At 37.4% G+C, this 72089-nt stretch overlaps 3 protein-coding genes, 1 long non-coding RNA gene and 2 pseudogenes across 6 annotated transcripts in view; 1 reads left to right on the top strand and 5 right to left on the bottom strand.

The window, feature by feature from the left end:
* LOC113305024 overlaps positions 1-113 on the bottom strand; it is a 1252-nt pseudogene extending 1139 nt beyond the window's left edge.
* Positions 114-32771: 32658 nt separating this feature from the next.
* Positions 32772-33379, bottom strand: LOC113305022 (annotated as a pseudogene).
* A 3229-nt stretch (positions 33380-36608) lies between these two features.
* Positions 36609-38668, top strand: LOC113306620. Its single transcript, XR_003338741.1, has 2 exons — positions 36609-37300; positions 37988-38668. It is a non-coding gene; the product is annotated as an uncharacterized LOC113306620 (long non-coding RNA).
* A 1640-nt stretch (positions 38669-40308) lies between these two features.
* On the bottom strand, positions 40309-41475 carry LOC113305021 (F-box/kelch-repeat protein At3g23880-like). Its single transcript, XM_026554137.1, has one exon. It carries the CDS (start codon positions 41473-41475, stop codon positions 40309-40311), a length of 1167 nt encoding a protein of 388 aa, XP_026409922.1.
* An 8338-nt stretch (positions 41476-49813) lies between these two features.
* Positions 49814-53350, bottom strand: LOC113304300 (probable E3 ubiquitin-protein ligase RHB1A). 2 transcript variants are annotated; one of them, XM_026553374.1, is made up of 5 exons: positions 53134-53350; positions 52233-52358; positions 50916-51336; positions 50578-50687; positions 49814-50465 (listed from the first exon to the last, which is right to left on the bottom strand). In XM_026553374.1, exons 2-5 carry the CDS (start codon positions 52290-52292, stop codon positions 50430-50432), a joined length of 627 nt encoding a protein of 208 aa, XP_026409159.1. In that variant the 5' UTR covers positions 52293-52358; positions 53134-53350; the 3' UTR covers positions 49814-50429. The 2 variants fall into 2 exon arrangements, with proteins under 2 accessions (XP_026409159.1, XP_026409160.1); XM_026553375.1 differs by lacking the exon at positions 53134-53350 and adding an exon at positions 52595-52738.
* An 18334-nt stretch (positions 53351-71684) lies between these two features.
* LOC113304423 overlaps positions 71685-72089 on the bottom strand; it is a 3335-nt gene continuing 2930 nt past the window's right edge. For both annotated transcript variants that reach the window (XM_026553527.1, XM_026553528.1), the window contains exon 7: positions 71685-72051. In XM_026553527.1, the coding sequence (XP_026409312.1) occupies positions 71983-72051 (69 nt within the window). In that variant the 3' untranslated portion in view covers positions 71685-71982. The remainder of the gene's footprint in view (positions 72052-72089) is intronic.

The following is a 72089-nucleotide window of genomic DNA, read 5'->3' as shown; positions in this document are numbered from 1 at the left end:
AGGTGGAAGAGAAGACCATGAATCTTTAAGATACAACGGTCTGGCACGGCGTGCAAGCCGATCAACCAATTTATTTTTAACACGCCTAATATAAAAAAACCAACAGACACCATTTTTAGACATAAGACTTCTACGGCGAATATAAATGTACTACAAAGAACGAAATTTTGTAAAACAAGATCGTTGAATCCATTGTTCTCAAAATCTTCCAATAGAATACTTTTGGTATGAATTATACAAGGGATACTAAATGCATGAATCTTATATATAGCCAATCCTGTAAGGATTTTCTACTGAAAGGGTGGTAATAATCTGGATTGTACATACGATATCATAGTAATACATGGCTAAGAACCATTCAACCTAAACTCAAGACGACTTTGGTAAAATTTAAGAGACTTGATCGCTTCATGGTCATGTTGTGACTTATTGGTCGTTTCCTTTACGCTTGGGCTAGACATAAAGGTGGGTTTAACGAAATAATTCGGAGGGTAAAGCTAAAACGAAGATGCAGCATGGGAGGTAAAATGGCAAGAATGAGCCACAAACGTTATAAAGTTTACTCACTTAGGGCAATTCCTATGGCCAAAATGTTTGTTGAGCCACGTGATAGCCAAACCGAGTTTTACACTATGGTAGACCACAGGGCGATTGAAGGTTAGGGGCATGGTCGTAAGACAAACGCTGGCGAGGAGAGGACACACTCTGGCGTGGGTAGAAAAAACGCTGGCGTTGGAAGGAAAAACGCGACGTGTTTAAGTAAAGCTATGGCATTTTCTTTAAACCCGCCACGGGTAGTTTTTTAAAATTCAAAATTCACTTTTTACCTCTATAAATTACCACCATCTTCAAACAATTCATTCACACCAAATTCACTTCTCTTGAATTTTCTCTTCTAAAATGGATGAAAAGGCGACCACACTTTTTTGCAATGCAAAACTTGAAGCTGTTGTTTGTAAGATATGTAAGAGTTTTAAAAAGATTGAAAATTGTAAGAGGGAAGTGCAAGTTTTTGAAGTTGCTCCAAGAAAATGTTCCGCTAAAAGGCACCAGTTTTGAAAGTTAACAACAAAAAATTAAAAAACAAAGGCGAAACTGTGAAAGAGCGCATTGAATAGAAGATACGTCAAATGAAGATAAACAGAAGGCCAAAACTTGTACTCGATTTTTGTTGAAGTTGTTTAGTACGTTTTATTATTGCCTACGTTTATATCTTGTAAAAGAATTGGCATCAATGAATGAAAATAGATTTCCACTTAAGATTAAGCGAAATTTATTATAATTTAGACTTGCAAATAACATCAAACTACATTTTAATAAAGCACAACAAAAACATCAAACTACATCAAATCCAGCGACATTCTCTTTGTGGAGTTCATAACATTCAAAATGCTTAAACTCTCTTCTGTTTTCATCAGTAAACTTGGTATGAGCGATAGCTTTCTGTAAAACAAACAATAAGTTCAGATATTGATGATGCAGTTGAGTACATATGGACAAATGTAATAACATACTCACCAGTTCTTCGTTAGAAAGTCCAGAATTGCTACAGTGAACTATCCACAAAACTTCTGTATAATATTTGATTTCCTTAGTGATGAATGCAATTCTTAGTTCTAGGCTCTTAATATTTCTTATGGTTTCGTTCCGCGATGCTACAAAATGTCCCAATACTCTTTCCCAGAAATGGTCATGGTTCATTGGTCTCATCATAAGATGTAACCAACATCGAACAAGAATGACATCTTCTTCCATTATAAAGACAGGGAGCGGCGTTCGAGTGCAGTAACGATGTGCTTGAGATGGACCATCTTTTAAAATTATGAAACGCCCTTCGTAAAGAAAAGGTTTACCATGAGCATCCTCCCAATTTTCAAGAGTTGTTTGGATCACTTCATCTTCAGTTACACCGACGAACTTTTCTCGATCAATTTCTATTACTAATAGATTGAAAAAGAGCACGCAATCGAAGAGCATCTCGGTTTCCTGGGTTTCCCATCAGTGAGACGAACATTGAAAAAACGTTATCCCAAAAATAAAGGACACTAGTGTCTTGATAAAGGACACCAGTGATTACCCTATGGTAAAAATATGCTTTGCATATAGTTATATCCTCTTCTTCAGTAAACTTGGGACCACGATTTCTAACAGACATTTCTGCAGAGTGGGAGAGATTAAAGAGCTTTAGAAAAAAATAAGAAGAAGAAGATGTGAATTTGGAGATGAGAGGAAAGAAATTTATAGGCCGAGAAACAAAATCGGGCCGTTGGAGATTTAGTTGTTGGCGTTTGTAGTAAATGCGCGTGAATATCCTTTAAGCGTCTGTTTGAATCACCAAGGTGGCATTTGTAGTAAAAGCACGCAATTTTACTAAAACCACTTGTTCGATTTACCAACGCTTATTTTCTTGTTATAAATACGATGAACTACGGGTGCCTCTCAACCAAACCAACAGATTTCTTTCTCAAAATCCACCATGTTTTATAAAGGCAAGGCGAAGCAAATATTATGTGTCGAAGAAAAAGAGGTTTGTCCATTATGTTTCATGGATAACCACAGTCTTATGCAGTGTCCTTGGATGTATTCAAAGTGTCCGCGAGAAGGTTTTTCACGCATCAGAATGGTGATTGAATCACAACCGAAAAACCTCAGGTATTCAAGATCCCAATTGTCCAGAGGAACCACATATGCTTGATGATGCTATGAAGATTAAAAAATAAGAAGAAGAAAATATTGCAACACTCTGCAAAAAATTTAAACTTAAAGCCAAATTGAAGAAGGACTTATTACACTGCAAGCATTGTGGATATAGAGATCACGAATACAAACATTATCCACAAAGAATCAGTGGATGCTCAAAGCCCGGTTGCAAGACTTTTATGTATGCGGACTTCTTCTGAAGAAGACACATATGGAAGGCATTTCCCAGGTGTGTTTTGGTGGAGTGGGATGATTGAAATTGTAGAAAAAATTGATTCACTATGATATTATGTTATTACGATTATCTTCACATTTGCACATCAATAATTTAAATTTTTCCTGAATTAAACATTATTAATATTAATAGGGATAATTGAAGTTTAATACTCAGGTTCTGACCAACACTAGGCTTTGGTCTAACATTTGTCCATTGTTAGGGCTTGGTACCTGGACTGGATGTTGACGTTGGTTGACTGGTTATGACCTGACTTTTATTAATTTTGTGAAATATAAAACTGTAAAAATACTAAGTTTACAATTATAGCCCTGAAATTGATCTAAGATCCAACGGTTGAGAAAAATTAATTTAGTCTATGACTTGGATGTAAGGGACCAATTAACCCTAATACTTTTCCTGTTTCTTCGCATCTATTTCCAACTCAATCGCCGTCTTCTGCAACACCAATTCTCTTCACCGAGCAGTTCCATCAACACCAAATCTTAATCAAGTTAAACCCTAATCATTCTTCATCTCCAATTCACGTTCTTCCCTCTTTTTCGTATCACCTTCTCCCTGTAACAAATTCAAGCACACCCCTTTTTTTTGACACTTAGCTAACCCCATCTTTGTAACAGCATAACAACTTAAATTTCTTCTCTTAAATTACCAAATCTTATCAATTTCAGATCAGTTCAAACAGAGAAAACCCATATTAATTGATCCAAATCAAAACCCCAATTTAATTTCATATATCGAAATCCCCCAATCTTTGAATCAAACAAACCCTTTATACTAAATCACTACTGGATCATATCAAACCTCAATTTCAGGATCAAAACCCCAATTTTACTTAATATTAAAACCCGGTTTTCTAAATCAAAATCCCACTTTTACCAAATCAAAACCCTAATTTCAGTAAATAGAAACCCTAGTATTTGTTGTTATTTTCTGAACTTGTGGTGTTGGTTACGGTGGAGTGGTGTTATATAGGTGGTGGGTATCGCGATGCTAGTGAAGAAATGACTATGGAGTAAGGTGTGATGGTCTCTTCCTGCCAATGGTATCAATGATTTTACGATTTTAGTTAAGAGATGAAGTAATTGAAATGGTACATATATGTTGTTATGTTGCTATACTTTCAACCAGAATTGATGTTCTTAGTGATGCGACGAAATTGAAATGGTGTCTGTTAGACATACAACGTCTAGTTGTGCTTAGTCAAGTCAGTCGTCATATATTGTTAGTTGTCCTAGTCTAATGTCAAGTAACTCGGTCTCTTAAGTTAGTTATTTACTTGTTAGGCTGTTGAACTGTTTCCTTTAATCTCTGTAACTGCTTGTATGAATCTCTAGTATAAATAACATTCAAGCCTCCACAGGTTAAGTGTGAAAGCATTCACCAAAAAAACCTTTTCCAACTTGGTATCAGCCTTGATCCAAGCCAACTTCCGCAAATAAATCACAAAACCACACCCCAAACACATAAACCCTAATTATCAAAAATGGCAGACGTTACAAACAGTCTTCGCCAAGTACAAATCCACCATCTGGTTACCCTAAAATACACAGTGATGAATCTACTCTGGAAGGGTCAGTTTAAATCTATCCTAAAGGGTCATGATCTCACAGGCTTCATAGATGGAAGCAAAGAATAACCAGCAAGAACTTTGCCAGACAGTGAAGCTATAAATCCTGCTTTCACTGCGTTTGAACAACAAGACTCCTTCATAGTTGGGTGGTTAAATTCAACTTTAACACCTGAAGTGTTAAGTACGGTTGCACATCTTGACACAGACAAAGAAATCTTGGATAAATTGGAGTCGGAGTATGCACCAAAAACTTTTGCTCATCAGATGAGCCTAAAGAAACAGCTACACAGCTTGTCCAAAGGTAATAAAACTTTGAAACAATATTTAACTGATGTTAAGGGTTTATTTGCTCAGTTGGCAGAATCAGGATACACGGTCCTTGCAGATGAAAAGAAGCAAGCTATCAGCAATGGACTGAACCAGAGCTACGATCCTATTGTAAATTCTGTAAGTACAGTGGAGGGGATGGACATAGATATTTTCTACTCCCATCTTCTCACCTTTGACTTGCGGCTCGAGCACCAACTATCATTGTTGCAGACACCCATTGCTAATGTAGCAGCGTCATCTTCAACTTCATTAGGCAAAGGTGATCTGAGGAGATTCAACAATCAGAATATATGGTCTTATCAATCCAACAACAACCAATCCAATCGTCGTGATCAGCCTCAAAGAATCGGTCAATTTGATGAACCATGTCAGATCTGCAAAAAGAAAGGCCACAAGGGTGACAGATGCTGGTTTCGTTATGATAAACCAAACAACAACAAAGGAAAAGCCCCAACGGCTTACATTGCATTACCTAGAGGATATCAAGGTAATCAGTGGGTGAACGACACAGGAGCCCCACATCACATGACTGCGGACATGAGGAACTTAACAATCCCACATGAGTATGATGGTACTGAACAGGTTCATGTTGGCAATGGCAGTGCGCTCAACATTGCAAACATTGGTAAAGCTTCTTTTACATATAAGAACAGAGATTACCGTCTAAATAACATTTACCATGTCCCACAGATAAAAACAAACCTACTGTCAGTTTCATAGTTCTGTAAGGATAATAATGTTTTCTTTGAATTTCACACATCTTATTTTGTTGTGAAGGACAAGTGCACGGGGATAATACTGCTGCGAGGACAAAATAGGAATGGGCTTTATATGTTTGTTGGAGTAGAGAAGATTAGTTCTCCAACAAACCCACAATCCTACGTTTCATCTTCTTTTCCACTGTGGCACCAGAGATTAGGTCATCCTATGCTGCGTATTGTTTCGAAAGTTTGTCATCAGTTTTCCCTTCCTGTTTCCAATAAACAATTTGATTATTGTCACTCTTGTCACATAAGCAAGAATAAGAAACTTTCTTTCCCTGTTAGCAGTACTGTTTAAAATAAGCCTTTGAGATTAGTTGTTTCTGACATTTGGGTCTCTCCTAATCTATCAAGAAATGGCTATAAATATTGTTTACTTATCATGGATGTGTATTCCCATTTCACCTGAATTTTTCCTCTTGTGCAACGGTCAGATGCTATGCAAACCTTTATACATTTTCGTAAGAAAGTATAAAATCTTACTGAGCATAAAATCAAAGTTTTCCAAAGTGACAATGCCTTAGAGTTTAAGAAATTTACTGCCTATCTAAATGATTCAGGGATCCAATACAGATTTTCCTGTCCCCATACATCACCCCAAAATAGTCTTGTTGAGCGTAGAATTCTTCATGTTACTGAATCTGGCCTAGCCCTCCTATTCCATGCACATATGTCGGTGTCTTATTGGTCTGATGTTTTCACCACCGCCTGTTATCTCATTAACAGGCTCCCTAAATCAAACTCTGAAAGTAAAACTCCTTTAGAACTCCTTTTCAACAAGAAACCAGATTACACGCTCCTAAAGGTCTTTGGATGTTTATCTTATCCATGTCTTAGGCAGTATAACTCAAATAACTTAGAACCAAGGTCGCTTCCATGTGTTTTTCTAGGTTATAGCAGTGCTCATAAAGGTTACATATGCCTGCACAGACATACAAATCGAATATACATCTTGCGTCATGTTCGTTTTGAAGAAAGCTCATTCCCGTTATTGTCAACGCAACATAAAATTCCTCGAAGCAGTGAAGGTATGATTCCATCTGATACTAGTGTATTACTATCTCCACCTTTTAGGCAAGCTTCAATAACAGTTTCTCAGCTGCAGGGTGTGAGCCATCAACATATGCTAGTTTGTCACCTGTGCAACCATTACCAATGTTGTCTGGTTCTCCATCTTTACAAAGTCCTTCAGCTGCATCTGATGGTGATGTGCACTCTCAAGAATCACCAGCTGTTGTGCAGAATTCAGCTGAGTTGTCTTTTGCACCAAGTACTTCTCAGAATGAGGTGACATCAGCTCATTCAGATGTTGTGTCTCATACAATGGTAACTCGCGCCAAGTCTGGTATTAGTAAGCCAATTCAGAAGCTGTGCTTGACTGCATCAAAGCATGCTTTTCCAGAGTCTGATTTTATGGAACCCATATGCTTCATTGATGCTGTCAAGAATCCGAAATGGAGGTTTGCTATGGATGTGCAAATCAATGCGCTTATAAGTAATGGCACTTACTCTTGGTCAAGTATGAGAAGGGAATGAATGTTGTAGGTTCTAAATGGGTTTTCAAGGTGAAGCAAAATCCAAATGGTACTATTCAGCGTCATAAGAATCGCTTGGTATCTAAGGGATTCAACCAACAGGAGGGGGTTGATCATGGAGAGACTTTCAGTCCTGTCATCAAGACCTGCACAATCCGTCTTGTTCTGTCTATTGCAGTAATGAACAATTGGCAGCTAAAGAAACTCGATGTGGAGAATGCTTTCTTGCATATCATTTGAGGAGGTATTTGACATGGCTGTTCGAGTAGATGAGGTATTACAACCAGGTATAGAGGAGGTATTTGTTCTGCGAAGAAGGACAAATGAGAGCCTGCGAAGCTTAACCATGCGGTGGATAACCATGTTTAGTGACATGGCTGGTCGAGTAGATGAAAGGAACCTCATACTAGCATTCATTCACGCACTCTTTGCAACAAAATTTCTATACACACAGATATTCAGAATAAAAAATACCATATCAATGACAGAACTACGCGAGTATCAGGAGGAGTACATTGCTCTCGAAGAAAAGTGAAAAGAAATGCAATATTACCCTGTGGCGAATACAAGCACAAAGGCTGGGTAAGATAACAAACACAATCGCAAGCACATCTCAAGGAAGACAAGAAAAAGCGGTGATTGAAGATCAACAAAAGCTAGTAGCAATGGGTAGTCGGGATCAAGAAGAATTTGAAAGAGAAAGACAATTCAATAATCGTGGTGGAAATAACAAGATTCAAAGACTTGACAACCGTCCAGAAGGATATGGAGGGCAAAAGCAATATAATAACCAAGGCCAAGGTGGTAATAAAGTAGTTTGGGAGAAAATAAAAATGCCACACCTAAATAGTGCAATAAAAAAAATGGGAAGATATAATCTTGATGGAAGACATTCCAGTGCCACCAAACGTTGGCAATGAACCGCCACCAGGAAGGAAAAGTAGAGAATTCTGTGCAAACTATCGCTTCTATGGTCACACAACAAACAACTGTAGAAATGTGAAGAAAATCATACTAAGAATGATTGATCAGGGAAAGCTAAGACATTTTCTAGTACAACAACCACAGAATCTACCACCTCCACTACCAGAAGGTCGCGCACAAGGTACAGAGTCAGGATGGAATACATATTTGATCGAGGTGGGAGCGAAGGAAAATAATTTATATTGCAATTCGATAATACATTCGTTCAAGAACATAGAATATTTTCATGATAATGTACTAAGTCGAGTTTACGCAAGAGATAGTGATGGAAGGGAGATACTCAACCTTGCAAAGATATCACCATTGAAAGATTGGCAGAAGAAACCTATTTCATTTACCGCAGAAGAAGTACCTGGAGGTGGAGAACCGCACGAGATCCCATTAGTGGTAAAACTAGGAATCAATCCAAAATCAAAGACTGATGAAGATGAAGAGGATGAAGCAAATAAATGGGATATCAATAGAATATTAATAGATCCTGGTAGTTCAGTTGATATATTGTTTTATCACACATACAAAACTATGGGTGGAAGAGATGAAGAACTTATCCCATCAACTTATAAGATACGTGGTTCAACGGAAAAGTTAATAAGTCAAAAGGAGAGATAACAATGCGAATTCCTCTAAAAAGCATATCATTTGAGATAGTATTCTGCGTTGTCGACGTAGATACACTCTATAATGCTTTGATCATAAGACCATGGTTACATGGTATTCTAAGAGTGGCCTCAACTTTCCATCAATGCATAAAATTCCCTCTACCTCAAGGTATTGGAATAATAAGAGGAGATCCGAATGAAGGAAAAACCTGCTAGGAGATTGATGCAGACAAATGTGAAGAACGCGCGAACAAACGAAGAAATTGGAAACAGCAGATACGAGAAAGTCAGCGAGGTGAAAGATTGATGGTAGATGTTGTGAGTAAGAAAAGTAAGATAAGAAATACTTCTGCAGAAGCGGTAACCATCGCAAAAGAACACAGGCGTGAATTCAATGAAGGAGATTTAGTGTTGCGACATAAACCGTATTATCATAAAAGTGGTAAAGGAAACATGGAAAACACGTGGGAAGGAACATATAAGATCAAGAGGGTCGTTAGTAATGGAATGTATGAACTGGTAGACGAAAAGGGGAAGTCATATGATGAATTCTGGAACCAAGTGTACCTAAAGAAATACGGTCCATGCGGCAATCTTCTCACACCAGAGGATATGGAACTCATGCGAATTATAGCATACGCGAACTTAAAGAAGCACATAAGGCGAAAGATACAAGCGAGTTATCTTAGACATAAAAATGTTTAAAATACATTCATCAATTATGCGAATAAGGAAAGAAAGAAGATGTCAGAATTGTATTAATCATGAATATGAATGCAATTGAAAAAATGTTTTTCATTATAATGATATTACACCAGAAAAAGGCAAACATAAAACCTTATAATAAGACCTTAATAAAAGGCATCAGAAGTAAAGACTCCATTAGGGAGATGTCATGTACCTAGTTTAGGAGGTGGGTGTCCCTTATTTTGTTTAGCATCAATGTTTAGTACTAGTTTCAGTTGATAGTATTTAACTTAATTGTGGGTGTTGATATCAGTTGTAATTGATGGTTCAGATGTAGCCATATGCGGGCCTAATAGTCGTTGGATTTGGTAGATAAGCCTATAAATATAACACGGCTTCTGTATCAGAAGGAATCAATGAATGAATGAATCTCTAACTCTATGGATGTTTTCTCCTTAACTAGATTTCTTCATCTTCTTCTTCTCAATTCGTCTAATCTTCTCTCTTTATTCGTCTAATCTTTCCTGTCTATCTCTGATATCCTTCTTATCTACCGAATCTTGATAGCAATTGTACTAAGTACAATACATTTGGCATCAGAGCCGTCCTTTCCTTCAAACAATGGGTACCAACAATTTTACACTCAAAGAATTATCTGATTTCCATAGACAAAATTTAGTGAAATTCACTAATCCAGATGCAAAAATGACATGGATGAGTCAACAATTAGAAGAGCAGACGAATCACAGTTTGAAATTACTGTCTAATCAAATAGCAGAATTAATTCAATTTTATAGGTCTACGCCGCACCACAATGGGAATCCACGAATTTTGAGTTCACCTTCACCAACACATGAAAAAGATTCCACAGATCCAATCGGAGTTGTTTCTCAACCTTCTAATCCAATTCCTGTCATTAATGAAGAAGATGAATTGCTTGATATGGAATTGATTCCTCAATTCTTCCTTGATGATAACGAAAATGACGATTCACTTGATGTTATGAGCTTACTATTTGAAGAAGTTTCAAAACCAGAGCTAATTGGTTTCTCAAAGTTAAACCAATTCAAAGCCTTGGACTGTGCTATGGAGTTTGAATACAGATGGTGCTTGTCTTTATATTAAGATGCCAGTAAGTGACTTGTCTATTCAAATGATAAAATGATTTAATTCAGTTGGCATTTTGGTGTCGTTCCACGATTATTTTCACATGTTCATCCTTGCAATTAGCAGAGGTAGTTTTAGGCTTCTAAGAATGGAATTTTTCTTGCAATATCCCTTGCCTGCATCTGTGAATTATCGATTATCAAGTATAGTTTATCAAACAATGGAAGGCTATATCAATCTTGAGTTCTATGTCGGAGCAGTGGGAATTCAAACCTGGTTCACTGTGAATTATACTTCATATGTGCTGCTAGTAGTGACTCCATTGAGTTGTGAATTGGTTCCGACAGTTTTATGGAGTGTGTGAATTCTTTTAAACCAACTGTAGTACTTGGAGTTCTCACTAGCAATGCATTCTAGCTGGGCAATGTCTCTTGTGATAGGCGTAAACTTGCTTGTTCAGACAAATGCTCATGCCTTGCTGAATTTTCTTTAATATGTGGTATATGAGAGAATTTCGATTAGTGAAAGAATTGCAGATTATATTGTGAAGCACTGCGACACAGGAAATCATACTTTCAAAGATACTTATTTCTATATGCTTTTCAGACAAATTCTTCCTCACACAATCGACTTCACCAAGGCATATTTCTTCATACATGTAAGACTGATCACTTCTATATTTTCTAGGTTACCAACTGCAAGGTACACTCGAATCATATTTGATCGTGGTAAGGAATTTGAACATGTTGAGAGGGGTTATTCTTATGATAAAAATATTTCCAAATTCTGCATTACTTATTGTTTGTTTGTTGGTATGGATTGATTTTCATGGATACTTGTGATGGAAAATCTGCTCCTGAGTTCATTTTGAAACTTAGGTACCGTCTACTTCTGTTGTTTGGAATCTTGAATGTGTTTGCTATAAAGGGAGAGGGGTGTGATGCTGGTACGCTGATTACTGAAATGCCGCAGAGAGATTATATTATCTGGACTATTTTGATACTACATATGGCAAGGAAAAATGAGTTTGGTAGTTGTTTGAGGGTGAAGACAGTTTATGCTGATTTCGGTAATTTCGAGTGTGCGGGTGAGAAACGAGTCTAAACCCTAAATAATGTACTGCAAGGGAGTACTTTTGATTCGAGAGATCAATCTGTACAAATACGGCCTAAACCAAGAAATGGCCGTTCCAGACTTGCTACGGTCACAAAGTAGAGGAGAAGGGTTGGTCTAGGGAGGGAAGCGAAAAGAGTGTTGAGACCAGAATAGTTGATTCGGGAAGAGTAGTTGTTTGACGACTTGTATCAGAAAGTGGAAATCTAACAGATGGGAAAGCTAACAAGTGATTTCTTAGTGTTGTATTCTCCTGACCAAAACTTATCCTTTGGTGGAAATAGGTGAGACCTATTTATACAAGTCGCAACGAAACGTACCCTGGTCTCGTAAGAATTGGAAACGACTGAGTCAATGGAAGAAAGCGGTAATGGGTAACGCCTGGAATTGATGTTTCCATAATGAAGAAAACGTTTCCCCATTACTTCTTGTGTTTACTAACCGCCTCACTCTTATGACACTTTCTTGTAACGGGCGTAGTGTACGCCGCACGCTGTAAAACGCCAGATCAATACCCTGATGAGCATCCTCCAGTTTGTGACCTGTGTTTGATGTCTCGAGTTTTTTCGTGGAAAACGTGTAGCAAGTTGCTATTGTTTGGAAATTTGAGCTTCAGAGGCTTTCCGTCTCGGTGGTGACCTTCGACGGTCGAGATTTTGCATCTTGAGAGGAAGGTTAGCCGTTGATTGTGGTTACCTTTCATTGATAGCCAGTGGCGTGGCCACGGCGCTGGCATGGCCACGGCGCTGGCATGGCTTACGCATGCTCTTGGAGCGGATAATTAGGGTTTGGTGCCATGACCAAAGAATTGGCATAGCCAAGTGTGTGTCGTGGCCAAAGAGTTGGCAGTGTAGCCAAGAGATTTCCACAAGTAATTTGGTGGCAAGCTTGTACGGCTGAGACTTGCATCTCAGAATGAGGGGTAGACGTTGATTGTTGCAACCCTTCGTTTGGCGGCCAGCGGCATGGAGGCATGACTAGCACGGCTCGTGCATGCTCTTGGCGCGGCCCAAATTAGGGTTTGGAAAAAACCGTGGAACTTTGGCATCGCAGCCAAGAAGTTTCCACAAATTGTTTGGTTTGGTGGCAAGCTTGTACGGCTGAGATTTGTGTCTCAGGAGGGAGGATAGCCGTTGATTGTTGAAACCTTCCGTTTGGCGGCCAAAATAATGGAGGCATGGGGGTCATGGCTTTGGCGTGGCCAGATTAGGGCTTTGGCACCGTGGCTGAGAGTTTGCACCGTAGCCAAGAGATTGCCACAAGTCGTTTGGTGGCAAGTTTGTACGGCTGAGATCTGCATCTCAGGAGGAAGGATAGCCGTTGATTGTTGCAACCTTCCGTTTGGCAGCCAGCGGCATGGAGGCATAGCCGGCATGGCTTTGGCGTGGCCAAATTAGGGCTTTGGCACCATGGCCAAGAGTTGGCACCGTAGCCAAGAGATTTCCACAAGTCGTTTGGTGAAAAGTTTGTACGGTTGAGATCTTCATCTCAGGAGGAAGGATAGTCGTTGATTGTTGCAACCTTCCATTTGGCATCCAGCGGCATTGAGGCATGGCCGGCATGGCTTTGGCGTGGCCAAATTAGGGATTTGGCACCGTGGCCAAGAGTTGGCACCGTATCCAAGGGATTTCCACAAGTAGTTTGGTGGAAAGTTTGTACGGCTGAGATATGCATCTCAGGAGGAAGGATAGTCGTTAATTGCTGCAACCTTCCGTTTGGAAGACAGCGGCATGAAGGCATGGCTTTGGCACGGTTTAGGCGCGGCCAAGCTAGGATTTTGGGATAGTTTTAGGCGCGGCCAAAAATTAGGGTTTTGGCATAGTTCAGGTGCGGCCAAAATTAGGGCTTGGCATTGAGCCAAAAGTTGCCACGCGTTTGGTGGCGAACTTGGACGGCTGAGATTTGCACCTCAGAAGAAAGGATGGTTGTCGATTGTTGCAACCCTTCGTTTGGCAGCCAGCGGCATGGAGGCATGGCCGGCAAGGCTTTGGTGCGGTGGTGTGGCTGGCATGGCATGCCATTGGCACGATGGTGCGGTTGGCATGGTCGGCATGCCTTTGGCGTGGATATGTGGCTGGCATGGCCTGCGATTGGCACGGTGGTGCGGATGGAATGGTAGGCATGACTTTGGCGCGGAGATGTGGCCGGAATGGCATGCCATTGGCATGGTGGTGCGGCTGGCTTGGTTGGCATGCCTTCGGCCCGGAGATGTGGCTGGCATAGCATGCCATTGGCACGGTGGTGCGTCTGGCATGGTCGGCATGCCTTTGGCGCGGAGATGTAGCTGGCATAGCATGCCACTGGCACGGTGGTGCGGCTGGCATAGTCGGCATGCCTTTGGCGCGGATATGTGGCTGGCATAGAATGACATTGGCACGGTGGTGCGGCTGGCATGGTCGGCATGAATTTGGCGCGGAGATGTGGCTGGCATGGCATGCCATTGGCACGGTGGTGCGGCTGGCATGGTCGGCATGTCTTTGGCGCGAAGATGTGACTGGCATAGCATGCCATTGGCACGTTTGGCTATCATGCGCGGCTGGCATGTGTAGAGATGATGTCAGTCTGTACCGAGGTCTCTGTCGTGGAGCGTGGCATATAAAAAAGGTACCCCCGTAATTTTACGCAGACAACGTTGAATGGTTCAAGAATCGTGATAGTGGCGACATTATAACACAAGTGTGACGTCACTGTTCGACTAAGGTTTTACGATTTTAACCCTAAGCTAAAAACCACCATCAACATTAAGTTCCCTACTTAGATCGGAACAGGGGCTTTGTTGCGAGGTAAGCATAAGATGGTGACAGACAAGGACAAAATCAAAACGAAAAGTCATGAAGAGATGGTCAGGAAGATCCGTCTAACCTTTTTTGGGAGGTAAGGAGAATTCGTGATTCTTGTGTTGGTGGATCTGCGTAGATTTCGCTCATGGTGCTGCTAGCTAGGCCATGGAGTGGTAGAGGTCGTTGCTGGCCGGGATGCAAACATTTGGCTTCAGCATGGCTAGGCTAGGGAATGCGGAGTTGTTGGCGTCGCTGGCTTCGCTTGGCAAGTCGTTGGCATGGGCTTAGGCGCTGTCTTGGTGTGGCGTGGATTGTTGGCACCGTGAAGCTTGTTCTTGCGGGCCCAATTTCCTTTTTCCATACATATCTCAAATAGAAAATCCTTTCCTTATTCAAATTCCAAAAGTGTCACGCCTATAAAAGGGTTTGCTCTCCTTTTTATCTCGCGTCTTTCTTCCCACGTCCTTGTGTTAGCGGTAGAGTGATAGCAATAAAGTGGGCGAGCATATTCTAGGTATGTACTCCAGCGTTTTTATTTTAGCTTGTCCTTCTTGTGTTGATGCACACCCTAGCCGTAGGTACACTTTCCAAAAATTTGTAGAAATATTGTTCCTCTGTATTGGTGTAAACCCTATCCATAGGTATGTCTTCCGTAAATTTGTAGAAAGACTTCATCATGAACAATTCCTCTTCGAATATCACAACATCGGTCACCTCATGAATAGCGTTGGAAGCAATTATTGTGTAAAGTAAGCATGCACGGGTAGGCAGCTGTAATTGATTCTATGAAAAACTTGGTGTTATGGTTCCCCACCCTCCTTTTTTTGTGTGGCCGTGACCATAGTCCCCGCGGTGGGAAGCGCATCTTCTTGTCCGAGAGCGTGTTTCCCGCTGCAACACACGTTTTTTGGCAAGAGGTGTGTCTCTATGCAGCGTAGGACTTTGTCTTGCGCGAGTATCAGTCCCCACTTCTTTGGCTATGCGCGTTATGACTTGTGGTTGAAAATAGAGTGGCTTGCAACCGAAATGAATTTTTTCATACCCTTTTCCTTTGTTGTAGTTACTTTGAAAGTGAAAGCGTCTAAAGAAGGTTTCGTTAGGATGTCACTTGATAAAAACCCTACCACGGCTTTGAAAAACGTTGGCAGTTCCAAGCCAAACACGGATGATGAATTCTTTACAACGTCCTCCACAGTTAGGAGAAATCATCCCAGGTTTATGCCCGTCCTCCACAGTTAGAAGACGTCCGGTCGGTTCGACCAGGTTGTGTACTACGATTTTTCCTTCAGAGGAAAGAGTATCCTGCTTCTTCCATTGACTTTAGAATCTGTCAGAGTCCGTTGCGATCCTTCGACAAGTGGATGCAATTCATGATAATTCAGGATTGCGTAAAAGCAAATTTGATCAAAGAGCAAATCATTGGCACTGTCACAGCTTCTGCGACGCTTCAAATCAGGAAAGATATCCCGAGCTTAGTTTCTTTGATCTCCCGATGGTGTCCAGACACCCACACGGCCATATGCAGGTGGGGTAAAATGACTGTCTCTTTGGAAAGTATGGATGTCTTGCTGAACCTTCCCATAACAGGGAATCTTGGTATCACCTTGTCTGAAGATGAAGAACAAATGCACGCTTCTCTCGTTGCGATGTCAAAAGGTTTTGTTCGGAAGGAAAACGAGACGAGATGTTTGTACAGATGGTGGGCGTCTCAATGGTTCCCAGATGATTCAGAGCCGGATCAAAAGAATAATACACTTCATGTCGCGGTATTCTTGGTTCTTTGATTATCCAGGGACATTTTTGACGATGGGTCTGGTAAGAAGGAAATAAGACAGGGTCTCATTAAATTTTCTATCACATTAGCGAAAGGTGTTGTTGTTCCCATTGGCGTCTTGTTTCTCGGTTCTATGTACACACATTTGGATCATCTGGTTGCAGACATGCGTGCTTCAAATGGCTACATGAATGTGGACTCGTACATCCATGTTGCTTTTCTTCAAGCGTGGTTGTTGGAGCATTTCTAGAAATGCACTCCCAAACCGCTGGCTTTACATCCAGAGACTTGGGGTGGTTCTAGGATACTTCGCTGGGTGAAAAGGCGGCCAAGATATGGCTCGAACCTGGTTGACTTCCTTGATAACTCCTACACAATCAACTTTTGTCCATGAGCTCCGGTGCATGGCTCCATAGTTAAAATAGACATTTTTTCCTCTGTTCCGAATACATCTTTGCTTTCCGAAAAGAATACGAGCATTGGCGAGGTTGTGTTCATGCGAAGTTGAACGCCTGGTTATGTACCATATTTCTTTCAAGGATATTGTCAGGAAGTCTCTTACAACATTGACACGGCGGCTCGACATATGGGATTTTACCAAGGGGTCCCTCTCCCTCGTCAGTCAGTCGTTCCATAAAACTTGTTGCCAGTTGCTCTTGATGCTAGTGCTCTTGCGCTGGGTATAAGTCTTCCCTTCTTGCTCTCGGCACGAAATCCGAAAACAACTTCCAAGTATAACATATTCTAGTAAGAGGAGTTCCTTTCCATTCATGGATTTATGAATGACGTAGTAAAGAATACCTTTGGTAAGCCTTATGCTGCAACTTTAGCAAGACATCCATTGTTAAGGGATCCTTCCTCACCCAAACGGAAGTCTCCTAACATGGAAACGGACAGTCCCCAAAAGAAGGAGCGAAGGTCGAAAGATCGCGCGGGTGGTTTTCGATCAGATTCAACGACCCTTGTGACTTTCAGTTCTTCCAACGTTCGGTTATGCATTCTTTTTCTTTCCCACTCAGTCGGATTGTACAGTTCTTTCGTTACTTAAAATCTTTCCTTATTCCTTAACTAGGGCGTGAACGCCTTTGCCCAGCTTGCACGTAGTCAGAAAACGGTGGCTCTCGTATCAGAGGGTGGCACTTCTCAGCCTCAGAGAACGATAGCTCTCGCGGCAGAGGTTGATAATTCCAAGCCTTCTTGTGGTGAATAAGAGCTCGAAAAGGAGGGAAGATCGGAATCTAGTGATGATGAAAATATCTCTTCCGACAGTAGCGCTGAGTCTTATTCTAGTCAGCCTGAAAGTGAATCAGTGAGTCTTCCACGCGTTCTTCTTCTTCTTCCTTTCTCTATTTTTTTTTGAAAAAAGTCTAAACCACGATATCGCAGGGAGAACCCGCTCCTGAAGATAGTCCCGAGGCGGAAAATCGTGGAGATACAACTTTGTCTCCGACCATGGAAGCTGCGCCTGGCGGCCCGGAGATGGAGGTCGATCAAGATGAAGATGTTGTTGCGGTTCAAGTAGCGGAGAGTGCTCCAGCGACCGCTGGCGCCATTGTAGTTAGGAATCCCTTGACAGTTGCCGGTTCGGTTGCGGGTGACGTTTTCTCTCCTCCATACTTAGTTCCTTATCCAGATCATGTGTTGATCGGCGGCTTCAGCGTGCCAGTCAAATACGAGACGTTATATACCAAGATATGGGAAATCTATGGACACATCATCACAACCAAAAAGGTTGCCAGTCGGTTTGCGCTGGTCAAGCGTGTGGAGGAAGCTTTATCTTCGATTAATGATATGTGCAAAGTGACTGGCTATACAGTTTCTGAGGACGTGGTCTCAAGATGGAAGTTCCACTGTGATGTGTGCGTAGACCACGGGTTCAACGTTCCCTGGTTTGTTGAAGGTTTCTCTGAGATCGAAAAGTTGCAGACTACAGCGGCTGAAGGCCCTTCCGCGGATGAGGTTGCACAGCAGGAAGCGGAAATCGAAAGGTTGTCCAGGGAGATGAAGCTGAAACGGGCGGCTCTCGAAAGCACGAAGGAGGATTTCACCAAGAAGATCAAGTCATTACTAGATAGTTTTCCTTGAATGTACTCCTGTCTTTTGAACTTCTTTATTTAGGCTTTTTTTTTTGAAGGCGAACAGAGCGCCTAGCTTATGGTTTGGTTTTCTGGATTCTTGGGTTGATAGATAATTGTTACCTATGAGGGTTTTGGATTATTCTTTTGGAATGAATTATTTATTTATTTTAGAATAATGTTGTTTTGGTCACGATTGTAAGTAGCACAAATATTCTAGGAGAGTCATGGAACCATGAGTGTTGTACGACGGTGGAAAGTATGGGATGAAATTCGGGAATAACATGGTTATCGGTTTCCACCATCGGCGCGGAAACTCAAGGTAATAGGTTACGTACTTTTCTTAACAAGACTTACTCGTTTTTAGGGTCTCCCAACAAAATGTATCCTCAGGGACGCCGTCCTGATCGTAAGAAGTTCCCAGTCATTCCTCGTCGTGTGATAACTTATAATTGAGTCGTTGATTCCCGAGCGAAATGTTTGCTTCTACCATCTTGAGATCGGGTTGAAGAATGGAATTGGAAATTGGAAACTGATATTGTAACCGCGCCAAATGTTTGAGAGTGAAGACAGTTTCTGCTGATTTCGGTAATTTCGAGTGTGTGGGTGAGAAACGAGTCTAAACCCTAAACAATGTACTGCAAGGGAGTACTTTGATTCGAAAGATCCATCTGTACAAATACGGACTAAACCAAGAAATGTCCTTTCCAGACTTGCTTCGGTCACAAAGTGGAGGAGAAGGATTGGTCTAGGGGGGAAGCGAAGAGAGTGTTGAGACCTGAATAGTTGATTCGGGAAGAGTAGTTGTTTAATGACTTGTATCAGAAAGTGGAAATCTAACAAATGGGAAAGCTAACAAGTGATTTCTGAGTGTTGTATTCTCCTGACCAAAACTTTTCCTTTGGTGGAAATAGGTGAGACCTATTTATACAAGTCGCAACGAAACGTACCCAGGTCTCGTAAGAATTGGAAACGGCTGAGTAAATGGAAGAAAGTGATAATGGGGAATGCATGGAATTGATGTTTCCATAATGAAGAAAATGTTTCCCCATTACTTCTTTTGTTTACTAACCGCCTCACTCTTAGGACACTTTCTTGTAACGGGCGTAGTGTACGCCGCACGCTGTACCTGATGAGCATCCCCCAGTTTGTGACATGTTTTGATGTCTCGAGTGTTTTCGTGGAAAACGTGTAGCAAGTTGCTATTGTTTGGAAAGTTGAGCTTGGGAGGCTTGCCGGCTCGGTGGTGACCTTCGACGGTCGAGATTTTTCATCTTGAGAGGAAGGTTAGCCATTGATTGTGGTTACCTTCCGTTGGTATCCAGTGGCGTGGTCACGATGATGGCATGGCTTGCACATGCTCTTGGCGTGGATAATTAGGGTTTGGTGTCGTGACCAAAGAATTGGCATAACCAAGTGTGTGTCGTGGACAAAGAGTTGGAAGTGTAGCCAAGAGATTGTTACAAGTCGTTTGGTAGCAAGCTTGTACGGCTGAGACTTGCATGTCAGAAGGAGGGGTGGATGTTGATTGTTTCAACCCTTCGTTTTGCGGCCAGCGGCATGGAGGCATGGCTAGCACGACTCGTGCATGCTCTTGGCGCGGCCCACATTAGGGTTTGGAAAAAACGTGGAACTTTGGCATCGCAGCCAAGAGGTTTCCAAAAATCGTTTGGTTTGGTGGCAAGCTTGTACGACTGAGATTTGCGTCTCAGGAGGAAGGATAGCCGTTGATTGTTGCAACCTTCCGTTAGGCATCCAGCGGCATGGAGGCATGGCCGGCATGGCTTTGGCGTGGCCAAATTAGGGCTTTGGCACCGTGGCCGAGAGTTGGGACCGTAGCCAAGATATTTCCACAAGTCGTTTGGTGGCAAGTTTGTACGGCTGAGATCTGCATCTCAGGAGGAAGGATAGCTGTTGATTGTTGAAACCTTACGTTTGGCAGCCAGCGGCATGGAGGCATGGCCGGCCAAGATTTGGCACCGTAACCAAGAGATTTCCACAAGTCGTTTGGTGGCAAGTTTGTAGGATTGAAATCTGCATCTCGGGAGGAAGGATAGTCGTTGATTGTTGCAACCTTCCGTTTGGCAGCCAGCGGCATGGAGGCATGGCCGTCATGGCTTTGGCGTGGCCAAATTAGGGGTTTGGCACCGTGGCCAAGATTTGGCACCAAAGCCAAGAGATTTCCACCAGTCGTTTGGTGGCAAGTTTGTACGACTGAGATCTGTATCTCAGTAGGAAAGATAGTCGTTGATTGTTGCAACCTTCCGTTTGGCATCCAGCGACATGGAGGCATGGCTTTGGCATGGTTTAGACGCTGCCAAGCTAGGATTTTGGCATAGTTTTAGGCGTGGCCAAAAATTAGGGTTTTGGCATAGTTCAGGCGCGACAAAAATTAGGGCTTGGCATGGGGCCAAAAGTTGCCACGCGTTCGGTGGCTAACTTGGACGGCTGAGATTTGCACCTCAGAAGGAAGGATGGTCGTCGATTGTTGCAACCCTTCGTTTGGCAGCCAGCGGCATGGAGGCATGGCCGGCATGGATTTGGTGCGGAGGTGTGGCTGGCATGGAATGTCATTGGCACGATGGTGCGGTTGTCATGGTCGGCATGCCTTTGGCGCGGAGATGTGGATGACATGGCATGCCATTGGCACGTTGTGCGGATGGCATGGTCGGCATGCCTTTGGCGCGGAGATGTGGCTGGCATGGCATGCCATTGGCACGGTGGTGCGGCTGGAATGGTTGGCGTGCCTTTGGCACGGAGATGTGGCTGGCATGGCATGCCATTGGCACGGTGGTGCGGCTGTCATGGTCGGCATGCCTTTGGCGCGGAGATGTGGCTGGCATAGCATGCCATTGGCACATTGGTGGGGCTAGCATGGTCGGCAAGCTTTTGGCGCGGAGATGTGGCTGGCATAGCATGCCATTGGAACGGTGGTGCGGCTGGCATGGTCGGCATGCCTTTGGCGCAGAGATGTGGCTGGCATAGCATGCCATTGGCACGGTGGTGCGGCTGGCATGGTCGACATGCCTTTAGCGGGGAGATGTGGCTGGCATGGCATGCTATTGGCACGGTGGTGCGGCTGGCATGGTCGGCATGCCTTTGGCGCGGAGATGTGATGGCATAGCATGCCATTGACACGTTTGGCTATCATGCGCGGATGGCATGTGTAGAGATGATGCCAGTCAGTACCGAGAGTTCTGCCGTGGAGCGTGGCATATAAAAAAGGTACCCCAGTAATTTTACACAGACAATGTTGAATGGTTCAATAAATGTGATAGTGTCGACATTATTACTCAAGTGCGACGTCACTGTTCGACTAAGGTTTTACGATTTTAACCCTAAGATAAAAACCACCATCAACAGTAGTGCACCAGAACCATATGGTCTTGCTCAAATTAAGAAAACTGTAGAAGAATTCATCAGTGCTATGTTTTTCGTATGGAAGATGATCAGTCTAAGGGAGTTAAGCCTTTTGGTTTGTTCATGTGAATTTGATTTGACTGTGTTCTCTTTCGGATTATGGAGTTTGGAAAGCGGTAGTGGATATGTATTCAAAGAGTTCCGAATTGGAGCACCTAGCTCGATTAGCTGTGGTGATATTAGATTGTTCAGTTCAATTTTTTATATGGTTGGTAACGAAAGCCGACAGAGGTCAAGGTTCAAGTTCATACAACAGCATGGTTACGGGATGTGCATACTTCAAACTCTGAATATTACTTCTCCCTATAACATGACTGTGATGGATGTTGAAGTTGGAACTTGGTATATTATACTCAAGATCTTAGTTCTTGTTGCAACCAAGTGGACAAGGTCTCTTTTTAAGGGAGTGAGAATTGAAGATACAGGCTATTGGAGTGTGGAAGGTGTTAGTTGGATTAGGGGTTTTACCTCAAATGTTTACTTTTACACCAAATGTTATGATGCGACCTTTCTGGTACTGGAAATCTAAGTTATCAAGCAATTGACAACAATTCTCAGGGTACAGCAAATCTTGCACTGCATATAAAATTTTCAGTCGAGGTTTGCTTTTCTTAACTCCATCTGTTAGCAATAGATCTCTACCAACAAAATCTTCAAACAACTTTGACAAAATTTTGAAGTTTCCTAGTTCAAATATATTTGAAAGGGAGGGATTCAGTTTAAGACTAATGTGGGGTTTATGGTACCAACCTCGAAGGGACTACAGCTGGATAGATTTTATATTTGTGATGTTGGTGCAAGTTCCTCACACAAGTTCTGCAACTCAATTATCTGATCAGACTGGACTTTCGAATGGAACTGCACCAAGCCCATTTCAGGCTGAGGATTCTACAATCGTGTTTTTCTTGGTATTCTCAGATGTGAAGAAGGATGTTACTATGGTTCTGGCACAAAAACTACAGGTGGAATCCTATGTTTTTGAAGTGCTCCTTTCCAAAAGTAACAGAATCTTGGCCGATATTGAAGTTCAGGAGATGTTGCTAGGAGTGCACACCATGCTGGACAGTAAGTTACTGGGCTTGGCGTTAGGATGTTTATGGGCCTCGCAAGGAGAATTAGTGGTCATTGCATCACATGGGTTCCTAATACACTACATGGAATGTCATGTACCTACATTGCAGAGGAGTAGCACCTTAGTTCTTATCCTTGAGGACAAGGATGTTTTGAAGGAGTAGGGAATGTCATGTACCTAGTTTAGGAGGTGGGTGTCCCTTATCTTGTTTAGCATCAATGTTTAGTACTAGTTTCAGTTGGTAGTATTTAACTTAATTGTGGGGTTGATATAAGTTGTAATTGATGGTTTCTAGCCATCTGGGGGACTAATAGTCATTGGATTTGGTAGATAAGCCTAGCTATATAACGCGGCTTCTGTATCAGAAGGAATCAATGAATGAATGAATCACTAACTCTATGGTTGTTTTCTCCTGAACCAGATTTCTTCATCTTCTTCTTCTAAATTCGTCTAATCTTCTCTCTTTATTCGTCTAATCTTCCCTGTCTATCTCTGATATCCTTCTTATCTACCGGATCTTGATAGCAATTGAATTAAGTACAGTACAGGAGGCTAGGTAACCAATTGGCGTGCACCCTAGTTCGCATACAGCAAGAGGTAATAATAAGATCTAACGCACGTCATAATTGGGAAAACCTAGTTATCATGGCTCAACTAAAAGCTACACCGACCCTGGAGCTTGAGTCATGGAGATTTGGGGTGAAATAAAAGCCCATCCAGAAGAGGCGCCTATATCGAAAGATTAAGGTGACAAGGTCTCTCCCAAGGGGTGCAGAAACTCGATCAAGGAGCCGAGGTACACGGTTGAGTCAAGAGTGCCTGGAGCGTCTGGAGCGTACGTGGCCGCTCCTGACAAGTCTTGACTATGATTCACTCGGTCCGAAGAAACCCCACTTAGGGTGCGGTCTTGTAACCATAATCCATATCGGTGGAGGGATAAGAGGCCGCGAAAACAATTGGTTGTTGCATCACTGGATGGGAAGAGTCCACCCTAACCCCGTAGGGGTAAGCTTCTTTGAAGGGGCAATCAGGGGGAATATAAGGACGACACCCTCCATTAGGGAGATGAATTGTGTCAAAAGACGCAAATATCATGAGGCTTTTTACTCACAGGAGTATTAAGGATTGTCGTATTTGTACGGAAATAAAGCCTGAAGAGGCAATAATACAAGAAGATGATAAGGCGAGATCAATGGGTCGTTACATGAAAATGTAGAGACCGCCTGTGATCTCGTCGCACAGAAACAAAGTAATATACTAGGCAAAATAATACCTTTAATTATGAAGGTTATATAAGGCCTCATGAGAAAAATAAAATAAAAGATAATAATTATTTTTGTGCATGATGAAAGTAGTTTGCGAGTATAAACGCACGATGAAAAGACAAAATATATTTCTCACAAGGAAAAATAAGCAGATACACTGACGCGAAACAAGAAAACAGAAAATAGCAGAGGGAAAAACCAAAGACTAAGTATATGTGTAAATTTAGGGATACTTGGTATTTTCTTCACTCAATCATCTTATGCCAACTAACAGAGAAAAGTATGGGAATGAAAAAGTATAGAAGGGTTTTATTCGCCCCAATATGATAGAATTACGCACAGGTTATTTATTATTATGGATATTGTCGCACATGTTATTACTAACTCCATCTGCTGGAAAGAAAATTTTTTTGCTCTTTTACAAATACAGGGATATACCAAGAAGAATATACATTAAAGGAGTTCCAAATATCCAAAAAGTGTACATTGAAGAAGAGTTTCAAAAATTAGAAAATATTTAATGTACAAAGAACTGAAAAAGGATTTACAATCTCAACAAGATAGAAAGGATCTTCAAGAACAAAGAGTTACTTCTCTCCTATATTATCTTCGTTAGCCTCATCAGCTTCAGATCCATTACCTTCTTCATCAATATCCTCATACTCCTCAGATTCTTCTTCACTATCAGAGATATCAGAACTTTCTTCGTTATGAGGGACATCAACAAGTTTATATTTCGAGAGAGGAATATTATTATCGGCACAGATCTTCTTAATAGCCTCATCACGGAAGCGAACGGCATCCTTGCTATTATTGGAAACAATAACAGATAAATTTTTCTTGATCCCGCGATATTTGGAGTCACGAGCGGCAAGCTTTGCTTCTATACCTTCACGAGCGGCAAGCTTCGCTTCCATATCCTTAATTTTCTCACGAAATTCCTTCTGGGCCTCTGCGAAAGAATATCAGAAGGTTAACACCACCTAAAAAAAAAATTCAAGAAATAACAAGTGGAAAAGCATAATAAACAACCTTCTTGATTAGAAATAATGTCCTTAACCAAGGAGGTATGATCTGATTCAAGGCTAACGCTTACAGCTAAGTCATTCCTTACTTTATCTAAGAATCTATCAGCCCAATCAAATTCAACTTCACTTTCTATAAGAAGCCGAGAACGAATCTGATTCCCTCGCTCAATAAGTGCATTCTTTTCGCTTATGGCTCGATCTCGCTCTACTTGTACTTGGAAAATGGCATCTTGAAATTTTTTTAGAGCTTCTGCACCTTTAAGAGCGACTTGATCCTTCTTAGTAATAATAATGTTGACCTTAACTTCTAGAACCTTGATCTTTTCTTTGGATTCTCAGAAGCGGCATTTAAAGTCATTACCGGAGGTTAAGGCACTCCTATGATCAACACTAAGAAGTTGGTACTTCGCTTTGAGTTCCTCCAAGGAAAGGGTTTTTAGTTTGTCACCAACAAAGTTATTTAGGGAACCATTAAGATGCTCAAGGAGAGTATCATTATTGACAGGATGATGAAGGTAGCGAAATAAATAAGATTCCTCATCAGAAAGACTGTAAATCTCTGCAAGAATAGACAATTACAAGGGGAGCAAAAGTATGAACAAACAGATCGGCAGAAGAGATAAAAAATTACGCAACAACTAACTAATTGTTCCTTTTGCGAAGATCGGATATGTGGTTCTTATAAGAAGAAACATCAGTTTCTAATTGACCATTCCTCTTGCGAAGATCAGATGCCTCATTCTCATGTGTGGAAACTTGGGTCTTGAGTTTAATATTTTCATCATCAAGCTTGCGGAGTCTCCTTTGGTAGTCTGCTGAAACAGCATAAGACATGCGGGCCATCTGCGAAGACATGGGGTGAATATTAGACTTCATCCTCATCAAAAATATCAAAAAATCATCATATAGGGTGCGAAAACTATATGATTACCAAAGAGCCAAACGAAAATTGAAAGATGGGGCTTATCGCTGAGGCAACTCCGCGAAGAGTCTCATGATCCAAAGAAGCGTCATCACATATATTCGCAACCGTTCCAAAGGTGGGGGTAAGTTCTTCATTACCGACTGCTGACATAGAGTCAGAGAAGATGCTAGATAGCTGCTCCATAGAAGACGTGATCGAATGGTCTTCGGTAAGAAGAATACCATCATCCTCACTAGAGTTAGAACTTAAAGAAGAGGGAGAAGTTGCTTTCCGCTTCTTTGAAGGGTTCTGGGAAGAATATTTAGAAGCGTCCTTCTTGTTGCGAATCCCACCTTTACCTTTAGCACCTACAGCTTCGCCAGAACCACTAACCTCTCCAGCTTCAATCTACGCACACAGATAAAGATAAGAAACAAAAGCAAAAATATTGTTAAAATATGAGAAAAGGTGTTTCTTACTTCATCGGTGATTGAACATAGCACTACCAATGTTGCTCTGCCTCCCATGAGTCTTTAAATCCTTCCTCAACTTAGCGATCTGAAATCAATGAAAATTACGAAAGTGAAAAATGGAGTGAATAATCAAAACTAAATAAGCGAAGTTATGAATAACATAGCATAACATCTCTCTCAGTCCACTTGAATTCCCAAGGGTTGTAAGCGGGAAAACCCTCAGGGAGAGGATTAATTGATTCATCAGCATTAGCACCAGAAATGTAAAGACCTTTCAGAATGATAGGAAAAATACTTCAATGATCATCCTTTGATTTGCGTGCGGATTTATTGGTTGAGTCACGAAAGTCAACAGCTCGCATGATTCTGTTCTCTTCTGCGATGTCATCTTTCCTTTGTAAAGGAACACCCCAGCAAGATGACTCATTCTTCATAATAACAATGTTATAGTGAGCGAATAAATTCTCTACCGTAAACTCTTCAGGGTTAATCTCTATATTCGCATACTCCGTTTTTCTAACCTTTTTGGGATAGAGGGACTCCAACCCAGCCGCACGCCGAGCGTACTCAACCATGATCCTAATGCTATCCCTACTTAATTAGAAGACAGCACGCGAGAATCTCGCATCAGAAATAATTTTATAAAATAGAGGAATTTGGGGATTATAAAGAGGGATAAGAAGGCCAGCGAGAATTTTCCCGACTGAGATGATGATTTTCTGGTCATTCCAGCTGTCAAGCGAAAACCATCTGGGGTTGACAGTACAAGTGGGTTTTGAGTTGGGAGGAACAGATAATGCAAAACCTCTATCTTTAAACTCGTCTTGAATCCTATCGAAGTCTCTTTGAACTTTTCATCCTGCATGAAGAACCATTTTTTAGAAGTATGGGAATGAGGGTAATCAAAGATGATTAAATCGGTCAAGATCAGGATGATCATAATAAGAGAAGAAAATCGCGAAGATAAGAAGAAAGGGGAAAGAACAGAGTAAGATGATGATCAATTCTGAGAGATTGAATCATAAGAACGGCAACAAAATCAGAAGAACAGTAGCAGAAATCAAAAGAACAGTAGCAGAAGAAAACAATAGTTGCAGAGAGAAAAAAGCGAGAGTAAAAAGAAGAAAGAAGAAGATGATCGAGAGTAAATAAAAGATTTACTCCCGATTCCCGAGATATTTACCTCTTTAATGCGATTATGGAAAGTGAACGGATAGGAATAGGAGGTTAAAAGAAACGTGTCAGATAACGGATGGTTGAAAAGACACGCATAAGTTGACATGCCTAAATTAGGTAAATGTTTCGGCAGAAAAGAATACGAAAGGATAAATGGGTGCGGCAAAATAAATTGTAGTTTCTCATATCGCTCTCTTTATCAAAAGAACGACATGAGAAGAGGAAAAATGTAGATACAAAATACCGCACACCAATAATGCATGTGAAATAATGATTGTCAAGAGTAAGCGAAGACAACCACATACAACTTGTTCAGAATAACGTACCAGATGATGTCAGCCTAATCACGAGTAAAGTGTGAAGATCGTGCGATATTATAGAATACGTGCGAGAAGAGTCAATGTAAGCGTGCGTCATTCCGAAAATAAGAGCTTTATTAGTTGTCCTCCGCTATGTAAATCCCTATATAAAGGGCGAGCGACCTTGTGTTGACAAAGATCTTTTGGAGAGCTTAGACAAGAAATTTATGAGAGAAAGATTGTTTGTTCTCCAAGTTAAAGTTTTTCCCATAATTGTGTATTCAACTTAAAGATTTAATGAATATTCTTATGAGTTTTATGGTGATCATTTGAGTTATTCTTTAGATTTCACTAACCATTTTTGTTGTAGGACTTCCTGCAACTACAAGAAGTGTGGCTGGCAGTCTCCTTGGGATTTGGGGAACCTTGACTTTTCTCTTAAGTGTTTGGACACACCCATTAACGCATTTGAATGGTATCTCCCTTATAAAAGCATAGTTTGGACAACTTAGGCAAGATAAAGAACGGTCAGGATTCATTCTTGTCAAAGCTAAATCCGTGGCTCTAGTTGTTCACATCATTATTGAATCATTAACTTCTTATAATAAATACTTTATTAATCTCTTATCATAAATGTCTTACAATTATCTTAATAAATATACTTTCATTAGATAAATAATAAATTTGTTAATAAAGAATCATAATAACTTATAAAATTCTTTTCAACCCAATACATTTTTCTAAATATATTGTTATTAAATAGTCTTATAATTATATTAATAAATATACTATCATTAGATAAGTAATAATTTTTTTAATAAAGAATCATAATAACTCTTAAAATTCTTTTCAACCCATTACATTTTTCTATATATATTTTTATTAAATAAATAATAAATTTATTAATAATCATATACATAGAAATTAGGGATGACCCATGTGGTGTTTGAGATTGGAGATGCATAGTGATGGTGGTGGAAAAGGTAGTGGTAATTAGTGGTTTTGGTGGTGGATTGCCATCTAAAATGGCTCACATTTAGAAAATCAATGTCGTAGACTGTCTAAGAGTTTTCAAGAATTGGAGATATATTTTTTTTTATTCGAATGGGTTTCCATCTGAAATGTCTCAACGTTTTATGATATAGTGGCTTAGATAAATGAATTAGTATTTATTTGTGTTATTCAAATATAAGAACATACGATGTAATATGTACTGTAGAGTCCATTCAGAGTTTTAATCATTTTGGACCATTTTAGAATGAGACAAAATAAACAAGGATTCAGAGCTTATGGGACACAATTATTTATAGGAAGAATGAGTTTGAGTTATGTAATTTTGTTTATTCTACATAGTTCGATGTTTTGGTTTTGCGCGGCAACTAAAATAAGGGAGATGTAGAAGGGAAATATCATTTCAAATGATCGATAATATGTTTTCGTCTTTGCAAACTATAAAACATATCAAATATCGTTGGTTTTGTTGTGAAAGAAGGCAAGAATAAACATTATTTTGGAGAATGTAAAAATATCAAACATACTGGAAAGGAATCATATATGAGTACATGATAAAAGATTTCTGGACTGAAGAGTAAAAATATATATTGGTTTTGTCTTCATTTTTGTAATGATAAGGAGAGTAAACTCGATAATTAACAAATATTAAATTTAATATCCAGATAAAAATTATGCTCATGCCGTTTCAGCACGGGTTAAGCGCCAGATAAATCTATGCTGAACTAAAGGCTATGTAAGTAGTGGTCAAAATTTGTCTAGGAAGAAGATAAGTCCACGGTCTTGGTTTGTTCAACCAAACTATTATAAATGTTTTATTAATGTATCCCATTAGTTTCTGATAATAAATTATTAATTAATTTTTCATCATAAATGTCCTCTTAATTGATCTACTAAATACATATTTTTATTAGTAAATAATAATTTTATTTTAAATTATATTAATAAATATTAATGGTGGTATTGGATGAAGTAGTGGGTGGTAGAGATATTAAAGACACAAAAATATTATGCTGGGTGTTGGTCTTTTCCTGGTGATGAAAGATAGTGCTGATGGATGTTTTTAATGGTGGTGGTGTTGGTGAATAATAGTGAACAATAATATTTTTGTGTCTTTACAAACGCACAACATTATATTGTGAAATATACAGTTAGCTATTTTTTCGCACGATTGGGAAAGAAAAAAACCAAATATTTCGTGGAGGATACCAGATCTTATAAGGCAGTATCATCATATATTGTTGGATCACCCAAATAATACCCGATCAGACAAATCATGACTTTTAGTGTTAAATAAAATTGATTACAATATAAAAGAGAATTTAATAAAAACAAATCAATGTAATAAACAAAAATAGTGGAATAAATTAATTGACGACTTAAGTTTGTTCAATATAAACTTTTCTCATGACGTTTGTGAGGGGGGTGGAAGCAACAGTGATATGGGGGAAAGAAGTGGTATCAACTGATATTCTGGATGTGGTGGGTGTTGGTGAAAGTAATATATTTTGTTAATAATGTTTCGCCACAAATTGGTCAACCTTATAAAGAATATAAAATGTGGTTGATCGTCTTAATGATAACATAAACTCGGTAAAATACATGACAATTAAAATAATAACTGCAAACGAACGGTACGAATCAAAATCAGTAAACAATATATTAACTTATTACTAAGTTGCACAGTTAAGACACGAGTTATATCATAGCTAGATAATATTTTTTTTCATGTTTCTTTGTTCTGTATTATAAAACAAAGTTTAACTAAGTTAGTTAAAATAAAGAGAGATCTTGATTTTTCCTCCCAATTGATAAATCCACGTTTGTGGTCGGTCCCATGAATACACGCTTTAATTGGGAAATAATGCATTACATATTCTCTTTTTCCCATCCCAAAAATCAAAAGCAAAGTGGAGAAATTTGAAAGACTAAGAATAACAAACCTACATTCCCATGAAACTAAACAATTGATTCTCTCACTCACATCCAGAAGGAGGAGTAGACTTAAAAAATTTAGTTCCCCACTTTTGAATAAACCTAAATCAGATTTGGGAATTAGAGATACAGAAACTCTATAAATTAATGTTGTTGGGACCACCAAAATTTATTAATTAAGCGAAATATTAATTAACCGATAAATTAATAATTATTAATTTATATATTCTTCAACGCACTCTTTAGTCTCCCACTTTGCTTCATTGTAAAATTCGATCAATAGATAACACAACTTTAGACAATTCGGATGAGCAATTAGACGGCGATATCACTTAAGACTTGCATACTTTGATCGAAAAGTTGGTTGCAATTCAATAAATGTCAAGACGTCCTGAACATCCGGAAGAAACTGAAGTTACGGAATTGTTGATTGGTGAAGAGACAATTGAGTGTTATGGGAACTGATAAAGATGCGAAAGAAGATGATAAAAGTTTTAAAATAGATCCCCCTTCACGAAACAAAGTTGTTGAAGCGGCAATCACATTAAATAATTTCTTGCTGAGCTATGAGGAAAAAGCACCAGAAACTCTTTTGATGATAAGAAAAATTAGAGATGAAATTCAACGTGATATTGATTTTAACAAAAAACAGAAGACAGTTGAATCATTTTTCAAAAAAGTCTTCATAAAACATTAATGTATTGATTATATGTATAATAAATTATTAATTTATATTTCATTTGGGGTCAACATAGATAATCAAAAATGTATTATCTTATAATTTTAGCGAATTATTAATTTGGCACGTTGTCCCCAACTCGGGACCGGCTAAAAATATTATTTAAGAGAGTTTATTAAATAATCGAGTATTAATTAAAAGAGTTTCTACTGTAGACTAAAGAGACAAAAGAAATTAAATCCAAGAACATGCTTTCGCTCAACCTTATTTCCTTAATGATTTGGTATTATCCTTGAAATATTTAGTGCCTTAGTTTATCAATTTTTTTTTAGTATCATCCTCTAGATTTGTTTAGGGAGAAGATAAATCAATGGTTGTTTAAGTAAGTGTTTATAAGTGACGTCAGTGATTGAAAGTTAGAAATTCATATCTAACGGTCTTAATCTGTGCACATCATCATTATCTCATTAATTTCTCATAATAAATGTTTTATTAATCTCTCGTGATAAATGTCTTATTAATTATCTAAATGAATATATACTCTCACTCAATAGATAACAACTATGTTAATAATTACATCAATAGATATTATGGGTAATCAGGGTGATGTTTGTGAGTGGCGGTGCATGGAGCAGTGGAGGCAATGCTGCTGGTGAAAAAGGTAGTTGTAATGGGTGAATCTGGTGATAGTATCACAATTAGTCAATATAGTAGTGTGTTATGTTTATTCGATATCGTTATGACACAAATACATTATATTTTACAACTTACAAGTTGTGCTTGATTTTTTAGGTGTTAAAATAAGCTCGGTCAAATACAAAAGAAAATATAATAATCAAAATGTATGAAGAACAATTATCACTTTAAATAGTAACAATAAATGAATAACACCGGTCAAAATATTTTTTTTTACTTATTTTCGTGACCGTACCGTTACGGTACGGGCTAAGTTCTAGTATATATATATATATGCAAATAAATTGAAAAATGGACAGTACATAATAAATTGGAACAGAATTATATTATCATACGAGACGACCTAGACGGTACACGTAATGGAAACAAAGAAGAACAGAAAATAAATTGGAACTTCCTTTCTAATATTATGAAACTAAATGGACCACATTAAATATAGTTGAAACCAAATGACATGGTAGCTGGTGTTTACCTCATCATGTCATTACAGGTGCATAACCATTATTACATCATTTATTTAAGCAAATAGATATATAACCTTAGTAATTAGCGTCTACATGGATATTTTCTTTAAAATATCTTAGTCATGCAGCTAACCTTCGGTTGATTGCCTAACGGAAAGTAACAGGGAAGACTTGTTTCATATCAGGGTAGTACAAGCCGAAGTGTTGCTCAGTCGGGTCACCGGTCTTCTGATTCTCGTTAAAAACTGCAAAAATACAAGTCTCAATGCTACTTCCTGGCCTCCTAGAGGTTCCATCTGTCCCCGATACATGTGAAATCAAATTGGTAACATATGTTTGAGCATTTGAAATTGTTGCAATGTTTCCAGTTTGATCATTTGGAATTGTTGCAATCTTTCCATTTTTTCCGCCAGATGGCCATCCACTTTCGGTGACGACAACACGAATCTTGGATCCACCAGCTTTATCCATCGCGGATCCACCAGCCCTATCGATCACGCCGCATATACTGCATCCGTCAAAGCGTCAAACAAATTCCTGTATTGCAGTCCGTTACCGCTGTCTGTTACGACAACTCGATTTGCCGTAAACAATGCATAATCCAACCCTATTTGTTGTGGGTTTCCAGTGTACGAGAAGTAAGGATAAATATTTACAAGGAGAGGAGCCCCGTTATCTTCCAAAAACCTTACTGTTGATTGCATTATGTCTCGGGAGCCATCGGAAAATCTGAGAGTTCTTATGCATCCCAACCGTCGGACTAACATACGACTGGGAGTTTTTAGATATCTTAATCGTAAGACATGTATTCGGCCGGGAAAACAATAAATCCCAACCGTGAGACCTATTTACGGTTGGGAATAAAAGAACTCCTAGCTGTAAGCATTTTCAAAAACAATTTTTTCAAACCTAAAGTTTTCGAAACCAACTGAATAATCAATAAAACGCTTAAATAAAGAGTGGGTTTTTGAATTCATACCTTATTACTGTCATATCAGGAGTCTCAGAGGCTGGTGCATCTCCTTCATTCACTTCTTCTTGATCTTCACTTTCTACTTCATTTGATGAAGTTGGTTTCTCTGCTTTAGGAGGAGGTTGATTCGATGAAGATTTACCTAGATTTTCCTTAGGTTTCATGGTTTTATGGAATGATTTTAATCGACAATGATTTTTTTTTCAATGGATGATTAATCGTTGAAAAACAAAGAATGGAAGAAGAAAAGAAGAAGAAGGAAACAGAAAGAAGAAGAAGGGGAATGAAAAGGGTGAGTGACTGTTTTCTTTATTTTAATTATTTTCCGTTTTTTTTATTAGATTAGGTAGTTAATGAGAGAGTAGAAGGGTAATAAATTAAAATGATTGAGGGTATTTTTGATATTTTACATAAATCTGATCTCCCCCTATGGCAGTTAGGTTCCACTTAGTAATTTAAGACCCCAAAGTCCCACCCCCTACAGCCTCAATAATAGGCTTCATAAAGTAACTAATGTGTTACAACTACTAATCTCTCTAATAAGATATCATCCTTCTTATCTCTACATCTTCTACCTTCACCTCGGATTCTCCTTAATCAAAAAACATGTTGTGTCCATTTTATGGTATCAACAACCAAAACTGACACCATAATATGAAAACGAGTATTATTGAATCCTCTACTTATTTCCATGGGGGGACAAATCCAATATTGTAGAATGTCCTATTTGGATATTTTAGGATTCTAGAAAAGGAATGTATAATTATTTGGTGAATAATGGCATTTGTGAATCCCATTAAATGAAGGGGTATTTATTCAAGTTTCACTAATTTTTTTTCTCATTTAAATAGAATTTTGACAAAAACAATATTTTTTTTGTCTTTTGCAGGAAATGCATGTGAATTATAAGTCTGAAACACAAAACAACAAGTTTGTCTTACAAGAGTTGCAATAATAATAAATATTCATTTAAATCACGTTAATATTTTATCCACGGAATCTCTAAAAAATTTGATATACCTGCATGATCCTTATAAGAATCATGGTTTTTATTTATTTTTTGTTTTTTCCTGAAGCATGAAATTTATTAAACTACTAAAAGACTATTACATGAGGGTATGTGATACCAAAGAATTCAAGAATTACAATCGCATTGGTGAGCCATAAGTCAACTCACGATAAGACAATGGAGCAGAATGTGAATAACAGTCTTCGAATCAGAATTGCATCAAGGAAAGATGTTGGAATTGGTGTCGAAGGTTAAAAGGCCTTTGTTCAATTTTTTTAACAAGAAAAGATGTACTTTTAATGGACACAACAAAGCCCATAAGGATTTAGTTGATGATAGTGGGGTGTGAAAACTATTGTCAGACTCATTTTCCAGTTTTTTCCCACTGTCAAGCGCACCGAAAAAAACTTCACACTCGCACCCATTTCTTCGTGAAAAAATATCAGGACACCCTTTTTTTAAGAAATTAAGTTTTGTCCGGATTTCTTTTTCTTTTTAATGCCGAAAATACGCTTTCCTTAGAGAGATGAGATATTTAGAAAGTGAATGTTCAATTAAATTTTCTCTCTGCAACAGAGTGATCAGGATCTTTCATCGTTTTCTTTTTTTGTTTCATCGTTTAATTAAAATTGCTCTCAATTCGTTCAATTAGAGTATCTCTCAACTCGTTTTCGATTGATTTTTCTGGGTCGTCAATTCCGAGAAGAAGAGAGAATTCGAAGAATTTCAAGGAATTTTGAAGGTAGGGTTTTCTGGGTTATTCTAGGTTAAAGAAATGAAGTTGGAATGTAATTTCGTAATACAGAGATCGGAAGATGTTGAATCTCCAAATAGAGAGGAGGATTTTGCAATGGAATTTGGATACTGGATATGGGGATTTCGGGTAATTATTGATTTTACCTGAAATCAAGTAAGAATCTCATTCTGGGTTTTACAAAAAGCCATGGATAAGTCAGGTGCTCTGGAGTACATCAACCAAATGTTCCCTACAGGTTATTATTGAATCTAATTTCTTTCAATTCAATTCGGAGTTTAGTTTTTGGTTATGAAATAAAGTTTGCATATGCTTGGACATGTTTTCAGTACTTGAAAAGATGTTTGTGAGTAGTCTGTTATCGGGATTACGTGATATACTGCTCAACATTTCCTTCCTTGGAGTTTTAACTTACAATTATTTTCAATTGAGTTGAAGTTGTGGAAAATTTTGTCTAATGCGGAAGCATCTTTACCTGGAGTGGACAGCTTATCTCATTAATATTCTGTATGTTGAGTATAGAACCAGAAAAGAAAGAGAGAAAGTTGATTTCAGAAACCATGTTATCCAGGTCTGTTTGATTTCCCATTTTCACTTTCTACTACATTTCAAAGTTTATCAACCTTTTTTTTTTTTGTGTTTTTGGTTTTAATTTTCTAAATTTATTTTTTTTGTTTTGTTTTAACAAAAGTGGTTTGAAGTGCTGGCTAGGTTGCTTGGGAAACACTGGAGGAACGTGGGTTTAGCATTTAACTCATAGCATGTGCAAGGTATTGTCTATACTCTACTACAACAACGGGCTAGATTACTATATATCACTAGTCCAAAACGTGGAGTTTAGGACACTTGGGGCACGGGAACAAGGACGGATCCTAGATGTAGTTATATATTTTACTGTAGGAATTCGTTGAAAATTTTGTATTTCCTAATTAACACTTCGAATCTGTCATTCTTTTTTGTTTCTATTTGCCCCACTACTCCTCAAAGTTCCGCCCCAATCGGATAAAACGAAAACCCTTGAATCATATTAATCCTACGGCCTCTTATTAGACACAAAAACTTCTCAAAACTGAAAACAAACTGAAAAGACAAAGTCTTACGCATTCTCTAACTTTGTGTTTATCAAAATAAAACTTCCACTTTAACTTCTCCCACTGGATTCTTATGATTTTCTTTTTCTTAGATTCAGAAATTAAACTCATGGCGGGTTTGTTTGCAGAATTTACGGTTTTCAGGAATTTATAATTTTATGGGATTATAAATTTTAGGATTCATGTAAAATTCTTGTATATTTGGTAACTCAATTAAAATTCCTATGATTTATAGAGTTTTATTGTATTAAAGTCTTTCTACCGTTTGCCATTAACCCCAAATCTTAAAATTGCATATATATGGAATTTAGAGTTTAAAAAAAATGGGTCCATAAATTATTTGATAAGTTTCCCAGCAAATCTTAGGGGGTGAGGTCAGACTTCATATGGAGGATTTGCTGGAAAACTGAATCCAAAGATTAGGATAACCAAACATAAAAAGGGAAACGTAATTCTACCAAATTCCTTGTACCCATAAATTCCACCTTTAAAATTCTACATCCAAACCCACCATCAATCCATTCCATCACTTGGAGTTTCTTCAGAATCCCAATTTTTTTTCAGAAGAAATTGGAACGGAAAACAAATTCATATCTAACTCACAAAGTGAGAGCGAGAGTGGAGAAATTTTCTCTTTTCAACTATAGGGTATCTCTGTACATCTCCATCTGCCTTGAATGCAGATTTTGATGCATGGCAAAGACGATCATAGAGAAGATTTCATCACCAAAAGAAGAAGAGAATCATTATCACAAGGTGAAGAAACCTTGACTGGAGGAGAGATAGAGACGTGATTCGGTAAAAATTCTTGCGAATTTGATATAATTATATCTTGATTCTTTTAATATTTCACAGATTCTTTTGTCATTTTTAAAAGTACCCTAGATTGAGTTAAATTGTTTCCACTATGAATTTGTACTTATTATTTCTCATTCGAAATTTTGGTTTTTATTATTTTGGGTTTATCATTTATAAGAAGAAAAAATCCCCTAAATCCTCATAAATAATGAATTTCAACTACACATCAGACGCCAGGATGGATCAGATTTACATATAAATATCATGCTATACTGCAAATTACTCCCTGAATTGTCATGTTTATCTCTAGATTACTAATATTGTGTTGTAGGCTATAGATATTGAAACTGCAGTCATAAACAAAAATGCCATGAACATTTGGTTGTTTACTGTTGCTGAAACTAATGATATCTATACTGCTATTCAGATTACTAATGGTGCTAAGGTAAGTTAAATTTGGGCATTTGCCTAAATGTTCTTTTGGTTTCGGTGTTTATGCCTCATATGGTAGCATTTGAATGGATTATGGATGCATTGGTAGTGTATTACACCAATTTGACTGTCTTAATCGATGTGTTCAGGTCAATCACATCCACATAGTATTGAATTTTTTTCTTTTCTATTTCAAATATTTTTGTTTGAATGGGTGTCAATTTATATTTATGTCAAAGGTTGGTGACAATGCAGGTGATTATGCATCAAGAGGTGTTGATCTCTTTGGGGTGTTATTGCAGAAATAATCAGCACTATATTTCAACATGATCCCCTTTAGTTTGCACCTGGCAAATGCTTATATTTTCTCTACTTTATTGAGTTACAATAGCATTATTAATGTGGGGATTCATTTACTATTGGTTGGATTAATTTTCTTTTCATTTTTCGCTTATCCATCTGGATTTGTATTGTTCCCCCCTTGTTTTGTTGGCATTTGAACCCAAGTTAAGTTAGAGATGTTGATGCTGATGCTGTTGATTACATGGAATGCAGTTGGCTATGAAGATGTAGGTGTTGTGACTTGATCAGGATATGTAATCAAGTTGTAAATTGGTGAAGCTGAATATATTGGTTTGAGTTGCAGTTTACAGCTTGCAGTGGGTGTTAGTCAAAGGTTTAGAAGAGAGGTTGGAGCTGAAATTCGAGAAGACGGGCTGACGGGGTTCCAGATTTGCATGAATCAAATTGGTTTTAGTCTTTGAGATTGGTTGCTGGTCGAGATTCATATGGGTTAAGTCGAGCTAAGGAAACAAAGATTCACAGGAGTTAAGTCGAGTTGGTGTTGTTGGTTGGGAAGCTACGGGTGTATAGGTGTTGGTGTTGATCATAATGGTTGAATAATTTGTTATGCAGCTATGAAAATGATTGTATAAACTGTTATGCATCAACAAAAGTTGTTGCGTAATTTGTTATGCAGTCCAGAAAATGGTTGCATAACTTGTTATGCATCAATTTTTTTGTTAGTATAGAAAACAACAACAAAAAAAGACTGCATAACTTGTTATGCACCTACAATAATATCTGCATAACATGTTATGCAGTCGTGAAAATGGATACATAACCTGTTATGCATCCGAAAATATGGCTGCATAATGCATTATGCATCGAGAAAATTGTTGCACCATATTTTATACATCAAGAAAATAGATGCATAATGCATTATGCATCAATTTTTTATGTGCACTAATACAATGGCTGCATAATTTGTTATAGATGCATAACTTTGTTATGCAGTGGAGAAAATGGTTGCATAATTCGTTATGCGTAGTGAAGAAAATTGTTGCATAATTCGTTATGCGTCTGCAGAATGTGTTATGCATCTTTTTTGGTGGCTGCATAATGGTTATGTATCAAGTTTTCGAAAATTTTGCTTAAAATGATGATCACCTCCGATTTTTTCGTGAAAAAAGAAAAATTTGATATTCTTTTTTGTACTCGTTGCGTAGCTCTCTTAAAAATATTTCCAACGATATAAAATTTGTAAAATTCCAGGGCGCGGATTTTTAGATATGTTATATCCAAGTTGCGATGCATAACCTGTCATGCGGATGCATAATTTCATATAATTGTGGATGTCACAGAAATAATTATGCGTGTCACGGTACTTAAAATTAATTGTGAATCTGATAATGAAAATTTTTTTTTTTTGCCTCCGCCTAATTTTCCCTAGTGGGGTTCGATGCGTCTGATTCAAAGTTCTAAGTAAGCATTTGCATACGTATGTTGAGATGTAATGCACGAAACTAATATGTGTATTTTCTTCTTTTTTTTCGGTCATGTAAGAATTCTCGTGAAAATCTTGGTGGTGTACCTGTATTTGTTTTTCCTCGTTTTTTAAAATAAAATAAAATGTGTCCTACTCCTAGCCTTGCTAAATGCACTTCTGAGTTTTGACGCTTAAATGTTTGTTATTTGATTCTGAGTGATCTTTGATTTGGGCTCGACTTCAAATTTTGTACCAAGAACCAACTGCAGAGGAGAGAAAAAATAGTCCCACATTATATGAGCATGCATTCTGATATTCCAGGTAACAAGTAAAACCCTAAAGACTTGAGTAGAACCAGAGAGGATTCCAACAAAACCATCATTCTAATACTAACTCCTCCCATTTCCATTAAAATCACCACCACCACCGCGCACATCCACTGCTAATATCTTCTACTATCTTCCAACACACACCATAATCCCCATACCCCACCAAATAGTACTCAGGGGATACTGCGTCCACCATATAACCACCATCACCTTCACGGCCAGCACCATATCCCCCATCACCAACAGATTTTTTTTATTCTACATATCTGTGTAAGCACGTGAAAATTGCATTAAAAAAATGTAGAGTTGAGGAAACATAAGAAGAAATAGTTTCTGAAACGTCACCAGAAAAAAGAGCTAAATGCAAAAAACGCAACACTCATACATAGGACCAAACAATTAGTTTGTGTTAAAGATGAGGAAAATAAATAATTGCTGTAAAAGAGAGTATACAAGATGCAATGATCTTACCTAGATTTTTATCCCTTAGGCTTCTTCACATAAGCACCCGAGTTAAGCGAAACCAGGCTCTCAACATAACTCTCCGGACGAGCCATTAGCATAGTAAAAGTACGAACAGTGATGTTGTTTTTTCGGAAAAAACTGCTCACCTTTCCAACTCTTTCATTCCTTGGGTCGCATAAAACAAAACCGGCATCGTTACAAATCGGAATATCACCATTTTTAAGTGAGAGGATCGGCATCCAGAAAGGACAATTAGTAGTTTGTTTTTGAACAGTGGTGAATAGTTTAGTCCAAGATTTTCTTACTCCATAATCCTGCATTACCCATATTTCAGCTTGGATCCACTTCTCATTGACTAAAAACAAACTAAGGCAGCCTCCCAACGTTCCAATCGTCTTATGCGACATTTCCACGTTACTATCTTCTGGCAATGTAACATCCGTTAGTTTCTCATTACTAGTATCAAAAGAGAGTATACTACTATTGGAGAAACCTTGGACCGAGACCTTATAATAATATAATTGCTTAACACCACAAAAAAATATAGTCATTGGGAAGGTTCGAATGTAAGGGAAGGTATGAATAGTTTTTGACGGATGTGATCCAACAAATGTATATACTTCGACTTCACAGCAACCGGTTTTTATAGAATCCGAAATTTTGACCATCTTGTAACCTCCAGTTTTGCTATCGTAACCAAACCCGACTGTAGGAAAATGCTTGGGGGTGATACGAAAATCACAATGTTGTATTTTCTTATATTCTCTAGTTGCTGGGTTCCAAATACAAATGCTAGTCTCTGCATCAATACAAATACCAAAGCAAAACAGACCGTTACAAGCACCCAAAATCCTAACCTCCATGCCTTCCTTGTATTCGAATGGGGTACCCATGAGAATAGCTTCGTTACCTATATAATCACATGATAAATCTGGTGGGGATGATATTGAACCATAATCTACAGAGTATATCAAAGGCTTACCAGAATCCGACTCCGTGTCGGTAAACATGAGCTTATGATTGTTCTTATTCTGAATACTGAGACTAAGATGATCATGGATGAACTTTAGGATAGAAATCAGATTAAGCCAGGGTTTGCATACACACTTACATGTTAATAATGATTTCACTGGTAATTTCAGAAGGATTTCCACTTGAATATCTTCCGGAAGACTAGACATTAATATTTCAGCTTTGTATTCTTCTTAATTCTGTATTGGTACTTTCTTTTTTTGTTGTGAAAGAACTGATGTTGAAACCTGCATATGCAGTTTTCAAGTTTGAGACTATGACAATATCATTTGTTGCACCAATGAAAGCCTTTCAGGAGTCTTGCGGAAGTGTTGTAGGGTTTGATGCATGCCATATTACTTGCAAGTGGGGTGGTGTCTTAATGGATGCAACAGCACTTGATGGTGAGAATAGATTAGTGCCTCTAGGTATTGGAGTGGCTAGAAGTGAAACCAAAGAAAACTGGTTAATATTCCTCAAAGATTTGGCACCAGGGATCTTAGCTTCATCATTCTGGAAAAGTCACTTTCATATCAGATCAGCAGAAAGGTTTGTTTGAAGCAGTTGCAGAGGTGTTTCCTGATATGCCCCATAGATATTGTTGGAGGTAATTATCTTACTTTTAAATTTGTTGTTGTATAATAACTTCTTTATTTACAATGATTAATTTTACATTTTGTCTGTGTGTGAATTATGTTGCAGGCACAATTACAAGAATTTCAAGAAAACTTATAAGTCCCCCACATTGCACAGTTCAATGTGGAATGCTGCCAAAGCCTACAAGATAAAGCATTTTGAGGTTTGTTTCTTTTAAATTTGCTTGTATTACATTTCTAGAGTAATGTAAATACATACTAACTTACAAATGGGTAATGGAGGAACACATGACTGCTATGTACCAAGAAAATGCTAAAGCTGCAGAGTATCTTATGAAACAAGGTCACCGTAATTGGGCTAGGGCTTTTTATGATCCCATTAGTTGTTGGGAGCATCTCAATAACAATATTCCTGAATCTTTTAATTAAATGGCTACTGAACTGAGAGATAAACCTATAGTTATTCTTGGCATGTTGTATGGTGAGTTGGTGATGAAAATGTTTACAAAGAGAAGGGAACAATGTACAAAGTGGAAATCTGGAGATTTGGTTCCTAAAGCTAAGGACCTTATCAAAAAAATGCTTGACATTAGTGAAAAATTTCATGTTTAAGCTAGTGTAGTCGGAGAGGTTTATTTGGTCACCATCAGGTCCACCAGAAAAATATTCACAGTGAATTTTATAGAGAAGAAGTGCACTTGTTTGCATTGGAAGTTTAGGGGATTCCCCTGTCAACATGATGTGTCTGCATTGAAGAAAATCTCACCAAATTGGGCTGAGTATATATTATGTCTTGATCTTAGCATTTATTGTGGCATTTACATTTTTTATTTCTCTTTTACTTGTGCATTAATGTACCAGCAAACATTAAAGGGAAGATTCTAACAATATTATTTACATTTGTTTTGTCAGGTATTGCTCTCCTTACTATTCAGTGGATTATTATAGGACCACATATGCTCCAAAAATTTTCCATTGGAAGACATTTCTGACTATCTAGAGGTACTATTCTATACTTTATGGGTTGTTGTGCATTTACTTTAAACTTTAACTTTATTTTCTATTTAAAAGCATTTAGGGTTTCATCAGTTCCCATCTCTTCTTTCTTCTCTGAACTTTTCTTTTCTCTGTTTCTTGTTGCAGCCACCAATGGAAAACAAGATACTACACCCTCCCAGCCATATAAGCCTGGCAGACCTCATTCAAAGAGGAGAAGAAGTTATGATGAACCTCAAACTGAGAAGAAGAAAAGGAAGTGTACTCAGTGTGGATCTACAGAAGTTCACACCAAGAGAACTTGTAAAGGTGGTGATGTTGGTAAGAATCAAACTGGCTATAGACGAAGAACTGAGTGTGATGCTACAAACTTCACTTTCACAAACTCAGATGGAGCTGAAACTAGCACTGCAAGGGGCCAAGAAAATAATCAAGGAAAAGCATCATATGTTGGTGAGTCTTCTGCAAGAACATTCTCTCATGGAAAACCACCTTCAGTACCAAACACTCAAAGATCTGCATCTTCAGGGCCTAGTAACACACAAAGTTTCAGTCAAGCTTTTGTTGGTATTGGATATGTGGCTCAGAATATTGCTACTGTTACACAGGCTAAGGGAAAGCAGAGAAATAATGCAAAGAAGAAGTAATGTGTGTGTCTTTTTGCTTTTGTGTTGGATCTGTGATCCTTTCTTGCAGTGTTTGTCTTTTGTTTCAACTGCTTTTAGGTCTGAACTTGTTTATGGATGACAAAACAATATGGATTTGAAGTACCCTTTTAATATTAACCAAAGTTTATTAGTTTAAAGTATTACAGATTACATTGTAAGCTTTTTGTTAACTTCCTTACATATTTCTTTGACATGAATACTTGAATGCATAACACTTTCCCTTGCAGCAATGACTATGTGATCAGAAACCCATCTGAAAGCTTCACAATCTGTGCAGCTAAGATAAGCTATGTTGAAGTTGTGATTATTCTTACATAATTTCAGTTTCATTTATGATTTGCAGTGATCTTTGAAGCATTGTAGATTGTGCAGTGGACATTTGTTGTAGGAGTGACCAGCTTCTCCACAAGCACAGCAACAAATCTTAAATGGAAGCTTGATATCAGCACATCTGACTACATCAATGGATAAAGCAAACCATTCAAAGTATGTGCAGGTAGGATTTGAGCACTTGAAGAACATTTCACCTTCTGTTTCAGTTGTCTTTGATCTAAGTAATTGCCTTATGCCATTACAAGGTATATGTTTACACCTAGAATACATCCCAGGACAAACCTTTGATTCACGGCTTCCTACATCACAGATTGAACATAGATTTGGTTGGTTCTCTTCACTAGCCTTGATGTTGTTGTTTCTACTACTACTAGGAGAATGTATTAGATTTTTGCTCATGACTATGTGTGTAGTTGGTTTCTTTTTGATAATTTAGGTGAACTTGGGTCTGATCATTGGTTTTTATACAGGATGAAAGAGAATATGACCGTTACAAAAGGGAATTAAATCTAGGGTGGTGAACGACATGCAGTGGCAGGGGAAGGTGTGCAGCAACACCATGGAAAGCGAGGTCGTCTGGAGAGTGGGGAACTCGTTGGTGTGAAGGATGGTTGGGTTTTGGTTGCACTGCATCCTGATCGAGGAAGGTTTGTTATCAATGAAGGAATTGTTCTGGTGGGGATCAGCGGATTGTCTGCGGCGGTGCACGACAGGTTTTTTTCTCCACACCAATTCCTGAAGATGCCAAAACGCAGATACATGAGAATGCTTCCCTCCCTCTCTCTGTTGGTGCTGTCAGCATTTCTAATTTGTTCATGCTTGCTCCTGAGATTCGACAAATGGCTGCAGATGTTGCAGGGATAGCCAGAGCAGACCTTGGAGAGATTACTCAGCCCCATGAAGTACCAGTAAGTGATCCTTTGCCCGCTGGGGTTAAATCTATAACTTTTGCCCGAGTACCTAGAACTGCTGCAACCAGACCTGCAAAGAAAGCTGCAAGTGCATCTGGAAATGCATCTGGAGATGCTAAAGATATCTAGCCAGGTAGGTTTTAAGGCATGCCTCTGAGTGACGTGAGGATTATAATAAATACTTAAATCAATAATTACAGAAATGCAGGTGTTAAACTGATTATGGTAATTACCTAAATTATGAGACAATATTGTGGTATGTGAAGTTAAAGTTGGTTTTCTGGTTTTTTTCTTGAAGAAATTGAACATGTTGTTAAGGTTAATAGATAAAATTCTTTGGTTCCTTGCAATTGAAAGAAATTTTGTTTCTAAGATCAAATAAGATAACTTCGGTAGCTAGTAGATGAATGATTAGGTTGGAACATTTTTTGGTTTTTGTTCAAGGAACTGGTTAATGTAAATTATATACTCTTAGCCTTTGTTTTTGGTTTTGGGTTATACTATTTTGGTAATGATGATCATCATGGTACTGAATTTGGTACAAATTTAAGTCAGCAGTTTGGAATTTCCTGTTAACCAGAGAATGAATGTATGGATTGTTGAAAAAAATTGATTCTTAAATCATGGTGAGGTTTGTACGCAGATGGGTTTTACCAATGTTGGATGAGTTTGGATTTGACTATACTGATTATTGAATTAATATTTTTTCATGTTAGGTTTAGTAGTATTAGTACTAGGCTTGCACATAGATTTTTTTTTTAGAATTGGGCCTAAAATAGTCTTTGAATTAATCTTACTCCAACAACATTTTATATACTGGAATAATACCCTAGTTTCTACCATCTTAACCAGCATTTTATATACCTTATTGATTCACTAATTCAGTCGTTCCTACCAATCTCTACTTTACAATCATTTGAATTTTAGAATCATTCACCAAGAACATTGCTTGTTTGTACATCTATTGTATTCAATCCATTAATACTGAAATCAAAAGAGCAAGAAAAACTGACAAATTTCTTCAAACCCTTCATACCTACATCCATCACAAGTTTAATACTACTGAAAATTCAAACAACTAGAAAAACACAACTAGTTTAATTACATCTAAAGAAGCAAACAGAATACCAATTCTAAACACCCGACAGGCTACCAGTGCCATTACAACTTTATTTTTACAACCAAAATTCAAAGATGCAACATTACTAATCTACCTGACATAAAATGCAACTCTCCCAGCTGCTATCCAAACAATGCACCTGCTGCAAACTGAACCCCAAAATCACCTTACATCTTCTAAGATCTTCATCAACACCATGCATCTATCAAACAAAAAATAACCACCAAATGTCTGAAATTCTCTACTTGTGTAGGAGTTGCACGAAAATTACGGATCGCTCCAAATTTCTACTAGCAATAGAACAATCAATGTATTGATCTAGTAGGCATCCCAAATTAATATAAGAATCACTCATAAACCCAAGGTATGATAAAGACAAACGATGATCATAAAAACTCTCAATAAGTTTGTATTAATGAGGCTTCACACTTAGAACATTGAATTCATCCTTAATCAACAAATGATTTAGCTACTCATATTACAAAGAAGATGAAGAATGGTGGTTTCCCCCTAAAGGGGTAAACCCTAGGTTTTTGATGTAGAAGAAACCGTAGCTTGTGATATGAGATCCGATGATAATATTTTACATAACCTAATACCTTTTTATAGGTTTACATTGCTTGGTCTTCAAGTATCTCCGTTGGTTAAGGAAACCGACCCGAAATTATGAAAGAAGGACCCTAACCGTGAATTTTGGCCTTCACCAGTATGCATACCCGTTTGCGTACCATAAAGTCGGGGAAATAAGTTTGCATACCCATAAACATACTGTAAAGTCAGGGAAATAAGTACGCATACCCGTACGCATACTGTCATGTCTTCAGTATTTGATATAAAGCTTCTTTTGGCCATAACTTCTTCGTCCGAATTCGGAATGACCTCATTCTTTTTGCGTTCTTTTTATTCAATTCTGTTCAAGATGATGATGAGAAATCCTTAGTTTTAATGAGTTAAGCATGATCTTTGTCCCGTCTCTTTGATTTTGAGCGTTTTCTCATTTTCGTCGCATTTCTTCAACTTCCATTGGACTTGGGCACTTGGAAGACTTTTCTTCATAGCTCCTTTCAGCACTTTGTAGCTCCTTTTTGGATGATTCACCTAATAGAGATAAATAAGAGAAAAAAAGAGTAATAATACGAAAATATGCAAGAATAATAGCTAAAGCAAGTATGGAATGGACACTAAAATAATATGAATTATGCACTTATCAGTGACTAGTTCAATGAGATTCAAAAGAAAAAAAAATGAAACGTCCAATATGTTGATCACATATTTACCTCCAAACTTTTCCACTGTCTATTTTCAATAAATTAATGTAGTTTTGTTGGATGTTAAATCATTTGAGGTTTGGATATTTTACCCCAAGTTTTCAATAATTGAATCCTCTATGATAATAGCTTATGGAGTAATCACTGATTAATTCATCAGTTTATCGACGAATTAAATGTTCAAATATAAAAAAGTAATGAGATTTTGGTGAATATAATGAAACAAAATCCTAGCTTAGAGTTAGTGGTTTTTAGTTTTAATGGTTTTCAAATAAAATAAAATAAAATAAGAAAGAGACATATCATGTAATTGGGCCGATCGATCGGAGGGTTCGAAGGGCTCGTAGTGAGGGAGTCCCTTTTATGACCATTTTTTTGTCAAATGAAACCTAACAAAAATGTTCAATTTGATAAAAAGATTGGAAACTTCCGTGTCCATGGTTACTTTATCACTAGACAAAATTGTCCCTTCATTTTAGTCCAATTACTACCTGTGTATCCTATCTTTTTAGGGCTATAATTCGAAAACAAACTTTAATATAACATATATAAAAATCCATGCCTTGGAATTTTACAAATTTCATATCGTTGGAAAGGTTATAAAAAAATATATGCAATGAGTACAAACAATAATATCAAATTTAATGTTTTTACGAAAAATTCAGAGGTATTTATCATTTTAGGCACAATTTTAGAAAATTAAATTTATGTTCATTATGCAAACCACGACAAAGGATACATAATACTTTATCTAGCCATATTATAGTTTATGCATCAACTAATTTTCTGTTGCAACTAATAAAATGATGTACTCGCTTCTTTTCAAGAAAAGTGATACTTTCACTTTAGGCACAATTCTCGAAAATTAAATGCATAGTCATTATGCAATCCACCACAAAGAATGTATAACACATCATGCAACCATATTTTGGTTTATGGATCGATTAATTTTCCGTTTCTAAAGAAATGATACTTTCGCATTCCGTTTCAGGAAAAGTGATACCATCACTCCGTTTCAGAAAAAATGATACTTTCACTCCGTTTCAGAAAAAGTAATCACTTTTTCTGAAACGGAACGAGAATATCACTTTTTCTGAAACACGGTGAAAGTATCACTTTCTCTAAGACGAAAGTTGTCATAAAAAAACCCCATTTTCCGATTTTTTTGGGTCAGCCCTTCCACTGTGGCAACGGTTGTACTAATGTAAAAGATTTAGTCAATTTAATTTAAGTTTTGTCAGTGGTAAATAAGAAAGAATAGAATTGAAAACTGAAATTACTTTAATAATTGATATATGATAAATAGGTAAAGTGTGAGTGGTAAATAGGTGAAATCAAGCTAATATTTGGTCCAACAGTAAATTTTGCATTCCAATGATTGATTGTGGGCCGGATAATATTAGGTCACTGCAGAATTATGATGCAAAGTCTTTTGGGTCATGAGATAACTTCTGAATCGGTACAAACCTCTTGTCCAGACTTCGGAGGCAATTTCGATGCAAATTTTGGATCACCGTGATAAATTCAGGCGTTCCATCCTGGCAACGGGTCTTGTGACTTGGAAAGAAAACAAGGCCTATTTTCATCTGTAAGAAACTTAGAAGTTGGATTATCATCAGGAGAATCAACAATGTCAAGTATTCCAGACGATGTCTACTATGAAATTCTTCTAAGGGTACCAGCGAAGTCCACATTCGTATTTAAATCTGTTTGCAGGAGTAGGTATCAAACAATTTCTGATCCTAGTTTTATCGAAAAGAAACCTGACATTCCTGCGACCAAAAGACTCTATGTTGCATTCTCCGAACGGAAAAGGCATTTGTTTCAGAAAGCAAGCAGCTAGTTAACAGTTTTATCTAGTGCAGAAGTTGCATTGGTAGTTTTTTCTCCAGAGGGAGAACCCTTTGGTTTTGGACATCCAACACCTGATCACATGCTCGATCGATATTTAAACAGTGGTGGTGAAGCTGTTTCGGGTTCGTCTCCTGAAGATGATGATTAATTGTCTTTGAGTCGACAACAGTTTATGGAAGCTGAGAAGAAGAGAGGCCTTGTGCTGAAGACATTGTTGAACCGTAATGTGGGTGATAATCAGTTTTGTTTGAAAACACATATTGGCGGTTTGGGTATGGATGAATTAGAACAGATGACAAGTGATATAGAACAGCTGAAGAAACTTGTTGAAAAAAGAGCTCATGAGATAGCGAGTAATGTGCCTGTCCAGGAAAGGAAGAAAAGAAGAGTTATGTAGCTTCTTCTCCGCAGAACCAGTTGCTGCTAATGAAGATCCACTCTCGAACATCGATAACGCCAGTCTACTTGACATGCAATGGTTTTAATGTCTATGTTGAATTTCTAAGAACTGCTTTTATGGATGATTGTGTTTTTGTTGAAAAGCAGTGTCCAAGCACACAAATATTAATGAAATAGACCATCTATAACAATCTGTAAACTGTAGCGAAAGGGTGACATTCTAAAGGGAATACTGAATGTGTTAACATTTAGGCGTGTAGCGCACATGCTACATTCCTTGCCCTGCATTCGACCACCAGATACATCTGTTGCTCATTTCATTTTCTATAAGAAAAATCTTCTGATTTCGAAACTAAACATGGGGACAGAAGAAACCATGGCGAATAATCATTTAGTATTTACAGCAAAAACAGATGAAAAGGAGAAAAAGTATAATCAAATACTGCTTACAGTAATCCTTGTTTGCAGATAAAATTAGCTGTACAGAAAAAGAAAAGAAAAAAAAAGGTCTGAAAAACTAACAAACCACGAAAACTAAAATATAAGCCGCAAACCAACCCTTTTCTTTTCTTTTTTTGCCAACAAGTAAATCAGGATTGGATCAAGTCCCACCTGCCTGCAGCTCACAACCATCCATAAAGCAAATCCTGCTATAACCAATTTGGGGAACTGACGAGAAATATACTTACATTAAGAAGAGGGGAGTTCGGGGAATAAGTGGAAAAACTGATTTTCATTTGCTGTAGGCTTCTCTATTACAGTGTAAACGGTAAAACCTAATGAGACTGAACCAAGAAAAACATTTGATGATGTTTAACACAAGTCCGGCTTGAAACTGACATATGACCTATCTAAAGCTTTTTAGGAATGCAACTGACTATTACTACCAACAGAAGCCCCATTTTTTCACATTGCATCAACAATTTGCGTTTCTTAATCGCGCCACAAGTTCCTCCGTGTTTCTTAATTATCTTTAAAGCTACATATTACAAACTGATTGGTCGAAATCCATTTCCTGCATTATATGAAGGAGGAAGCTTTTTAACAGTAAAAATAAATATTAGAAGTAAATGCTTAAGCAGTAGAAACAGGGAAATTTAACAGCTGATATTGGTCACAATGAGTACCTGATCACATACGGGACAGGTATCGCTTCTTTCCATCCACTCGAGAATGCATGCAAGGTGAAAATGATGTTCGCATTTTGTAATAATTCTTGGGTTCTCATCATCATACTCTGGACAAAATTAAAAACAAACAAACTGAAGTTTATCAAACACTCAACGTAGAGGAGTTTGAAACACAGAACAGTAGAAGGATATATCTTCAATAATAAGTGTGATGAAATAAAGAAATCTCATCTCCTTGAATTAAGAGAGTTTCCCTACCTTCAAAAAGGCTTGGGATAACAATGAAATGGTTAACGAATACAAATTGTTGGCAAAAACACTAGAACTGACTGTACCTTCAAGACAGGTTGGGCAACAATCCTCTTCTTCTGTTGGGGAAGAAGTAAGGTCCTTCAACTTTCCAAGATCATCTGTCTTCTTTGGTGATGGAGGCACCGAATCTGCCTCATTTTTGCAATCTACCTCCTTCACTGAACATGCTTCAAACGCACTTCCACTTATAGTTTCTCCTAGAGCTTCAGAATCCGATGTTCTTGCTCCTGTATCAATTTTGTTGACACTAATTGCCAGAGTACTTCCTGGTGGTGGTGTTGGTGGACGTCCCAAATCAGTATCGTAAGGCATTGGTGCAGGGGGGGACCGATAAGTATCAGGTGTTGACGTGTCGAGATTAGTATCCACTAAAAGGCCGGTGGAGAGAGCAGATGTACCGACGGATGCTGACAAAGGTTGACGCTCTTCTAAAGCTTGTGGGCACTGCATGGTTGAAAGGCCATAGTTTAAAAGGACATCTCAGATTCTAAAAGAAGTGGGAATCACATAAAATGCATTTTATGATATCAAGCACATAGTTTTACAACTAGGAAAAATCTCTAACTATCCTGGGATTCACAAATCAATGGATCTCGAGCAGTACACACTAGTTTGTGGAATTTTCCAAAGTATAGCTTATCTGTAATTTGTCCATATGGCAGGTGTAAACAAAGTTAAGGACTTCCTTTAGTAGCTCAACATAAGATTTTGTCTTATTTGGTAATGTATGTGTACAACCAAACCCTCTCAAGTTTACTTCTTCACTCACTGACTACTGGAAGGTAGCTGTCTTTCATAGCTTTCTAAAACTGATCATCTTTCTAAATATGAGGAATATCTAATCTCCCCGCACCAGTTACTAAGAGCATAAAGGTTCTAGGAACATTGAAATATCAGGCATATTACTGATCAGTATCATATTTATCTGGGGACTGCAGCTAAGTAGTAGGTACAACTGCCAATTGCAGTCGAAAGAATTGAATAACGACATTGGTTTTAAGATTATTCCGCAACCTTTGTTACTAGAAGTTGGGGAACAAAAACACAAACTAATGCCTATTGCACAGAAGCTCAGATACGAGAATCATAAAGTTCTGACTGACGTTGTATGTTCTGCTAACATCATGATAGCTCAAGCACAAAACGGGCAAAGTTGAAAATGCACCAAATAACTAATTTAGCAAGAGCGCAATAATACACATGGAGAATAACCACAGAAACATAAAATAAAAGAACAACAAATCAACAGTAGCACGCCATGGTTGTGCAGTGAACAGAAATTATCAATAGAGATAATCTGACAGTGCAACATCTAATGCGAGAGAGGAGAAACTACTAACGTAATAGTACACTGGAGCCCCATCCAGTTGAGCTCTTCTGGAGGAACAACAACAACCCATCTTTCTTCAATAGTTCAATTATCTTCGTTATCTACCAGCAATAGTAAAAACCTGTTGCATCGTTTCCTGTAAATATGCACGTGAGAAGCAGATGCAATCAGTCGGGGAACAAGTTCAAGAAACTCAATCAACAATTCAAACTAAGACCTAATCTCCAACAAGCATGCAAGTTCTAACTAGCTAGGACAGTATTACTTAAATAGTAAAGTTTAAGCTGTTCAACATACAAACAGGACCGCAAACTAGAAAAACGAAATACGAAAAGCAAACTGAACTTAAGGTCGAAAAATTGGATACCCTACCTCCCGCTATCCAAACGCTAACTTGTTTCATTAATTTTTGCAACTTCTTAGTTACTAATCAAGGGTTAACCAATTTATTAAAATTTCCAATTAGTCAAGACCAAACTAAGACCTAATTCTCAAAATTCCTCACCAAAAAGCTATCACACCAAGCCAAAAATCTCTTGATCAACCACCAAAACCTAACAGGTACAAAGTTTTCTGAACTAACTTAATCACTTAATAACCAACCTAATTAAACTAAACCACATCAACTAATGAAATTCTACCCAAAACTCCAAACCAAAATGGAAACCAATCAAAATTAAAGCAAACCCACATCTGAAACCAGAAATTAATCACCCCCAAACAAGATTCAAACTCAAAATTCCACCCAAAAAAATGAACATGAAATGAAACCTACATAACTATTAACCATCACTAATTTCTTCCAGATTTTCACTTCACACATCATGAATTAGAAGAGACTAATCAATCAATTCTCAATCAGAAAGTAACAAAGGAAAGAGAGATCGAACTATAAAAAGAATTGGGATTACCTTTGTGTGTTTGTTTTCTTCTTCTTTGTCTGTATATGATGAGAACAAAAAAACTAGAGTTTTATAAGAAAGAAGATGGGATTTTGGAAGGAATTAGAGAGAAATAGAGAGTAAGGGAATTTTTGTTTGGATTATCAGAAAACGAAAATTCTTCTTCTTCCCTCCTACCTCCTACGAGGAGGAGCACTTCATAGACGACTGGGGTTTTCCTTTATTAATAAACACCATTTAGTACTAGTCCTACACATACTAACTTGATTAATACATTGTCCTTGGTTACTTTTCAATTATTTTTGAACCCCCCTGAAGTGAAATAAACACCATGAATCTGACTTGTCTAGATGCGATTGATATCACCTGACTTATCTGGATCCGACTCATTATGTTTGTTCTTTGAGTCAGATCTTAGAAAATTACGACTTAATGGTTTGGTCCCAATTGTGACTCAAAATAATAAGAAAAACAAATAATTTGACATCAGACTCGAACGGAGTCAGACGGAGATGCTGAATCAGCAAGAAAAGAAACACCCTCTTATGCATCCGTGATTTACAAGGTTTCTTGAGGACTATCAAATTGCGCGAGGGGTTAATATTGTTGGTTCCTATTCCCGACTACCTTCTAATTATATGGTGTTTGGTAACTCACTGACTCTATGTAAAATTTGTTTTTTCAATGGAGTTAACTCCTTCTCATATTAGCAGTTACAGCTAGATATAGCAAGTGCTAAATAAGGTGCACAAGGTTTAAAGTCCCATCCCAGTGTTTGATAAGGCGTTTAGGTTTTCGAAAACCACTTGCAAAACGCATCTTTTCTTCTTTTTGTTCATTTTTGCTTCCTCTTAAAGTCCAAAAACTTACACACTCTTTAGTTACTTTTTTGGACTAAGTAGGTATACTTTACATATTCTTAACCCAACAAAACTTAAATGAAAAGAAGGAATCCAAAACACAAAATTGGTTAAAAAGATCAAAATCAACAATTCCTGGGTGAAAAAGACATTTAGATTTTGATACTGTTTAAATGGACAAAAATGTAAAAATAGCCAGGATGTAAACAGTTTCATCCTACCCATTTTTAAATATTGTTTCTTATTTTTAATTTACATCAGGATGCATCCAGTTTCATCCTTATTATTTTTTAAGTTGGATGAATCCAGTTTCATCCTTGCTATTTTTTAGTGTCCATTTTACCCATATTAATTTTTGCTCGTCCATTTAAACTATGTTTTAAAAATATTCGGACAAATGATCCAATTTCGTAATCAAAAACTATCTTAATCTCAAATTTCCAATCACTTCGAGGTTTTCTTTGTCATGGTTGAGGTGGAAAACCACGGCTTGCACTTTCATACATGTCCCATGCCAGTAAGCAAACCCTAATACCTGTAACATTTTAGGATTAATTTCACTTTTTCACCAACAACAAAATTCTCTTGACGGATAATCAAATTTGGTTAAGGGGTGTGTTGATTAATAATTTTATAAGGAGAGTAGGATCTTTGAAGTGATGGATATTATTCTTTAAGGGTTTATAAAATATATTAATAAGATGAGTCAAAAAATTGAAAATGAGAAGAATCTTGTTAAATGAGGTGGAGTGAATGCGTGGATTATACGGTGTTTCAAGTACCTTGAAAAAAATATATTTCTTTTTCTTTAAAATACTTCCACTTATCTCCATGATGACCTACCAACTTTCATATCATATGTCTGTGGGCCCACTAGTAGGATATATAACGTAGACTAGTTTTTAACGAGCCAAGTCATAACTTATTTGGATTAGCCTAATACCTTGTTAATTGGGATTTGAGGGGTAGTCTGAGTCATATGTTAGATCGTTTTATCTTTTCATTTTTTTTTATATTTAATAAAAATGTCTGTCTCGGGTCATATTCTAGTTCGGAAATATTTCAGTCAGCATCTTTTTATCTATCACTCGTTGGTTCTATTTCTAACTAGAGCCTGACATTTATAACTGTATAATTTAATATGAATTAGATTCATAAGAATTAAATTCAAACAACAACATGTGACTCAATTAGGAGAATATACCATTTTATACTTAGGATTTGATATCTACGTAAACGGAGTTATTCTAGTAAAAGGATTTCTTGAGAGTTAAGGCAATGCCGACTATTGTAACATATAAATAGTTTGAGATTAATGAGAAAAGGGATACGATACGATCCTATTGAGAATTTAACATGGCCTCAGAGCCTGGTTTCAACCTAAATTTTTAAAGCTTCTTTTCAGCCAAAAAAAAAAAAAAACTGAAACCCTAAAACTATTTTTATGAGAGATGAAAAGATGATGATCCACAAACATCAAACATGACGAAGAAAGATCCAGTTGATGTCTCACTGTCTGAAGAAGGACAAGATAATGTGATGGCTTTTAAGGTTCAACCTTTCCCAAAAGGAAATAATAGTACTTCTGTTACTAGTTTAAAGGTGTGTAACCACTGTCAGCAAGATGGACATACAGAAGATGGTTGTTTTGAATTAATTGGATACCCTTACTGGTGGGGAGATAGACCACGAGGCGGGTTTGTCTCTGGTAGAGGATTTGGCAGAGGCAACAGGGGTGGTGGTAGAAATAATCCTGGTCGTGGTGGTTTTGCATATGGAAGAGGTGGAAGAGGCAATAAAAACATTAATCCTGTCCGTGCCAATAACTTGAGTATGTCAGCCAATCAGCAGTCAAATACAAGTGCAGGACCTGCAGATGGAGATGGATTAGTTGGAGTAACAACAACTCAACTTCAACAAGTACTTGAATTTTTGAATTCAAACAAATCGAAAATACAATTACAAGGTAAGAAGAATCGTGACTCCTGGATTGTGTATACAGGGGAAAAAAATCATGTCCATGCAATATAGATGACATGATAAGAGTGAAGATGATTAAAAATTGTTCAGTTGGTCTACCAGATAGAAAGACAGCGAACTCTGATGGAACCATTATTCTTCCTGGTGGTTTAAGGCTTGCTAATGTTCTTTATGTGCCTCAATTAAATTGTAACTTGATCTCAGTCACTCAGATGATTGATGAGTCCCTTTGTGTTGTGCAGTTCACTAAAAAATTATGTGTTATACAGGACCAGTGGACGAGGAAGGTGATTGGAGTGGGTGAGAGACAAGATGGACTATATTTCTTCTGTGGTGTTCCTCCAGTTAAAGTGTTAGCAGTTAGTATGGATTCATATGAGTTGTGGCATCAACGAATGGGAAATCCCTCAGAGAAAGTGTTGTAGAAAATACCAGTTGTAAGTGGTTCTTTTAGGAACAACAATAAAGCTCGTGATATCTGTCCACGAGCAAAACATCGTAAAAGTAGTTTTCCGTTAAGTCAAAATAAAGCTGGTAGTTTATTTGAATTGGTTCATTTGGATTTATGGGGGCCTTACAAGACACCTTCGTCTTGTGGAGCTCACTACTTCTTGACAATAGTAGATGATTTTTCAAGAGGTGTTTGGATTTATTTGATGAAAACTAAAACAGAAGTTGAATCAATGTTTCTTAATTTTATTGCTCTTATTAAACGTCAATTTGACAAGGAAATAAAATGTGTTAGAAGTGATAATGGAACGTAATTTATTTTTTTGCGTGAGTATTTTAAGCCTAATGGTATAATATTTGAGACATCTTGTGTTGGTACACCGCAACAGAATGGAAGAGTTGAGAGAAAACATCAACATATTATGAATGTGGCGAGAGCATTTAATGTGGAACAAGGTAAAAGAAAGCAATACTAGATTGCTATAAGCAAGAAGAGAAGAGAATTCAAGCAAGAAGAGAAAGATAAGTTTTGTGTTTAATAATTTGATTGAGTAATAGATAGCTCTTACAAGACTTAATCTAGCCTTTATATAGGCTTGAAGAATAACTAAACTATGAAACAGAAAACTAAAAGGAAATCTAAAAGAATCCTAAAAATAAGAAAGACTGAAACTAGGAAACCATGGAAGCCAAACCTCTAAGAGGAATCTTCTGGAATTGTAGTATACCCTGCATCAGTCCCCCCTTCTAGAGTAAAGCTCGTCCTCGAGTTGTCCAAACAAACCAGAAGTTCATTGTCACCATGAAACGTAAAAATCTCTTGAACATTAAATGTGTTGGAGATATTCCAATCATTTGGTAGATCAATAACATAAGCATTATCATTGATCTTCTTTAAAACCTTGAAAGGACCATATTTCTTCATCTTGGTTTTGTTATAAGTACCCACTGGAAATCTCTCTTTTCTTAAATGTATCATCACGAGCTCCCCTTCCTTGAAGGTTTTAAACCTCTTGTGTTTATCAGCATCCTCTTTATATTTAGAATTGGACTTCTTCAGTTTAGATTTTACTTCATTATGTAATTCAGTTGCTTTGTCTACAAAAGAGTTGGATGCAGTGTTTGTACTCTGTGTGGTGGGTAAGGCTACCAAATCAAGAGTATGATTAGGTACTTTAGAGTACACAATCTCAAATGGAGTTTTCCCAGTAGAACGATTCACGGAAGTGTTGAAAGCGAATTTCATACGTGGCAATAACACATCGCACTGCTTACTATTATCCAGGCACTTAGCTCTAATCAAATTCCCAAGTGATCTATTAACAACCTCAGTATGTCCATCAGTCTGCGGATGTGAAGTTGTGCTGAATTGTAGAACTGTGCCTAAGCGCATCCATAAACTTTTCCATAAATAACTCAAAATTTGGTATCTCTGTCAGAAGTGATAGACTTTGGAACCCCATGCAATCTTACTACTTTTTTAAAGAACAAAGAAGAAACATTAGAAGCGTCAGTTGATTTCTTACAAGCCACGAAGTGAGCCATTTTAGAGTAACGATCAACTACGACCATAACAGAATCATTACCTCTAGTAGTACGAGGTAAACCAAGTATAAAATCCATACTTATATCAACCCAAGGTGCATCAGGAACTGGTAAAGGAGTATACAACCCGGTATTTTGAATTGTACCCTTTGCTCTCTGACAGACCATGCATTTTTGTACGAACTTTTGTACATCGCGTTTCAAAGATGGCTAGAAATATCTTTCTTCAATCAGGGCAATGGTTTTATCTCTCCCAAAATGACCACCAAGACCACTGCCATGTAATTCTCGCATAAGATGTAAACGTAAAGACCCTTGAGGAATACATAATCGATTCCCTTTAAAAAGAAAACCTTCTTGTATAAGAAAATCATCAACCCCATGAGTTTGAGAACTGCATTGATCCCATAGTTTGCCAAAATCTTCATCTTCTGGATAAATGTATTTGATATAGTCAAATGCATAACTCTCATTACGAATTGTAGTTAATAGATGACTTCTTCTACTTAAGGCATCAGCAACTTGATTCAATTTGCCACTTTTATGTCTCACGGAGAAAGTGTATTTGTTGAGTGTGGAAAGCCATCGATCATGCATTCTGTTAACTTTAGCAGAAGTATTCAAAAACTTCAAAGCATGGTTTTCAGTGTTGACAACAAATTCCCTATGTATAAGATAAGTATGTCACTGCTTAAGAGATTGAAAAAAAGACAATAACTCTAATTCATATGTAGACCATTTCTTTTGTGCATCTGAATTCTTCTCACTGTAATATGCAATTGGATGACCCTCCTGTGATAATACTACACCAATACCAACAACAGATGCATCACAATCTATTTCAAAAGGCTTGTTGAAATTCGGAAGTGCAAGAATTAGTGTCGTACAAAGCTTTTCTTTAAGAAGAATAAAGCTTTTATACATTGCTTTCGTCCACTCAAACTTCTCCTTCTTGAGACAGTTAGTCAAATGTGCAGAAATAGAGCTAAAGTTCTTCATAAATCTTCGATAGAAAGAAGCCAAACCATGAAAACTACGAACATCACGAATAGAAGTAGGAACTGGTCAATCTTCAATTGCTTGAACTTTAGAAGGATCAACATGAATACCATCAGTAGAAATCACGTATCTCAAAAATGTTACTGAAGAAGCCATGAAGGTACACTTCTTCAAATTAACATATAAAGAGTTGTCAGCAAGAACTTGAAACAGTTGTGAAAGATGTTGGAGGTGTTCTGGCTCACTGCGACTAAAAATTAGTATGTCATCAAAATAGACAATAACAAATTTACTGAGAAAAGGTTGGAGAACCTGATTCATAAGTCGCATAAAAGTACTAGGTGCATTAGATAACCCAAATGGCATGACCATCCATTCATATAAACCTTCACGTGTCTTGAATGCTGTTTTCCACTCATCTCCACCTCGAATGCGTATTTGGTGGTAACCACTGCGTAAATCCAACTTAGTAAAAATAATAGAGCCCGACAGTAAATCAATCATATCATCAATACGCGGGATCGGAAATCTATAAGGAATGGTGATGCGATTTAATGCTCTGCAATCGATACACATCCTCCATCCATTGTCTTTTTTACTAATCAAGAAGGAAGGACTGGCACAAGGACTGTTGCTAGGTCGTATCAAACCCTTTGTAAGCAAATCATTTACATGTCCTTGTAATATCTCATGCTCAGCAGGACTCAAGCGATAGTGTGCTTGGTTTGGTAAAGAGGCTCCAGGAATAAAATCGATGCAGTGTTGAATATTCCGTAAATGAGGTAATGCAGTTGGTAGTTCATCTGGAAATAAAACATTATATTGAAATAATAAGGGCTTCACCTTTGCAGGCAACTCAATCATAGGCTTAGAATCTTCATGCGAATGTAAAGAATGTTGTGGGTGCAAAGAACGAATAACAGTGGCTATGACAGCATCAGTCTGCGCACAAGAGTTTGAAGTGGAATTGGATGGACTAAGAACCTTGGTTTTCCCATTATGAACAAAAGTGTAAGTATTCTCGAATCCATTGTGAACCGCGTGAAGATCGTATTTCCAAGGTCTTCCAAGAAGAAGATGGGTTGCCGTCATATTAATGACATCACATAGAACTGTGTCTTCATAACCCTCAAAAGAGAATGACACATAACACTGAAGAGTAATCTTCTGTGTGCTAGAGGCATTAACCCATCCTACAGTGTAAGGTTCTGGATAAGAAGTTACTGGTAGTTCAAGCTTCTTAACTACGTGATCAGCAATATAATTATCCACACTTCCACTATCAATTATCATCTTGCAGATTTTACCCCCAATATAACATCTTGATTTAAAAATACTGTGTCTCTGAGACTTGCATTGTTGAGTAAGAAATAATGGACGAATCATCCCAACAAACTCGTCGTCATCACCAGGTGAGTCTTCATCTTCGAACTCATTAAGTGCACCAGTGACTTCATTAATGAACTGAGGTTCACCAATCAAAGCATTGAATTTCCGACAATCACTAGAAGTGTGCCCCGATTGCTGACATTTATTGCACTTATCTCCACGAAATTTTGTATAAGCATTATTAGCTCACTGTTGCGGTGGAAATTGTTGTTGCCTGTTATGAAACCGATTCCCTTTAGTAGGAGGAGTTGGTTGCAGAGAGTGAGACTGCTGACCCGGCTGAAGATCAACTGGATTGGCTAAGATAGGTGTAGCCATAGGTGGAGTATAAGGCACAATATGGCTAGGTTGTCGATGTGAATGGCTAACATCATCATAAGGAGGCCTGGGAATATTCAAAACAGTATCTGGAGAAAAGTTTTGAGATGAATTGGTACCCCTGTAAGTATTTTGATAACGTCCTTGTCTGGATGGATAAATCCTAGAAGAACGAATAAGACGATTTTCTATCTTAATAGCTTGCTGCACAGCTTCGACCATAGTAAAAACTGAATGAGTCATACCATTTTGTATTAATTTATTCAGTCCCTCAATGAATCTTGCAACTAACTGTTCTTCAGATTCTTTGAGTTGATTTCGTGCGACCAAATTATAAAAATATGACACATATTCTTCAACAGTTCGTGCCCCCTGCTGAATGTTTTGTAATTTGATGAAAAGTTGCTGCATAAAGTCTCTAGGTAAGAACTTATCCCTGATCAAAGTTTTCATACGTTTCCAAGTACGTATTTTCGGTTTATTAGCGTTTCTACGATCATCACAGATCTTATCCCACCAAGCTGCAGCTCCTCCTTTGAGTTTGTATGTCACAAGTTTAACCTTAGCATCTTCAGGGACTTCCATGAATTTGAAAAAAGCTTCTACCTCAAAGAACCAATCAGTTAGTTCTTCAATACGAAAATTTCCAGAGAAGTTGGGAATATCAGCTTTTAGTTTATATTCTGGTAAAGAACTGTAAGGGTTGTGACCAGTTTTTAAACGTCGTTCTTCAATCCAATTCTTCTCTAGATCGTTCTCACGTTCATCTTCATCATCACTGTCAAGTGCAGGAGAAACTATATATCTTCTTCTTTGAATGACCTATGAAACCTTCATACGGTTTCTTAATGTTTAAAGTACGCAATACATCTTCAGGTACTTCATCATTCTGTAAAAACTGAAGTATATCTTCTTTAGTTTTTCCTTCTAAGTCTACAAGCTCAGGCATATCCAAATCTAGATTTATATGTTTTGCAACCTTCAAAAGTTGATTCTGCATGGTTTCAAGCTTGGTATCTCTTAAACCTAATTTGTCCTCCATGGACTTCTCAAGAGCTTCAGTAATGGTTTTTGCCAAAATCTCGGTATGAGATTTGATGAGAGCTTCGATTGCTGCTAGAGTAACTAGTTGAGCAGTCATATTTTTTTATTTTTTTTTGTATACGAAAAGGAACTAAAAAAGGACTGAAAGGTGTTGCGGAAGCGATGTAAAGGATCAAGTTATAGGATGAAAACCTAAAACTAAGCGGTTGATACCAACTAATGTGGAACAAGGTAAAAGAAAGCAATACTAGATTGCTATAAGCAAGAAGAGAAGAGAATTCAAGCAAGAAGAGAAAGATAAGTTTTGTGTTTAATAATTTGATTGAGTAATAGATAGCTCTTACAAGACTTAATCTAGCCTTTATATAGGCTTGAAGAATAACTAAACTAGGAAACAGAAAACTAAAAGGAAATCTAAAAGAATCCTAAAAATAAGAAAGACTTAAACTAGGAAACCATGGAAGCCAAACCTCTAAGCGGAATCTTCTGGAATTGTAGTATGCCCTGCATCAGTATTAATATTTCAAGCTAACTTGACAATAAAATTCTGGGGAGAGTGTGCATTAACTGCAGCATACTTGATTAATAGAACACCGACACCTTTACTTGGGAATAAGACACCATATGAGATTATGTTTGGAAATTTTCCTCCATTTGATCAGTTGTCTGTGTTTGGGTGCTTGTGTTATGTGCATAATCAAAATAGCAAAGGTGACAAATTTGATAGCAGGGGAAGAAGATGTATGTTTCTTGGATAACCATTTGGTAAAAAAGCATGGAAAGTGTATGATTTGGACACACACCAGTTCTTAGTGTCCAGGGATGTGGATTTTTATGAACTGCAGTTCCCATATATTAAGATAAAAGATGAACAACTTCCAAATAATGCAACACCAAGTAATGAAGCATGTTGGAGTGATGATGAGGATGCGGAGGAGTTACCGTTACCTAGAAGTGTAACTGAACTTCCAGAAAGTAGTGAAGATATACAGGACAGCTCTTCACGACCAATAGAACAGATAGAGGAGAAAGAATAAGAGATCATATCAGATTCTAGTGATGACAATGAATGTAGTGCACCAACAGAGACAGTGGTAGATAACAATATCAATGAGATGGGTAAGGGACAACGTAAGAAGATTCCTTCGACTAGACTCAGAGGTTTTGTGACGCATACAGTTCGAGAAAATAGTCCATCTTCTCCTCAATCTGCACAATCATCTACCTCGGGTACACCTTATCATTTAACATATTATGTTAGTTGTGATCGTTTTTCCGCTGTGCATAGAAATATCTTGCGGCAGTTAATGCAACAAATGAGCCAAAGATATTTAAAGAAGCTATGAAACATCCAGGTTGGCGAACAACTATGGATGGAGAAATCCGATCCTTGGAAGAAAAAGGAACATGGGAGTTGGCGGAGTTTCCACCTGGGAAGAAAGCATTAGGAAGTAAATGGATCTATACAGAAAAGAGAGATGAAAATGGAAATCTGGTACGCTTGAAAGCAAGGTTGGTGATCTTTGATAATCATCAAGTTGAGGGTTTAGATTATAATGAGACGTTTGCTCATGTGGCAAAGATGACGACAGTACGAACTTTTCTGGCAGTTGCAGCTGTTAAAAACTGGGAAGTGCATCAAATGTATGTACATAATGCATCCCTTAGAATTGTACATGAAGATACCTCCAGGGTTTGCTAAGGGAAATCCTAAAATGGTATGTAGAATGAAGAAATCGTTGTATGGCTTGAAGCAGGCACCTCGATGTTGGTTTGCAAAGTTATCGACAACTTTGAAGAATTATGGATTTACACAGTTATATTCAGATTATTCACTTTTTACAATGACAAAAGGGAAGATGCAACTTAACGTATTGGTTTATGTTGATGATTTAATTGTAACAGACAATGATTTGCTTGAACTTCATAATTTTAAGAAATACTTGAGTCACTGTTTCAGAATTAAAGATCTTGGAAAGTTGAAATATTTTCTTGAACTAGAAGTGGCACGGAGTAGACACGGATTTTACATATGTCAGGGGAAGTATGCTCTTGACATTATTATGTAGACTGGATTATTGGGAGCAAAGCCTGCAGAATTTCCACTAGAAACAAATCATCGTCTAGCTTTAGCAAAAGGCAAATTACTAGAGGATATGGATAAATATAGACGATTAGTGGGTCGTTTGATATACTTGTCAGTGACGAGACTAGATCTTGCATATTATGTGCATATATTGTCCCAATTTATGCAACAACCCAGAGTAGAACATTGGGAAGCAGCACTCCGTGTAGTTAGATATTTGAAGAAAAATCTTGGCCAAGGTATACTTTTACGTTCTGATAGTTCTCTCCATTTGAAAGGATGGTGTGATTCGGATTGGTTATGTTGTCCATTGACAAGGCGTTCATTAACTGGTTGGTTTGTCCTTCTTGGCTTCTCACCCGTGTCTTGGAAAACTAAGAAGAAGCATACAGTCTCTCGTTTGTCTGCAGAAGCAAAATATAGGTCGAAGGTAGCTGTGACATGTGAGTTAAAATGGTTAAAACAATTACTTGGTGATTTGGGTGTTCATCATACTCAAGGAATGAATCTATATTGTGATAGTCGGTCAACATTATACATTGCACAAAATCCAGTGTTTCACGAAAGAACAAAACATATTGAAGTGGATTGTCATCTTGTCAGAGATGCAATAACAAGTAAGATCATATCTCCGTCATACACTCCTACAACAGTCCAATTAGCAGATATTTTCACAATTGGGGAAAGCTCAATTTAAGTCTCTCTTGTCCAAGATGGGCATTCTGGATCTACATGCTCCATCTTGAGGGAGGATATTAGGAGAATATATCTTTCTATAGTTAGGATTTGATATCTATGTAAACAGAGTTATTCTAGGAAAAGGATTCCTTGAGAGTCAAGGCAATGCCGACTATTGTAACATATAAATAGTTTGAGATTAATGAGAAAAGGGATACGATACGATCCTAGACTCCCATATTCGAAGTGTTCAAATTCTCGAACTTGAATTTGATCTCTTATTATTATGACCGGTTTAAGAGCGTAAAATACAAAAAGTGCTCCACGCAAATATATATATCGCGAGTTAATTATTTCATATTCTCTTGTTACTGTAATAATTCCAGATCCAGTGACATATTCAGTTTTGCAGAAGTATTTCCAACTATGAGAGTCAGTTTTTTAGGCAACCAAATTATTGGCAATCCTAACAGAGTGGAGACTGGATCCAATGACTTCAGAGATGAAAAACTGTCACCTTGAAGACTAGAATGCAAATCCTACGCTGACTTTGGACGTTAATGGAGTATGACATATATATTGAATGCACCTTCCCTGGTGGCCTTGATAGGATTTGAATTGAAGGCATGGCGTATGACACTTCAACCTCACCTGCGATAGACTAACTGCATGGTACGTCAATGACAAATAACCTTTATGTACAGTACAGCCAAACCTCTTTTGGATTATTGCCGTAGTACTACTAAATGAGAATCCAAAATTAGCGATCAGGATGCGGCTTGGATTAAGTAGGTCGCACGTCGGCTGAGGGCATTACAGTGGGGCCATAATAAATGTATTTGGACGATTTACATAATTTAAGTTCTAAAACTGCACAAGGACTATAGAGGGTTTTGGTGTCGGTACAACCCGCGCAAATGGGCCCGTGGCTAAGTTTTTGTTATTAAATTCAACACAAGCAATGATTACGTCAAAGGATCTTCTGGATGCTCATTTGTCCAAATTATCATTATTATTGTGTTATTCTAATGTTCCCAGTAGTATATGTAGACAAAATTGAATACTAAGGTATGATGTTCCCTAAGGGTAGAATGTCGGGGTACATAATCTACTAGCCTCATAGGAACAACCATTAAAGTGTCTAGACCAATGAGTATTCGTTTGTCCTTCTTCCCCACAGCATTTCTATGGTTTCAAGTGAAAAATGTTTCTTTCACAGTACAGTACAATATTGTGGGATCTCATCATATTATTCATAGATAATTCCATTAAAATAAATGAGAAAAGCCCTACAAGCTATCGATAGGGAGTTTTCTTTCCTAGTTTTCATGTCTTAACTGTTCTCTGATCTAAAATTGAAGCATGGCTCAAACATTTCCAAATGACCAACTTGAAAGAAAAATAGTTTGTGAACAATAAATTGTTCTAACTAAGATTGTTAAGGATTCGTGAACATCCATTATCTGAATCATCTTTTAAAAGTTTAAACAAGACAAGCTTGAATTCGAAATTTCTTCTTTGCAACAGTAAATTTACTAAAATCATACGGCATGGCCTCATAAGATAGAATGGCGTATGAGTAAATAGGATGACTCAGTCTTAACATAACTCTTTGTTAATGAAATTCTCGACGTAAGTTTTCATTTGTTCTTCGGTCTTCAATGTTCGAGGGTTATCAAATGATGCCTAATACTCAATTATCATACTCTAGTCCTAGTCCGAGACTTGACTTTAGTAGACTAGAAATTAGGATATTGTTTTGTACATCTAACATTGACAACAAGCTTGTGATCGCAAAACTTGTGAGTTTGACCGAACGACGCTCCAACAGTTTTTATTTGACAGAGAAGTAATGCAAAAGTTGTATATTGCGAAGATTTTGAGTCACTGAATTCTTCTAATATGATGAAAGATTGTTTTAATATTTACTTTGATATGCACCGAGTATGATGTCTTGTTGCTAACACTTTTTTTTTCCTGGTAACCTTTTAGTTTAGTAGTGTAATCTTGTTATGTCCTCCCATTTTCTATCAATATTTTTTTATTGATATGAAAAATAATAATATTTACATTTTCATTAAAGAACGAAAAGTTTATTTATGCTACATATTTTTCATCATTGTATGGTCACTTCATTAACACCGCGAAGACCCAAACAACCTTGAATCAATTTGGAATCTTAAGTGCTCGTTTAAATATTAAGATTATGTAGCAACTAAGTCTCGCACTGATTCATTTTAAATCAGTATCTCTTAACAAGTTGGCCTCACACACAATCACTTAAACTTTGGAATCTTAAATGCTCGTTTAATTTTTTCCTCTCAAATTAAAATTTCCTTTATTGTAGGTTCTACAGTTCCTTGAACATCTTCAATAAAAAGCAGAGGACATCCAGTGAAATTCATTAGAATTTCTTAGATGTCTAGTATGTTGGGATCTACAGTTTCATTCCCTTGTTATGAATCCGCAATCTAATATCTCGATGTAATGGTTTTCTTTAATCTGAATTGACGATGTTTTTAATTTAATTCTACTATAGTTTAGGTAATTTGTTAATAATCATGATCTCCTAGTTGTTACTACTATATAAGATACATAGATCTCTTTTGTAATGTAATGTATATGAGAGTTATAGTATCTGTGCATAATTGAATAAAATGGAAATGAATGGTCAGAGTTTTACAATCTTGAATTACATCGGGAAAAAGGCACTTGTGAGAGTGTGAACGAAATTAGATGGAATGATGTCTCTTATTTGTTCTTATTGTTGTTTCCTAGAATGAAATCTAACTTTACTACTTAAAATGATATTGTTACTAGTTGAAATTTAATCTTAGAAAAAGGCAGAGAACTGCGACGAGTTTGTAACATGAAGTTGTTACTTGTTGATTTTAATCTTTGCAATGAGAAAGATGATATTTTTATTTTAGTTTTGTACAGAAATAGATATATCTCCTTCATTTTACATTGTAATGCCAGAGTTAAGTCGTTTCAGTTTGTTTATCAAAAGAATATAATCAGTAATGATAACTATATACATATTTATATATATATAATAGTATAATATAGTGTTCCCAGCACAGTCTTAAATCAATTTTAAGACATTCTTTAGGTATAAAATCCTAAATATTATGGGGAAAAGAAGTTTTATCCCCGACACGTAAATTTTTTTATCCTTTTTTTACTTATCTGTAGGTATAGAATTGGTTAAGATTATTTGTATTTTACTTTTCAATAATATTTTGGTAATAAATGTGTTAAAACATCCTTTAGGTGTATGTCCAAAAATAGAGGTTCACCTAAAAGATGTCTAACTTGTTTTTTGCCACATGATCCTCACATCTGTGGGTTGAAGATGATTTCATAAAAAATGGATGTTTATCTTATTTGGATTAAGACTTTTTTTCTTTGCAGACATACCAGTTGAGAAGTTCTTAGTCTTGTCATCACCAACACCAACTAATAAAACTTAAATCAATTTGAGGAAACTTATCTAAATTGAATGTTCCCAGCATAGTCTTAGTCTTTTCATCACCAACTTCAACAAATAGGCGAACATTATCATTTCCCTTATATGTTGCCCCTAGCGTAGATTTACAATATAATTTCATCCAGACTTATTGCCCACAGTTGACAATATTGAAATATAAAATACTTAGCAAAAACCTTGACATTGACAACCTTAGCAAGATGCGTAAGGAAGCCTTTCCTGGGATCACTTTTAAATCACATACCATGTAGAACTTCAGCACCTACAGAATAAAGTCAATAACGACGGATCGAGATCAAAAATAAGTTAGTACTTGTTGTTGTTAATCATCAAAACCTAAGATCATACCTAAAACATCAAAATCACGCTCTTAGATCTCAAAAGATCATACCAAAAACATCAAAAATCATGACTTAAAATCTCAAAATATTAAGAAAAACATGTAAGAAAACGACCCTTACATTCTAAAGTAAACTAAACATTAAAAAAGAAAGTGTTAGAAAGCTTACTCCAAAATTCCATTGTTGTTGGAATAGAAAGAACCTAAAGATTTTAGAGAGAAGGATACAATATCTTTGCTCTACCGAGTCATGTAGAGAGGCCGACTGTGTGTGGATGATGATTTCAAGAGTAGCCTCCATGGTTTTAGTGTTGTTGACGCCACAAATTTTGGTGTCATAACATACATTTGGTACTACGAGGAAAATTTATGATCCATTCTTCGACAATAGTTGAAGTGGGTGGTATAATTTGTTTGACGTTGAAAATTCTATCAACACCATCTTGACTTTTGTGATACATAGTAAGATACTCCAGTATTGGTGGTAGACCAACATGATTTTTCTAGCATTAGTAATTTTCGGTTATCACCTATTTGTTTATTTTATTTACATTCTAAACTAAATACAACGGTTCTTACACCCCGCTTTCAACTTGTTTCTGGATTAGGTTGACATGTAATATCTTTGGTGAAGGGTAAAAACAATGTTCATAAAATTGAGATGTGATGGACTCAACAGCTTATCATAAAAAGGAATGATACTTCTAAAATAAATGTTGCTAAATTTGGTTCCCACTCAAATTATTTTAGGTCTACCAATTTTATACTCACCTAGAAGAAGGTACGAGGGATGTCTAAAATGATCGAAACTACTAATTTCCCTCACTATTAAAACTTAAAAACTTAAACCATATATATTTTATTTTGACTTTCTTAGATATTTTTCTATCAACTTATTCTTATTAGTTAGGTTTTTGATTGTTTCGTACATTCAAAGCTTAAATTTTTTTAAAAAAAACTGATTTCCTGGATTTAACCAGAATCGGCCGATATAAATGTTCACATTAGCCGAATCTGGAAAATCGATTGATATTCACATAAACGATGGCCAATTCCTGTTGAATGTAGAAATTCATATGGACCGATTCTGGTTGAAGAAAATCAAAAAAGTTTTTACTGATTTTTAGGATACAATTGTTCGATATATTATAGACATTTTACATTCATAACGACTGGTCCCTGGTTAAGAAACTATTGATTTATTATGTTGGTTTTTAGGATAATTAGTCGATATGAACTATTTATATCTAACGATTTCTGTTTATCGTTTTTCTGAATGGTTTTTAGGCTACAATTGACATTATATCAACCAAACCAATATGTAGCTGCTAGATTAAAACACAGTATGACTTAACCTAAGTATTGACAATACATAGTCCAAACTGTAACCAGAATTTTGATTTTATGAAAACTCCCTTAGTCTATAATCTAAAATTCACCAGATGACCCTAGAGTACATACGACAACTTAGACGCGTGACACTCAAATATACCTGTCGCTCGCCGGAAAGGCTCAAAGCTCGCCGGAGATGAACTGCGGACTAGCCAGATTCTTACACATAAGAAGGCCCATTCAATGCAATACCCAACTCCAAAGTCCATTTTGATTTGAACAGAAAACCTAAAGGAAAACATTTCCTTGGTCTCACCGGCCAGCAGTGGAACTCTAGAAATCACAATGAGATTCATTCCTGATTCCATTCTCAAATCCAAATCACTTTCAGCATCTTGCAATATCATCTGCCAATCTACTTCGATCTCATTGCTATGTGGATGAACATAAAAGATTCATATTGGAGATTTTTTGAAACAAAAACTGATTCAAATGAGTGAACTAAGCTTTTTGATAAATCAGCTAACGCATGCTTGTCTGATGAAATGTTGTAGCTTGTGTAGCATAATGAGAAGTGGGATTTTCGGGGTTTCTTCGATTATGCAGTCCAGTGCTTGTTATTCTTCAAGAGAATGTTTGTTGATTTGGTAAGACCTGAACCTACAATTTTTATTAGTTTGCCTAAGAATGTTTTCAATGAGACTGTGATTGGAAAAATGCCGCATTGTTTAAGTTGAGTTTTGATGGAGAACATTGGTGATTTTGGTGAAATTGGTTTAGTAGAACATTTATCAATTTCTGTGAATGGTTTGAGCAAATTCAGGGATTCGTTTTTGCTTATGATATGCTTGTGGGTAGTTTGTTTGTTGATATGTATGCGATGAATGGGTGTTTGCAGGAAACCAGTGAGGTTGCTGATAGCTTGGAACAATGGCTGTATGCACAAAAAGGGATGGATGGGAAGCCGTGAAAAAGATGCCCAACTTAAGGTTTCTGCTAATTTGGCTGCGATTGGATATATATTCTGCAATTTGTTCTAGCAATCCTAATTTGTTTTATAGGGACTTCAATGGTTTGTGCTTATGTTGTAAATGGGTTTGCTGGATGAGCTCTAGAAGTTTTCGAAGTGATGCTACCAAAAGGCGTAGAACCTGATGGGGTTGCATTTGTTGGAATTCTCTCTGCTTGTGGCTGCGCTGGGTTAGTGAACATAGGATTCATTCAACTGCTTTGATTCAGTGAAAAAGGTCCATCAAATTTCACCTAGTTCTGAACATTGTGCTTAATAGAGATGGTGTAGGGACATTATTGATGCTAGTTAACTTCCAAGAAATGTAGAGTTTGCAATACGACAGAGTTTACATTATAAAGCTGCATTATGCGTCTGTTGGAAGTTTGGATTGAAGTGCCTCTAATTCGGTAAAAGATGGAGGATGGGAATGGGTGGTGAAGTTCTTACCATTTTACCAAATGTCAAATCACATCTTCGAGTTCAACAGAGTTATGCTATGTTGGAAAGTTTGGTTCGAGGAGGCTTTGCCTAATGTTGGACTGGGGGCAGGGGTGAGTCTAAGCAGCTTAAGATTTATCATCAACATGGGAGAAATATGGATGACCAAACAACTGATAGGGGTTCAATACATAAGAGAATACAGTGGATTTCAGGATCATTGGCCATCAACCACCGCTACTGCCTACTGGCTGCCCTATGCCAGATGTTCTGTAACGTAGCATATATTTGTCAGGGGGATTCGGGGTGAATGCTGGACAACCTTCAGACCCGCTAGGTATGTCGATTTTGACCTGTTTATAATGCCTCATTATGTCAGCTCAGCGGATACATGCATTCTACGTGACTGTTAGATCCGTGAAACTAATCTGGACATATACATGTCAGGTACACAAGCCAATGTGGTCCATTATATAGCATTGGTCTATTAGTATTAAAATTTAAAACAAAGAGCAGTTATTAGTGCGAGGTCTTTGCTCCTTTACGTAGATAATCACATTCTGTAAAGCTAACTTTCAAGAATATATAGAACTGAGAGATGCAGAAAACAGAAACCATAGAGCCATAAAAATTGTTTGAAAATCAAGGGATTTCTACCTACATGTAAAAGGTGTAAGACAAGACACCATGAATACAGGCATAAACTACCTGCCCTTCACACTCATTACATGGTTAGTACTAGAGATTCTTCAGTCAGTCACTCAAACAGCTGAAGAAGAAAGCGTATACGATCAGATCTATATATACTATATATATGCTAAGCTAATATGAAACTGTTTATACATTAATGTGGGATCTGGGTTATTGTTTCCAGCAGAAAATGCCCACTCTCAGCTATTACTTGTTAGGCCGTAATTTTTTTGCAGCACGACTCAAATCCACGATCACTTCATCCTCATTCACTTTCTGTTGGATGCAAAGATAATTCCAGATCAGAAGTCAGC

This window comes from Papaver somniferum, chromosome 8 (genome assembly GCF_003573695.1).
Source record: "Papaver somniferum cultivar HN1 chromosome 8, ASM357369v1, whole genome shotgun sequence".
Lineage (NCBI taxonomy): Eukaryota > Viridiplantae > Streptophyta > Magnoliopsida > Ranunculales > Papaveraceae > Papaver > Papaver somniferum.
Note: the sequence above shows the minus strand (reverse complement) of the source record. Positions and strands in the feature narration are given on the sequence as shown.

Bases quoted from the DNA above. Each gene is read 5' to 3' on its own strand.
- LOC113305021 (XM_026554137.1), bottom strand. From the start codon at position 41,475: ATGTCTAGTCTTCCGGAAGATATTCAAGTGGAAATCCTTCTGAAATTA.
- LOC113304300 (XM_026553374.1), bottom strand. From the start codon at position 52,292: ATGGGTTGTTGTTGTTCCTCCAGAAGAGCTCAACTGGATGGGGCTCCA. The intron at 51,337-52,232 runs GTTAGTAGTTTC...TCAACCATGCAG, and splicing joins GGGCTCCAGTGTACTATTAC to TGCCCACAAGCTTTAGAAGA. The intron at 50,466-50,577 runs GTACTCATTGTG...CATATAATGCAG, and splicing joins CCTGTCCCGTATGTGATCAG to GAAATGGATTTCGACCAATC.